This window comes from Polistes fuscatus, unplaced genomic scaffold (assembly GCF_010416935.1).
Source record: "Polistes fuscatus isolate 324 unplaced genomic scaffold, CU_Pfus_HIC Scaffold19, whole genome shotgun sequence".
Taxonomy (NCBI): Eukaryota; Metazoa; Arthropoda; class Insecta; order Hymenoptera; family Vespidae; genus Polistes; species Polistes fuscatus.
Window position 1 is genome coordinate 396,363 of NW_025113095.1, and position 72,089 is coordinate 468,451.

Below are 72,089 nucleotides of genomic sequence, written 5' to 3' on the forward strand. Positions count from 1 at the left end.
AATTCATTGATTATTCTAGCGTGTCGTTTTCCTTGCCTAAATTATTTTAGTTTCCATCTCTTAAATGGATGCAGTGCTTATTTATTAAAGTTGAGGTAGCACATTGCTACAGAACCAAAGACCCGTTTCAGGAATCTTAAAACGATGTTAATAACATGTAACATTATTGACGCGTTCACTGCCATTCTATGCAATTTATTTGATTCGATTGTGTTTCTATTTTACTTTTTTCATTTTTAATTGTATTTATTTTGTGTGCTTGTTTTACTCGCTCTCTCTCTTTCTCTTTCTTGCTCTCTCTTTTGCTCTCTATCTTTTTATTTATTTTATTACATTATATTTGAATAGATGAAAAGGAAAGGGGTACAAGTAATTTTTTTCTTTTATAATAAACTGGACATTGTTTAGTTTGTAATTCTGCACTTATCTCAAATTAAAAACAAATGTTACACTTGTATTCCTTTCCTTTTCAAGCCACTCATTTTAATGATTTTTAGTAAAAATATTCGAATTTGACTGTATTTTTTACACACTTATGCAAAAGTGCATGTAACATTGATAATTAATAAGTAATTGTAAGAGCAAGTATGGCAGTTAGCGATGTTACAAAACCGAATTTAGCTGATTTGCGTGCGAGTCAGCTCTCCTCTCTTACATTTTCTTTTTTATTTATTTTAACATATCTTTTGTATTCCTAAAGAATCAACAGTGCCGCTGTAATTCACAAGAATAATAATAATAATAAGAAGAAGAAGAAGAAGAATAAAAAAAGGAAAGGAAATGAGAACAAAAATTAGAGCACACATTGAAATTATTTTTTGTTGATTCATAAATTTGTAATAATAATAAAAATATGAAAAGAGAGAGATAATGTTTAGGAACACGTTTAGAGTATGATTACTACACTATTTACATACATACATGCATACCATAAATACACAAATACATGAATATGTATTTATTTACCGATATAAAAAAAAAAAAAAGAACAAAAAAGAAATAAGCATTTTGTGATCTTCGACGTGTTGAAGAAGTTTCCATTCATCGTAGCTTATATATCATTTTCCATTGAATAATTAAAGAAAAGAAAAAAAAAAACAAACAAATGGAAAATCGTAACGATCTAACATGGCATTGCCTTTTGTATTGCGAAATAAAAAAAAAAAAAAAAAAAATGTTAACTTGCAATAACGACACGAAAATGTTCTCCTCTTCTACGTTCGATTATTAACAATCGATTATTATAATTAGCAATTTAAGAATTGTTATTGAGATAAATATAACATCGTCGAGTTGATACCGTATTTTCACCGAGGTTCATACTTACACGCATACACACAAAGACATTTACACAAATTTAAACAAAAAATATAAAATAAAAAGAGAAGAAAAGAGGAACACAAAATAATAAGGAAATAAAACACCATAAATTGTCTGTAAAAGAATGGAGGAAAGAATAAATGTAAGAATCGTTTTCGATATTACTCAAACGCTATAATAATAATAATAATAATAATAATAGTAATAATGATAATGATAATATAATAATAATATAATAATAATAATAATTCTATGTATAACGAGTCTCTCTAAGGAAGAAATATTTATTAAAAAGTTCGAATATGTAAAACTTCTTTCTTTCTTTTTTTTCTTTTTCTTTTTCTTTTTTCTTTTTTTTTTTTTTTAATATTTCATCTTTGTTTATTATAGTTTTATTTATTATTTTTTTATTATTTTTCTTAGAAACCAAATTTTTCTACTCAAAAAACTCGAATGCATTTTATGACTTCGACTGGTTAAACTGCCATTATCAAATTATTTTTCTTATGGTTTTTGTTGTCGATGAGAATAAACACACATGACCGATAGATAAATAATAAATAAATCGATTGACATATAAAAGAACGTTCTTTTTCTACGTACATATATACGTATAAATAAATATATGTATATATGTATTTAGGTATGTATGCATATATGTATGTATCTATGTACGTCGAATATAGAAAAATTAGGCCAAGTTTTACGGAAATCTAACAACTCTCAAATGATCAAATTTCAAATAAATTTAATCTGAATATTTTCTCATTAATTAATCAATTAACTAATCAATTAATTTATGGTATTTCATAATATTTTATTTCTCGTTCTTGTGTTTTTTTTTTGTTGGTCGAGTTTATTAAATTGTTTCATGTGGAAAGCATAATAAATATTATTTCAATATACAAATAACAAAATTATAGGATTCGTACGGTTTTTAACTAAAAAAAAAAACATCCGATTATTAATTAATTTATTATTTATAATTTCGATGGTTGTTAGGTGGTTCTGCACAACTTGACCTAATTGTTCGAATCTCATTTTCTGCACGCAATGAATGCCGTGATGTGACAATATAGTAATCGCTGTGATCAGACTACGACGATGATCTTAATCCGAATGAACGTGTCTAAACGATGCTTTTATTTTTCGTCGTTCGACGAAAAAACAAGCAATAGAGTTTCACCAAAAAATTTAACCAGGAAAAAGAAATAAGAAATAATAATAATAATAATAATAATAATACCTAAATAATAATAATAATAATAATACTAATAATAATAATCCTAAAAAAAAAAAATACAACAAAAATAGTACAAAATACTAACTTGCTACACATACATTGGTTTAATTTCTTTCATGGTGAACGAGGAATTACATTTCATGATAAAATATGATAATAATAATTAATAATAATAATAATAATAATGATAATTATAATTATAATTATAATAATAATAATGAATGCTAGTACGCGATTTCGAAAAGAAAAAAAAAAAAGAATATCGAAACATCTTAAAATTATTTATAATTGCCAAGCCTTTTCCGAGTATCTAAAATATTAGAATATAATTAGAAATTACGAGAGAAAGAAAGAGAGAAAGAGAGAGAGATAGGAAAAAACACGAAAGCTCGGTTTAAAATTGGATCGTTTAATATGAAAATTGTAAGTCGATTTTTAAAAATAAAAAAATAAAGAAAACAAGACATAATCGTCATTAATTATAAATAAAACATCATAATTATGTTTTCTCGATTTTTTTGTTGTTGTCAAAAATCGACTTGCACCACTTTCGTGATAAACGGTTCTGCTATATATATATACAAAAAAAGAAAAAACAGAACAAATGATTTAATAAATAAATAAATGTCTCTTTGTTGTATACTTCGGGTAGAGTTCCGGTGCTAAATAAATAAATGAATTATTATAGGATCGTTTACACACGTGTGTGCACACTTAAATTGTCACTTATTATAAATAAATAATACTTCAACCGATGTTTATTTATTATATAAAGAAAAAAAAGATCAAGAAATGCATTTTATTTGAACTAACGATCTCAAAATTGTATATTATAAATAATCAAATGATCTTAACGCTTGGCCTAAAATAATTAATTGATAATTATTTATTAATATTTCTCTAACGCGCGTGTGATATAATATAATAATCGGCCTCGGAATGGAATATTGATTAAACATGATTAAAAAATATGCAGTTATTAATTGTAAATGACAAATTTCTCTTTTCTACATTTGAATATTTAATTTGTATAATTAATTGTTATTTTGGTTTTTTTACAGAATATTTTTATATGTTTTTCTTTTTTTATTTTTTTATTTATTTATTTCTTTTTTCTTTTTTTTAATACGCGTGATCTCTCTCTAATAATCATAACGCACATTTGATATTAATAATTAATTAATAAGAGCACTGCACAAAAATGTGTTTTCCAATTTCTAAGAAACGCGTGTGATTGTAAATTACAATGAACCCACACGAGAGAAAGAAAATTAATAATTGGACATCGTAAAAATATAACGATAGATAATTAAAGCATATATTATTTAAAAAAATGTGGCCTATACAATTCGATGGAAAAATATAATTCGATAAAATTCCCCAATGGAATTTTCTAAATTATGAGATAATACAACAACAAATTCAAATATATGCTTTAATCTACTTTCACAATATGGCTCTCATGTATAAAGTTATAAATATAATCAATTTAGATATACTGATGTGAGTTATTAAAAAAAGAGATGTTTGATCGTTACGTAATATCGATAAACAATAAAACAATATTATCGTCAAAGTTACACGTTGTGTTGCAACGTAAAACAAAAAGAAAGAAAGAAAGAAAGAAAGAAAGAAAGAAAGAAAATAAATAAAAATAACTTAGGCTCGTTCCACCGAAGTGTACAGCTTGTTGTTCATTGCATATACAAAAAAAAAACATACCATATATATATATATACACACACACATACATATACACAAAAGCATAAACCATTAATAACCAGCAATAGTTATTATAATACAATTTGGTAAACAAATTAACAGAAATACATGATAGATATCTGATTCTTCGTTTTGCTATTGTAAAAGCTGACCTTTAGTGCCATAAACTTAAATCACAATAAAAATGATGATGATGATAATGATGATGATGATGATGAAAAGAAATGAGAAGGAAGAAGTGGTGGAAGGAGGAGGAGGTATGAGATTCATAAAAATAAAAAAGAATAAAAACCATAGAAAAGATGAAACAAAAAGAAAAGAAAAAACAAAATATGAAGAAATAAAATACGAGAAGAAGGATTTTTAAAATATTGCGATAGCACCCGAACCGATCGATCAGTCAGTGGTTAATAATATTTTCTAACGGCGATTTTTCTTTTTCTAACGAACGAAAGAAACAAACAAAAAAAATAAAAATGAATAGAAAAGATATACTATATATTTTACATATTGCATAATATAGTTATCGAGTAATGATATATTGTACGTGTAGAGATTTGTCGATAATTATATTAATTAATTATATTACAAGGAAAACGCAGAAAATAAAATTAAATAAAATTAAATTAAATGATATTATAATAATTATAATAATAATAATAATAATAATAATAATAATAATATAATGATAATGATAGTAATAATCACGAATCAGCTGACAGAGAAAAAGGAAGAAGTCGATACGTTAGTTCGACTTAAAAGATTATTAACAAAATAATACAAAAAAAAGTCTCCTTTCTGGCATAAGTCATTTATTGAGACTCGTAATGAATATTTTAAAAAAAGAAATAGAAAAAGAGAGAGAGAGGGGGAGAGAGAGAAATAAAAGGGATGATTAAAAAATAAAAATATAAGGAAAGAGTAGACGCGAAGAAAAATAATTGAATAAATAAATAAATGAAAATATATATGAAGGAATGGGCGTATGTTTGCTGGATATAATCCTCGACAAAAATTCTTATCTTAAAAAAAAGAAGAAAAAGGTTTAAAAAAAAAAACGGATTTGAACGTTTCTTCGAGAAAACAAATATAAATATTCTGTATGTAAATAATAATTTAAAAAGAAAAAAAAAAGAAAAAAAAGAAAAGAAAGAAAGAAAAAAAAGGAAGGAATAAAAAATAAAACTGAACCAAATTGATAGAAAGAAAGAAAGAAAGAAATAAAGAAAAAAAATATGATATTTATTATCTATTTCGCTAAGCGAAATGTGACGATAGGGGATTCGACAAATTCGAATAAAAAGTCGAAAAAACACAACAATAAAAAAAAAATAACAAAAAGAATTAATATTTTAAAAAGCTTACGTTTGTACGCATACACGCGTAGGTATAAATAGGTATGCGTACGTACGAATGATTATTTTTATATATTATGTGCGCCTTAATTAAAACAAAACAAAAACAAAACAAACAACCCCCTCGATCTTTCGATTTTTCATTTACGATCATTTTAACGACGAGATTCGATTATGTATTTAACCCTTTCCCCCATAATAAATTCGTTCGTCGTACGGGACCTTTTTACATGTAACGAAAGGGTTAATACATAACGATCGATATATATATATAAATACATGTACAAGTAAATGTACAAGTAAAATGTACAAGTAAATATTTGTATGTGTATGTATGTATGTGTATTCTCGTCGAAATATACTACGACGGTGTGACGTGTGAATTTTTCAACCAATTATTTCTATCGGTTATATCAAATAAAATTCATTTTCTTTTTGATGCGGTAAATAAATAAATAAATAAATAAATAAATACACTGCATCGCCCATTATTTTTTTAGTTAATTGAAAAGAAATCAAGATACGGAGAAAGAGAGATACGAGAAAGGAAAAAAAAGATGATAGATAAGGAAGATAAAATTTGTTGGTAAAAAAGAAAAAAAAAGAGAAAAAAGTAAATGGAAACTTAAACGCAAAGAAGAAAAAGAAAAATAATAATAATAATAATAATAATAATAATAATAATATATACGCCTAATATATCGTTGGTATATTTAATATAATATTAGCACGGCATTGTTGATATCTTTACATCCAATTGAATATTTAGAATAATCGCACGGCATCGCAAAAAGTACCTAGGAATATTTAATATATTCTTTATTATATGAGAGAAAGAAAGAGAGTGAGAGAGTGAGAGAGAAAGTGAGAGAGAGAGAGAGAAAGAGAAAAAAAGATAAAAATAAATGAACCCCATATAAAAAAAGGACACGTACTTACAAAAACAAAAAAGTAAACATAATACACAACAGACACATACACATAGGTATTATACATGCAGGATATACATAAAATACACATATACATGTATACACAAATACACATATGCATAATACATGCGTGCACATGCTGTCTCATTGTATTTGTATGATAGAAAGAATTAATATTGTCGTGTCAATCATACATAAAAATATAAATACATAATTCATTAAAATATCACCGGGAGGAGGGGGAGCCACCATTTTAATCATTAAACTCTATATATAAAAAAGGAAAAAAGAAAGAAAGGAAAAAAAAAGGAAAAAGAAAATAAATAAATAAAAGAAAAGAAAAAAAAAATAAATAAATAAATAAACAATGTGTTTTACAGCGTAAAATTATATACCGGGTGTCTTCTAAAAGTGCGCATATTAATAATGCGCAAATTAAATCGCCTTTCCTGCTGCTGTTGCTGCTGCTGATGCTGTTGTTGCTTCTTTTTTTTTCTTTTCTTTTTCTTTTTCTTTCCATTTCCTTCAATAAATTTTGTAATCGGATATTTAAACGCTAATTTTTCGGATATGTATTGATTAATTGTGATTAATGAACAAGATCTCGAAAAGAGAAATAATGATGGAAATTAATTAATTATGAGAGAAAAGGAAAGTGTTGTGAAATTTTAGGGAATCGTTTTTGAAAATGATTTATAACGGATTTGTATTGTATCGTAGATTGTATGATATATATAAACGAGTTGAAAACGATTTTATTATTGCGGTCAGAGAGCCCGGAATGTTATCCGATTAATGTTATAAGTCTAAAAACAAAAATTCTATTGGATATATCTGGCAAATTCTTTTCGAAAGAATAAAAAAAAAAAGATTAAATATGAAAGTGAGAAAGCGAGCGAGAGAAAGAGAGAGAGAGAGAGAGAGAAAGATAAAAAAGCTCATTTTAGTCTTGTTCAACAGACAACTGTGATCATTTTAGAAACGCCCACGTACGAAATTCAACGCCACGTACGAAATCGAACCAGCAATCAACTTTGTGATAGTCTACTGTGTACCGATCTGGTAAAATTCGTTGAAATAATCCCCCATTTCCTCTAGATAAGCTGTATAATTAATTAGAACTTGTCACGTACACGCAAAAGAAAGAATATAGAAAGATGGTAAAAAGAAAGAAAGATAGAAAGAAAGAAAGAAAGAAAGAAAAAGAGAACAAAAAACAAAATAAAAAATAAGAAACGTATTTAATACATTTAAATATGATAATGATGATGATGATGATGATGATGATGATGATGATGATGATGATGATAATATGGAAATAAATTGTGTTGTCCCCTGATTTGTATCACGTAGGCACATTTAATAATAAATCGAAATTTATCTATGTTTTTTTATATATATATTTATATATATATAATATATCGTAGGTATCCCTTTCTATTCGATCAATGTTTTTTTTAATGGCATTTTCAATGTTCACAACGTATACAAATTATTTATATACTGTGTATATAAATATAGTTTCTGTGTATAAAAATTTCGTAATATTGTATTACAAGAAAATTTTGATTGTTTTATTAACAGTGTCATTAAATGTTTGTTTTTTTTTTTATTTCATTAATTTGATTTGAAAATTGAAACTATTTAATCGTATCGTTTCTACGTATAATATATATAAATACGAATAATTTATTATAATTAAATATTTTATTTAAAGTTGCGCAAAAAGAAAAGAATAACATACGAAAGTATTTGGCGCGTAATTTTTAAATTTTTAGTTCATTGTATTACCTGCAGAGGGAAATGCAGTAGTCTCTGATAAAAAATGTATACCTGCATTTAATTTTGAAGGTTCGAAGTGAATTTGTATATTATATTAAAAAGTTTAATTATTTATGATTAATATTTAAGTTTATAACATATAAAAAAATGTCTTCGTTTACGTTTGGAACGCCTACTATAACCTCAAGTAGTTCAGGTTTTGGATTTGGTACTCAAAGGTATATAATACTTTTTCATAATCTAACTGCTTATATTGAAATTTTGGTATATTATGATAGAAATTAATAATATTATGATTTATAATTGTGCGTGTTTATAATGTTTGCTTAAATAGTACGTCTTTTACTTCAACGACACCTGCAACTGGATTAACATTTGGAACGTCAACTCCAGCTACTACCAGCAATTTAAATTTTGGTTTTGGAGCAACACCGACAACTGCTACACCTAATCAACCAACCGGCACATTTTTAGGAACTGGAACAGCCACGACAACTGCAACACCAAACTTCTTTTCAACTCCGACAACTTCTACAGCTCCTTTGTTTACAGGACGCAGTTTTGGAACGCCTGTTCAAAACAATACCTTAAAAGGACCTTTAAATACCACACCTGCTACAGGAGGTTTAATGTTTGGAACTTCTACCAGTACACGTAATATTAATATAATAACAAATTAGAATATAATAATTAAATAAAAGAGCTCTGTACTTCATCAAGGTAATTCATATATTTACAGCGTCCTTGTTTGGTTCTGTTAGTAGTGGTGGTTTAGCAGCTACTAAATCAACAACTACTACAACTACCACTACAACTATGGGTAAAGGATTAGGTGGATTAGATGTTTCCGTTAATAATAAAGGTCTTTCTCAAGGTAGCAATAGTCCAACTGCTGCGAAGGAAAATTTATTACCCAACGAACTGTGGCAAACCATAGATAAATTCAAGTAATTTCAAATGTCTCTAATCTAATCGATTATAGTAAATTTTAATTATGCAGATATTATGACCTTTAATCTTCTTTCATTTTAATCAGAGAATTTGTGAAAAAACAGAAGGTTTTATCTTCCGATATAGCGAGAGGTTCTGCAAGACCATTAAATCGTTGTGCAGAGGATACAGCATCGTTAATGGAACTTTTAACAACATTGGCAGGATCTGTTCAACGTGATCGCGCTTTTGCTGATAAGCTGAAGCAAGATACGGCAAAGGCATTACAAAATGCAGAAATAGCTCAAAGAACAAACGATACACCTTCTGGATTGCAATATGAAAATAACACACCGCTTCTATTTTTCATAGAATTAGCAGAGAATTTCGAACACGACTTAATGCTATTTAGATCTCAAATTGAAACAACAGAGAAACATATACAAACAATGATGGCACCAAAGACTTTAACTCCGCAAGGTATAATAATATTTATTAATAGTTATTAAATAACGCGTTGGCTACAATGTAAAGTAAAAATCATACTATTTCTTTATAGAATTAACTATGGCTATGAGTAAACTTCATGAGTCTTTAGTCGCGGTTGCTGGAAAATTACAAGGTGTACACTCAAAAGTACAACAACAGAAGGAACAGTATTTAAATTTTAGAAAATACGTCTTGAAAGATAACACTAACGTTTTTGATGATATTAAAACAAATGATAAATCATTAGGGAACACTATGGGAAGAATTACAAGTGGGCCAACACCTTTTGGTCCAGGTAGAATATCATTACTATATATAATAATAATAATATATATTACATTAGATATATTTGAATGATTTTGTTTAAATAGGCAACAGAAGTTTCATATCTTCAACAGCGTTGAATTCTACTCAAGCTGCCGGTTTAGATGCACGAAATTCTTTAGGTAACTAAATAAGTGACAAGTAAATTGCAATACTAATTTAATTTCACGCTAAAGACAAAGTCTCCCTAAAACAACGTGTGTTGTTCTCGTTGTTACAAATTTCCCATAAACATGTCCTACCTTCAGGTCTTGCGTGGATCTAGTGTAAGGTAGAAATCACTAACATTTAACGTCCGTATTAAGTACTGTAGAAGTAATGTATATAAAAAACATAAATCTGTTCTGTGGATTTATATATAATATACAGGATGTCTGAGGTTTTCTTCTGGCCAAAACGTTTCAGCGCATTCTATGTACGAAAATAAGAAAAAAATGTTATATTCTTTCTTATTTTTGTACATAAAATACACAGACATTATTTGGCTGGAAGAATCTCAGACACCCTGTATATTCATATAGATTATTTTCCTTTGTTTATACATTATAATATTATTTTATGATTTGATTTTAATTTTGCGTTTGCAGGGGAAATGTAGAAGCTGTATTTTAGTTATTGAGGTATTGAATTTTACTTTCTTTTCTGTGTTATGAACTTATGGGAAATATAATGGAAGCTTTCCTGTTTAATATATTGGGAGCAAACTTGTGTTCATCGTATTATAAAATAATTGGGTATATTATATATTAATATGTGGGCAAAAAAACAGAAAAATAAAAAATATTGTCTTTTGCTTGTTAAGGAATGGCTGCGTATTTTATGTATGCTTTAATTGCTCCTGCTTTATCTCTCTCTCTCATCAAAGTTATTAATAATTTGAAGCGCTGGGTAAAATTTGAATGTAAAAGAAAAACAATATTTCTACTAGTATTCATTTCGGCTAGCAGAATACTTTAACAAATGTAAGTGCAATCATGGGTAAGATGTAGTCGATGTGATTCAGGAATTGTTTAAATCTGGGAAATGAAATTTGTAGTTATGTTAGCAAATTAGCTCATTATTTCTATTATATTATCGATATATATATGTAGATATATATCTACATATATATTATTTAATCCATATTTCTATATGGATTAAAGCTGCTGATAATGTGTAACTATCGTAAATCGTGATTTTATGAATTCATGGAAAACATCAAACAGCTTCAGCTAATGTACGTACATTTAGGTTTACCATGATATTTTTAAAGAACTCATTTTGATTAGTAAATATGTTGTTGCAGTTTGGGGAAATACGACAGCAGTCCCTTCTGCTATAAGTACAACCATAGATACACCCATCAAGCCGCCAACAGCTAGCTTGAACTTCAATGCGCCAACAAATCTTACTGCACCTTTGTCAACTATCGAATCTAATGCTAATTTCCAACTACAGAAACCACCGATTGGAAATAAAAGAGGGAAACATTAATTTTTACATTTCTCTTTCTCTCTCTTTTCTTTTTATTTTTTATTTTTTTTTATTATTTTTCATTATTCGTAAAAATATTAAATATAATATTAAGTTGCGGACATCTTTTTTTTGTATTCGTTTTGTTTTTAGTTATTCGTAATATCGAGTTTCATGCATGACTACTATCGTGTCTATTTAATTTAATTAATACAAAGTGGATTAGAAAATCTAAAAAATAATATACATATTTATGAACCATCACCTTATAAACGCATTTACGTATAAAATAATTGAATTAGGTAATTTTTTTTTCTAATATACTTTTCATTATATTTACATTTAAATCTTTCTATCTATTATGTTTTTCATATATTCATATATACGAACCTGCATTGTTGTTTTTTTCAAAGAAATTATATTTTCCTAAAAATGAAAATATTATTTTAATAACTTTTTAATACTTTTAAAAATAATTTCATTATGTTTAATTATGTTTGTAGTTGATTTAGATAAATTAATATAATTTATATTCTTGGACCATGTTATCTGAACAGATAATTACATTTATTTATTATTTTTTGTTTTCTTTAATATTAAATAGTTCTATTTTATTACGTATTTTTTAATAACAAATATTGCATTTACCATTTATAGAGCACCAACTTGTAGAATTGGAATAAGTAATTTAAAAGCATCTTCAATGTACGAGCTTGCATTTTCAGCCTGAAGAAATAAAACAAAAAAATTAAATATTAGCAACGATGATATCATTGTATATGTAATTTATAAGATTTATAATATATATACATATATATTTACTTCGAAAAAAACCGTTGTTATATTAGCATTGATGCTGTCTGGATTATTAGACATTTTAATAAACTCGTTTAATACATTACAAAAGTTTGTAGCCAACGAACTAATTTCATCAGTTAAGATATGCGTTAGATCAACGAGTGCTTCAGCTTCACTCGCTGTACTACGTCTTTCTTTAATTAAAAGTAATTCAGCGGTTTTGTGAAACCTCTCCACGCTGACTGCAGTAAACTTTGCTATGGTAGAAATAGCATATTGAAAAATTTCCAGATTTGTATGAGACATAGGTGTAGCAAGATAAGAGCTAGATTTAACTTCATTCAGAACCTACAAAAAATATTCTCACTAAATAAGAAGTGGCGACGAATAGATATTGTAATAAAATTTTCTTACATTGTCGAGTTGTTCATACGTGATGGCAAGCTCTAAAGTTTGGCAAGCCTCGGCTAAACGACTTTTCAGATCTTTTTCTGTTCCTGGTGTATTTTCATCATCCTCTAAATCGCAAAGCTCTTTAACTTGTTCTAATGTTTCTTGCAGATGTACCAAATCCTCCATGTCAAGGTTAATCAGATGCGATTGTATCTTAATGTTACATTGTTTCGACAACATTTCTAATGCTTCTAGGTGAACCAGCCCTTGATAATCGTCGAACAAAGATTCGAAATGGACCTTCCTCGCTAATTGTTTCTCTTCTATAGTTTTCTCTTCGGATTCTGCTTTCTCTTTAACTTCTCTAAGTATTTGAGATAAATTAGGTTTATTTCCTTCGGTCATGAAAAATGCTTTCTTCTTTTTCAGACCAGGATCACCTTCTTGCAAAACTTCCATTGTCTTTTTACCAATAGCTTCTAAAGTATCTAAACCACCAGTCATTACTTTACTACCAGTTGATTCAACTAGTTTTGTAATGGATGATACACCGTATAGAAAACTACTGAAACCAAAAGTTCCTTGCGATAGATTGGATACGTTTTCTTTAGAGTCTTTTACTGTAAATACAAATATATATTAGACAATTATTAATTTATAGTAAAATATAATTATGATAAAAAAATAATTTATTATACCAGGAGTTACAGCTTCTTCTTCTTCTTTTTCATCTTTCTCTTTTTCTTTTTCTTTTTGAGTATCTTCTATCATATGTGATTCGGTAGTATCCGGCATGTTTATCGTCTCTTCCAAAAGAGATAATCCTTGACTAACATGATTCGTCAAAGTAGAAACTCCAACAGAAGCAGTGTTGATTAATGAACTTACACCCCAATTACCCCAATTGGACCACAAAGAATTATCAGAATCTTTATCGTTTATTGACAATTTATCTAATACAGGTTGAATTTTCTGTTCTGTTAAATCTTCCTCCAATTCAATGCTATTACCAAGTTTCTCCCATCCTTGCGGTTTAAATATCTCTTTAAATTTTTTATCCGATTTCAGTTCCTCAGGCATGTCGACTTCAGGGACATCTGTGTCTGAAAATTCACTGGAAACTATGTTCATCCCTTTAATAGGTTCTTTAGAAATGACATTTGTCGAAGGAATATTTTCTTTAACATTTTCAGTCGTTTTAGGAATAATTTCAGGTTCTTTTTCCATCTTAGTTCCTAGCTTTCGAGCACCAAGTTTTTTAGGACCATCAGTTGTTCTTCGAGGTTTAGACAACGTTTCTTCTTTCAGATTGGTCGTCGTACTCTTAGAAGTAACTTCCATAGGATTATCTTTAATCCTAGCTGAAGCTTTTAATGCACTATTTTCGACAATCATTGTTTTTATTATTGTATCAGAACTAAAAGAAGCATTATCTTCCATTTTTTCAGCAGATACTTTATTTACCTTATCGTCAGACTTTTTAGTAATTGTATCCTTTAAATTACCAATTTTATCCTCATCAGATGAAATTTCCCTTTTGTATGAACGATGTCTTGGTTTTTCGCAGACTACTATATTTCTCCTAGGTGCTCGTGGAATGCATTCGGTGTCATCGTCGGACTCAGAATCAACTACCGATTGCATAGTGTTCCATCTCATATCATCAACATTAGTCTTGGAAGTTCCGCCATGTGCTAACTCCTCATCAGCGCTCTCAAAATCGTCACTTTCTGACGTTGCCATATTAAATTATCATTAAGATTATGTTATCTAGAATTTTTTTATTGATTTATCGCACTTTCTCTTTTTTATTAGATTCGTCATTCAGTCGTGTCTTATATGTCATATACTTGTCATCATACGTCACGACGAATACACATGGTTAACATACATATACTCAAGCACTGTAATTCAAATTGTTTTTAATCGATCACGTGGATATATAAAAGTGATCGCTAATATTTATATACAGCATCGTAAAACGTTAAAATAAATGCCTTCGTGGCAGCATCTGTTTTATTAAATCTTCAAACTGCGCATGCGAGAAAACATTAATTTAAATTAGACTCCAATGAAAACTAGTCCCTTTGAATTAACCTAAATTCATTCTCAATATATTATATTCTATCATCTTACTTATTATCATTTAGTATATCAATTAAAATATTTATTTAACAAATAATATACAAATTGTAAAAACATAATTGTTTGAATTATATTCAAAATCGTATAATTAAATATTTCATTTTGTAAAGTGATGTTAAGGCTCGCTTTTAATCAGCCAATCAACGATGTCTTCTTCGCGTATTGATACCCAATTATTTTGCGTTCTCGAACTATTTTCGTACTTGGAAGAAAAAAATTTATCGCAATGAACTTTTGTTTCGTCTTTTAATTAACGTTGTTAATAACAATGGAAATAAGGTATTGCATACGTTATTAGTTTTTTTTTTTTTTTAGTAATTATCGTGGATAAAATGGTTTTATATAAAAGAATTATTCGATCGTAGGAAATATATCGTTCTGCGCATGCGCATCTGTCGTCTTTGTTTCAGCTTCGCGCTATTTCCATACATTTATAATTAAAAAAAGCTATCCGGATTTTTTTCTATATAAATAAATATAATTAATAAAATACTTTTAGGTATTTTCTATCTAAATAAATTAAATATAATTAATAAAATACTTTCAGGTATTTTCTATCTAAATAAATAAATATAATAATAATAATCTAAATATATATTGAAAATCCTTACACAACTTATTAATCAAGCAAATATATGATATTAATTAATTCCACCCGCTGAAATACACATATATCCATATCATTTCAAAATCATACTTTTATTTATCTTGAACAAATTGCCTCAGAGCAATTTGAATTTTGCGTGGTGGCATTCTTGCAAGTTCCGAGTAAACTCGTTGGTAGTTCGCAAAGGAATCGTCCTGAAGATAATAGAAGGTTTGAGAGGGAGGGGGTGTAAGAGTTATCTTCCTGGCGCGTGAATGCAAGGTGTAAACAAGAGAGAAATAGAAAGATAGAAATGAGAAAGATGGAAAGATGGAAAGATAGTGAGAGGGGGTGAGAGACAGAAACGAGACGGGCCGAATTGAATTCTTGCTCAAGTTGGAACAACCAGATTGTTGGTATCGTTGATTAATCTTGCTTCTGTCAGAACAAACAGTGTTTGTAACGTTATCTCTTCCATATGCTACTAACAGAGAACCGTTTCAAAGATTGAGGACACTTTGGATACCGACAACGACGATGGCAATTAATTTACTCCATTCTAACTGTCCCAAGAGCTTTCTGAGTTGAGTTTATACCGATATTGACACGGTCCAATGGTTTCCTTTTAAAACTCTCTCTATCTCTCTCTCTTTCTTTTGTAGATTTACATTTATATTCCATTAGCCTTTCTTATTTTTCTTATGTATTATCTTCTTATTGTTCCGTAATTAAAATAATATTAAAATTTTAGAGAGCGAATTTTTCAAATAACAAAGAATGCGTCTTTTTAAAGAGAGAGAGAGAGAGAGATGTGGTTTTAAATATATACAAACTTGAGGTTAAATATACGAATAGAAGAGAAAGAGAGAGAGAGAGAAGAGATTAATTTCACGAAACATCCAATATGTAATTTCGACTAAGAAGATATGCACTTGATAAGCCTTTGCCACTTCGTGTGACGAACTTAATGAGATTTCTCCAAAGAAACATCTTCTACGTTTATTCCTTTCACCGAAACGTATAATCATTTCTTTATTTTCTTTACTATTACTTGTACTCCGTTAACAATAACGACGTTTCCAAATGATTTCCTCCTATTCGTTATTCAACAAAAATATTCAACTTCAGATCGAACGATACAAAAAATCATTTTTCATTTACATTTGTATAGAAAAAAAATGTAAAATAAAAAAAGAAAAAATATGTTATAAACGTTCGCTTGGAAATAATTGACAAAGTTTTTATCTCGAGGATATAATTTATAATTGTATTTTTATTTTTCAAAAGTTATTATTGTTATCGTTATTGTAACGGAGATAGGAAAGAGTTGGAAAATGATATTAAATGTTTCGAAATAAAATGTCGAATCACAAATAATGTTATATTAAATAAAATTAATTTTTTGTATATACGCACACGCATATACACGTACACATTTACAAATGTGTATATACGAGATGCGGTCATGAGAATGTGAATAAGGAAGTAGAAAATAACAAGCAACTTTTTCTATCATACATACACATGTACATATAGTGCGTAAAAAAAATTACCATCGTATTAGTATTATTATCCTGAAAGTATGTCGACGTTTAACGAAACTATTTCGTACTTTCGTCAAAGGATAAAAATTTTAATATTCTTGGATAAACGAATTTTTGTCGTAATTCTTTAATCGACACTTCCGATCATCGATTTTCACGTTTTATCTCTTTTAATGGTCGTTAAATAACATAGATGCATTAATACATGTATATATACCTTTGATCGATTGAAGTAACGAAGCACGATATTTAGAGTTCGTTAAAATTTAACGATCGGAATGTGCGGAATGATAGAAAACTTTTATACCTCGTTTTTCATAACTTGTTTTTAGTTTAAATGCTTGCATTTGCTATTTTCTATACGTGCGCGCGATTATGTATGCATGTAGTATTAATTAAAAAACATTTAAATTAACACAAGCATATTATTACACATAGAATACTTAAATATAAACTTGTTTTATTATTTATCATTTGTCACATAATCAAATTGTCATTTTTATCTACGAAGTGTCGGGCTGTAGTAAATCTTTAAAATAAATGGTGTTGGGATGTTGTTTTGTGTTTAAATACGATATTTTATTCATTATTTGGGGGACCTTTAATTATAAATTCTGTGAATTCAAGCAAAAAACTTTAGAGAGATTTTTTAATTTGCATATGCTAATGAGAGAATTATAATTATAAATCCCTGTTTTAACACCTCTTTAATTGTATTTAATAATTACTAAAATTTTTAATATCAAAAATCCTCTGAGATTGGAGGAACGGTCTCCAATTAATTTAAATCAAACTAATATAATAAAATGTTGTTTTTCCTCGTGTCTAGGAAAAATCTTATGGTAACTTTCATTCTTCCTATTTGTTCAAAAAACAAATTTACAAATTTTCTAACCTATTACTGCTAGAAAAAATATTATTTTTGTAATTATATTATTAAGGGATAGCGCGAACGCAGTCCCTTACTACCAAAAATTGTACGCCCGAGATATCCACATTAGGGATATTCGCAAGGGTCAGCTCAACCGAAGTGCAATGGAAAAGCCTCACCCTGGAGGAACCGCCTTCATGATCACGGTAACCTCTGCGCCAGGTAAGTATGCTTTCCTTCGGTTCGGCACCTTATTTAACATCCTTACAATATCGTATCACAAGCGAGAAAATTCAAACACCCTATGCGAATACTAGTGACGATTTTTGGTACTAAAATCTACTAACACATACACATCCCTATAGATGTGCATACACAAACGTTAAATACAATATACGTGTAATATATGTCTCTAATGTGAATCCTTATGAAATTATTTAAATAGGTTACAATATTTAATTAAACGCTACAGAATATTAAAACAAAATTATCCTAATTATGTTTCTATTATTATACCTCACTTAATGAAATTACATTACACACGAAATACTAATGCAAACAAGGATGGGCGTGTAACGTTTGTTTCATTCTGGTTAAGTATATTAACAATAATAAATTTAAAATGACAAAAAAAAAGAAAGAAAATTGAAATAGAGGCATAGTTAATAAAGCACATTGATAGTTACGCGAATTAATTTCTTTTTGTCGAATAAATAATGTTATTCCCTCGGGTATAAGTTCAACCCTTTTTATCCAACCAACAATGGGAACACGTTCAATGTCATGGGAGTTTAAAAAAAGAAAATTCCTTTGAGATATTCTATGTGAATACGTAGACAATATATAAGCTTATAATTAGTGAAGAAAAGTATACAGGGTGTCTGAGATTTTTCCGGTCAAACAGTTTCGGTGTATTCCGAAATCTGTAGTACGAAAATAAGAAATAAATATTTTATAAATATAAATCTGTCATAGATATAAAAAAAAAAAACATATTTTATCTGTGTCATAGTTTTCTTTTAGCCCTGCAGCACAAAGAAGTTATTAAAAAGAAAGAAAGAAAGAAAGAATGAAAGAAAGAAAGAAAAAGTTACAACTTAGAATAGGACAATATTCTAAGAAGCTGGTTTGTAAGGCAGATATTGCTAAAGTTTTGCAGTACTTTATAATCACGAACGACATAATCTTACTTCCCCTTACATTTATCATTTCTCATTTCTCATTGTCCGAGTATACTTTGTTTCCTTTTGTTTTCTTTACGAAATAATTAGCAATCGTTGCCGGTATTCTACGTTCGCACTAAAGAGAAAAGATATCATTTTTTATTTCTTTTTATAAATTCTTTCACAAACTCATGTATATTATAATATATATTTTATCTGTGCCAATTTAATTACGAAAATTAGGGGGATAAATCAAATAATTAAAATAATTCATTTCATAATTTAATTAATGTTAGATAGAAAATGATTAACAATATTAACGAAATAGGAATGGAAAAGAAATTGATATGTTTACTCGTCGGAATATAAAATCCCAACTATCATAGTCATTTCAATATATTTATTTATGTTTACACCGGTGATTATTAACGATTCTTTTTTTTTTTCAAAACTTTTCATCTATGAACGTATACCTATTGCATATTCAACGTATATTTTAACACAGTCATAGAATATTAATATAATAGAAATATTATTTAAACAATAATTAACAATACCGCAATAATATATACACACACACACACACACACATATATGAGCCGTTTATTTTGAAAGTGGCCTAACTCCATATAACCTTAAATTGAGATATTTAAAGGTTTGCGTTTCAATGCAATTAAAAATATACGTAAAGAATAACAATGAGTTATGTTGCTTAAGTGTATCTAAAGGTGTTCAATTTACAGTTCCTATTAAAATAATGGCAATTATTAAGTGAATAATATGCGTTTTCTTACCAAGAATGGAGTTAGGCCACTTTCAAAATTAACAACCAGATTCGTTATAAAATTTGAAGGAACCGAAGTCCATTCAACATAATTTAAGATACTTCAAATTGCGAAAAAACAATACTTATTTATTTTACTTATCTTTGTAACACTTTAAAAACATAAATTATGCGATTCAAAATATTTTTTACAAACATAAATTACAAAACAATTTTCTACTCATTTACATTTTGTGTATGTGAAAGGGATTTAAAGAAATCATGATGTTCCGGTGGTATATATCGTAATAAGTCAATTATGTCCTTGAATTTTACGGTTGTAATTTGTCTTATATTTTTATACAGTGGTCTCAATACAATATTTTCGAACTTTTTGGTCTACCCCGACGTGGTATTAAATTCAGGACTTTCAAATTTTCGTTCTCATTCATTGATGTCTTATAGAAAATCTTATTCATTTTTGACAAAACGCATCCAACATATTTTTAACCAGTTTATTGGTTCTCCGTTAGAATTCTTGACCCTTTTAAAAATTGCGTCTTCTAATAATTTTGTTGATACAAAATCTTCTTGTCTCATTTCATGTACAATAAAGTTATTACCTTTCCGACACTTTTTGATAATATTGTAATACTCTCGGGGGACAAACAGTAAATTATTTTTTTTTAATGCCATTTCTACCACACCAAAATCTCTACTCCTAATGGAGTTAGGCAACTTTCAAAATAAACGGTTCAGTGATTCAACTAACTCTGAAAACTTATGTGTCCAGAATTGCCGTATTTACTCGGAATATAAAAAATCTTAAATGCTTTATTGATAGATAATTTGAAGCTGTACATGTTACCGTGGGTAACCGGAAAAAAATGAAAAATGGAGTTAGGCCACTTTCAAAAAAACGGCTCATATATACATTATCTAAATAAATATATAACAATATGTGAAATATTAATTATAATTAATTGTTAATTAATGAAATAACATTTTCATTTCAATAACTCTTACCTTGTTTTTGTCTTCGTCAGGAATATATATTTTTTTCTTTACCTGGTAACTCATGTTTTTTAAATACTGTGAAATGAAATGAAAAATTGTTTTACGTATACCGTTGTCCGTGTTTCGTTTAAATGCCTATGTGTTATTGATTAATTCATTTTGTATATTTTAGAGAGAAGAGAGGTACATAAAACTACTATAAAATATAATTTATTATATTATTAAATATAATAATTGTTATTATTATTATTATTATTATTATTATTATTATAAATGTTATTATTATAATATTAAATATAATTATTAACATTTTTTCTAACGAATATATAACAGTTTTTCTAATGAATATTATTTATACATTTGTTGGATTGAAAAAGATTCTTTAAAGGTTGTTCATTGAATTTGATAAAACACAATAATTATTTAACGTTATGTTATTATTTACCATTTCAGCTAACAGTTAATTAAATTCATTTCATTAACATAGTTTACCTTTGTAATAAATTTAACATTTATCTCGGTACAGTCGAATATTTATTAATAAAATCTTTCATTATATTGAAAATGTATAATTTTAGCCTCTCAATTGGAATATTAATTTGGTTTGCTCTTTATATTATTATTATTATTATTATTAATAATTTATTAATATCGATAAACGTAGATTTAAAATTTGTACGTGCATACTTTTCCACGTTTTAATATAATTTAATTTTTACTTTCTTTTTATATGATTTTTTTTTCCTGTATACGCTTAAGTTAATATTTTTTTTCCAAATATTTGACGATGAGAATTTACAGATGGCCGTGTAAAATTGTATCGAGAAAAAAAATTGTGCCGATTGAATAACAAATAATGAATTTATAATTAAATTTTGATTTACATCTTGCGCGTTGATAATATTATATAAAAAAAAAAAAAAAAAATAAAAGCATGAATTTAACATTTTTTTTGTTGTCCTGCCGAATAATTTTCCAAATCTCGTATAACTTCGTATTTACGTGTTTATCCCGAAAAAATTATTCGAAATATGTTAATCGTTATTTTATTTTTCAAAATAGATTAGAAATAAATCAAATTGTGTTTAATCAAAAGTCAGTTAATGATTATTCAAATAAATAGGATTGGATTTTATCGGGGATGATATTCACGAGCACAACTTATACACACAGGATATTTTCGATAAAATTCAATCCTCAATACCCGGTTTTGACAACTTTGGAATAGGTACCCATCTGCGAATTTCAAATATTAATCCGTGCTTTTATTTTCCGGTTTTTGTATCTTTATTCATCATCGTATAGCAATTGCAAGGGAGAAACTCGTTTTCTCTGGTTGAATATTTACCGAATATTTATATATATATATATATATGTAAATCCGTTTAGTGTGTATGTATCATCGATATTTAGTTGTTTGATTTATCGATAAATAATACGTACTTGTATTCTAATGAAATTTTAATTATAATCACGTTATTTATTGCGATCTAATGTTTACTAACCATCATTTGATACGATTAATTTAGTATTAATTCGATCATTTTTGATATCATTAAAATATTATTCATTCTATATCATTCTATACAAGATTTTTCAGATTGTTCGATTAATAAAAGTAAATATCTCATTTTTTATTTAATTACATTCGTCATTTACAATGATCGATATTTCTCGATATTAATTTAATAATAATTTAACGAAAGACAATCTTATATTTCTATAATATAAAAATGATTTAACATCTAAAAGAAATAATGTTCATATTAAAAATTAAATATAAAAAAAATATGACATTTACTTTCTCAGACGATACTTACAAAATCATATTTCTTTTATTCATATTTTTTATTATCATATTTATTTTATTATATTATTTATTAATATAATATTTATTTTATTATTATTATTCTTATATTATATTATTTCTATTATTTCGCAAAAATCTCGTAGATTTATTTCAAAATATTGACACCCCCTTCTACATACATATAATTAAATAAATTAATAATTACACTGTACTTTTTTTTATATAAATTAAATAAATCAAATAAATCATTTTCCATCATATATAACAACCAAAATATGAATAATAAAATTATAAATAATTAAATGATCAAGAAAAAATTAAATAAAAAAAAATATGACATTTACTTTTCTCAGACGATACTTGCAAAAATAAATCATATTTCTTATATTATTTCGCAAAAATCTCGTAGATTTATTTCAAAATGTTGACATTCCCTCCTACATACATATAATTAAATAAATTAATAATTACACTGTACACTTTTTTATATAAATCAAAAAAAATCAAATAAATCATTTTCCATCATATATAACAACCAAAATATAAATAATAAAATTAATCGTAAAATACGTGAGATATACACATACATATACATACATATATATAAATTTAGCAGACGAAAAAAAAAAGGTTAGTTCGTCGTATAAAAGATATCGATGCTTTTTCAATAATTTAACGAAAGACAATCTTATATTCCATAATATAAAATGATTTAACATCTAAAAGAAAAATGTTCATATTATAAAAATTAAATGATCAAGAAAAAATTAAATATAAAAAAAAATATGACATTTACTTTTCTCAGACGATACTTACAAAATCATATTTCTTTTATTCATATTTTTATTATCATATTTTTTATTATATTATTTATTAATATAATTTATTTTATTATTATTATTATATTATTATTTCTATTATTTTCTATTATTTATTCTCTTAATTTCCCCATAATATACATATAATATAATAAATTAATAATTACACTGTACTTTTTTTTTTATATAAATCAAATAAATCATTTTCCATCATATATAACAACCAAAATTAAATAATAAAATTAATCGTAAAATACGATATACATATATATATATATATATAATTTAGCAGACGAAAAAAAAAAGGTTAGTTCGTCGTATAAAAGATAATCACTAAGGATTTAGGATGAGAAGGGACCATATAGGGGGTGGTTTTAAATGAGGAATGAAGGAGGTTTAAACGTTAAGTGGTCGTACGTTGATAATTCAGGCATGCGCTCGTAAGGTGGCGGCTGGTTTAACCTGCTGGAGGGTTTTGCAAGAGGGCTTCGTAGGAACAAGACGAACAACTATCAAGGACGAACACGGATACCCTATGTATGCATAGTATAGTACAGTATAGTACAGTATACTATATATAGTATAGTATAGTATAGTATAGTATTATATAAAAGAAAGAAAGAAAGAAAGAAAGAAAGAAAGAAAGGGAAAGAAAGGGTGAGAGAGATAGTGAATGAGAGTGAGTGAAAAAGATTGGTCTGTGTGTGTGTGTGTTTGTGCGCGCGCGCGCACCAGACGGGACGTGTTAAAAGGGGGAGAGTTGTGTGTGCAATCCGCGATACGATGCTGTGTGGTGGTACACCCTCGTTCTCGTTGAAATCGCCTCAGTTCATTCGCGACTCTCTTGACACGAGGTTGAAACGGGAAACACCGGTTGTTGTTATAGATACATACATACATACATACATATATATAGTATATAGTACATAAATAATCGAGATAATACACTTCGCGATTAATTCGAAGTTATTTAAGTGAAAGTGAAAGAGAGATAATAGACCCCCTTACTTTTCGTTTTCTAATTTTTTCATTTGTCACTTTTTCATATTTAGTTTGATCATGTAAATTTAAATTGAACGTATTTTTAAAATATAACAAATGATCGGTAGATCAAATTAAAAACGTTACGAACGATCATGTCGATTGAATATTTTTCATTTCCGGGATTGTCGTCGTTTTTTAATCGTTTTCTTCGTTTTCATTATTTTATTCAACGATGAACGATTTTTTGTATAGCAATTCAATTATAATAAGAACGATAGATGAAATATATTAGACGTTCCTTTTTTTGTTTTCTTCTTCTTCTTCTTCTTTTATTTTTATTCTTTGTTATATTATTAAATATTATTTTGATTATTCGAGGGATGATTATAATACCATGATAATGACGATGATGACAACGACGAGAAAAATGATAATAAAGAAGATGGGTGTTTTCGATGATATTAAATCAATTTCAATTGAATATTTTTATCATCATCCTCGGCTTGATTTTGTACATCGACACAGCACAAGCCGGAAGTTGCAGTGCCGCTAAGCTTTGTTGTCAAGGAAGGGATTCCGGTTGTGTCATACAAAAGGAATCACCAAATGCCATAATCGAAAGCCCAAGAGACAAACCGTGTTACTGCGATCACGCGTGTCTCAAACTTGCCGATTGTTGCGACGATTTTAAAGAAACTTGCGGCGGTGAGTTGATCAAATAATCATTTTTTTTCTTTTTGTTTTAATCTCTTTGTAAAATCTGTCAAATATTGAGGTTTTCTTCTTTTTTTTTTTTAATATTTTATAATTATTATTTACATTTCGAGATGGGTAAAGGAATATTATTGGACGAGGAAAGGGTTTGTAATTACGATTCATCTTTCAAAGTTAAAAACTTTCCTATTTCGACGAGTTTCTTATTACATTTTAATTTTTTTTTCTTTTTTTTTACAGTGTGCAGGATTATAACCGATGCGAATTAAATCCCAAAATTGACATATTTCGTAATATTTGTTTTCTTCTCTTTTTCGTGGACCATCAAAGTCGCTTTTGCAATGTTCGATAATAATTTAACAAAATTATTATACGCGAGTTTATTTTACAGTGCATTTTTTTCTTCTTTTCTTTTTTTTTACAGTATGCAGGATTATAACCGATGCGAATTAAATTCCAAAAATTGACATATTTCGTAATATTTGTTTTCTTCTCTTTTTCGTGGACCATCAAAGTCGCTTTTACAATGTTCGATAATAATTTAGCAAAATTATTATACGCGAGTTTATTTTACAGTGCATTTTTTTCTTCTTTTCTTTTTTTTTACAGTATGCAGGATTATAACCGATGCGAATTAAATCCCAAAAATTGACATATTTCGTAATATTTGTTTTCTTCTCTTTTTCGTTGACCATCAAAGTCGCTTTTACAATGTTCGATAATAATTTTACAAAATTATTATACGCGAGTTTATTTTACAGTGCATTTTTTTCTTTTTTTTTTTTTTCTTTTTTTTCTTTTCTAATTTCAAAGTTACATAATTGCGAAGTAATTTAAAGGTAATTAGTTACCTTTAAGCAAAGTTCACTTTGAACAAGGAGTCGAGTTGCGGAACAGTTTTCGAATCTTAGTTCTATGAAAGAGAAAAGTTCATCATTTCTTTTTTTGTTTCTTTTTTCTTTTTTTTTTCTGATATCAATAGACTTATCATACATATAACGTAATATAATTTTTATTCATTTATATTTGATGTTGATAGCGTAAATTTGCTTCGTGGGATACGATCTTCGAGTTGAAAAAAAAAAAAAAAAAAAAAGAGAAAAAAAAAATTAAAATAAAATAAAATAAAATAAAATAAAATAAAATAAAATAAAACAAAATAAAATGAAATAAAATGAAATAAAGAAAATACATGTCAGGCAAACGGATAGGTGTAGTACGACGACTCGAGTACAAAATTGACGTGACGAACGCGATAAATTCAATGTGTGACGTTTTCAACACGTACGACAAGTTTCCCCCCCCCCACCATTCGTAATCTCGTTTAACGGGTTTTACACGCTTTTCACTGGCGTATACGTAATAACATATTTATATACATACACGTTAGAAAGAAACATAATATACAAATGTAATACATACGTTTTCGTTTATTGGATTTATTCTCTTTTTTTTTTTTTTTTTTAATCAAATTTAAACAAATTTCTTTTCTTTTCTTTTCTACTGGAAGGGAAACATGTTTTCTCGGACGACTGTAACGAATAAATTTATGAAACGATATGGAAAAAATAAAAAGAGTGAGAATGAGATTATGGAACGTTCTAATGTTAATTGTCGTGTATATGTGTGTGTGTGTGTGTGTGTGTGTATATGTTGCGTATGATGAGATACATCGATCAATAATTATTACGAGATGCTTTTGTTTATTGAAAGACGAGTGGGGATGTTAAATACCTTGATAATGTTCGATATATACCTTAAATAATTATTATAATTTATAATTTTATTTAATTAATAAATAATTATTAATTTTATAATTTTATTTAATTAATAAATAATTATTATATTTTATAATTTTATTTAATTAATAAATAATTATTATAATTTATAATTTGATTTAATTAATAAATAAATATTATATTTTATTATAATTATATTAATAAAGTATATGTTAGATGCACTGTTCTCTTCAAAATTTCACGTTAAGACTAGAACGTTGAGTTATCTATGAAAATATTTTCATTAAATGTTTTTTATGTGATTTTTCGAAATAACAGACGCATGTGTATAACCGGGAATAATATATCTAATAAAAAAAAAGTATTTTGAAGATTGTAACACGTTTTGATTTTAACATTTTGTTCATTTTTATGTAATTATTTGTGGGGATGTTAAATACCTTGATAATGTTCGATATATACCTTAAATAATTATTATAATTTATATAATTTGATTTAATTAATAAATAAATATTATATTTTCTAATTTTATTTAATAATAAATAATTATAATTATATATAATTTTATTTAATAATAAATAATTATTATAATTTATATTTAATTTGATTTAATTATAAATAAATATTATACTTTATTATAATTATATTAATAAAGTATATTATGTTAGATGCACTGTTCTCTTAAAAATTTCACGTTAAGATTAGAACGGTGTGTATTTATGAAAAATTTTCATTAAATGTTTTTTATGTAATTTTCGAAATAACAGACGCATGTGTACAACCGGGAATATATCTCTAATAAAAAAAGTATTTGGAAGATTGTAACACGTTTTGATTTTAACATTTTGTTCATTTTATATAATATTTGAACGTTCCTAATTATCGGTGATAACTTGGATGGTAAAATTGTTCTGTAACATAAGTAGAGTGCATTAGTGCATTAAAATAATTGTTAATTAATCGATGCAAGTGTCTATTGTTATCGAAAAGCTCGGAGTATATGTTCCGTGTACCGTCCTCCTCGAAATTCACCTTCAAACTGGCACGTTGTATTCTATCAAAGTTATTTATTAAAAGTTGTTTATATGACTTTCTCCGAAAAAAAAAAAAAGAAATTCTATTTATTACGAATATTAATTTATTTTATTGATATACGCAACTTTTTCGTAAGTCATATAAACATATTTAATAAAAAAAAATATTATTATATTAATATTTAATACATATTATATTAAATTTTATATTTAATAAAAAAAATATTTAATAAATATTTAATAAAAAATATTTAATAAATATTTAATAAAAAATATTTAATAAAAAATATTTAATAAATATTTAATAAAAAATATTGAATAAAAAATATTTAATAAATATTTAATAAAAAAAACTTTGATAGAAGACAATTTGCTAATGAAACGAAGGATTTCGAAAAGAACGGTTGCCGAATTAATGTTTTTTGATTATTATATACATTTTCTTCGATTAATTAACAATCATTTAAAGTATGTTGAACATTACAATGTACTCTACTAATAATTAGGATTGTTTAAACTAAAATACATTTGTTTTAACTTTCCTGAACAGGGAGATATTTGACAATGATTTTTTATTTTTACTGCGATGTGCCAAAAAGAAAAAAAAAAAAAGGAAAAAATACACGAGGGATCGAAACGTTAAGAAGATTTTAAACGACGTTTGAAATATTTTTTGCTAGAAATTTTAAATAGAGGTTTAAGGGTTTTAAAGGTTTAAAAGAAAATTAGGTCTCGCTTGAAAGGGAACTAAAGAATATATTTATGCATTCAACAAAATTCCTTTAAGCAAGAGAGAAACCTTCGATAAATTATATTTTTTTTAAAGATAATAAAATATATATTTAATTTATTTTTAACATTAATTATATTTTTATTATTAATATATTTTAACATTATACATTAAAATGTATATTTAAGAAATATTGAAAATAATTATAAAGATCATTTTCATAATCATCGATATGTATATTTAAGACAAACGATAGGATTCAAAGAAATAGGCTAATAATAAAATATTAAATGTTCAATTATTATCGAAAGATTAAACAAATGATTGGATCGCGTAAAAAGTTATATTAAAAAAAAAAAATAAGTATAATTAATGTTGAATTCAAACAACCCTTTCGAACGAAACCCTAAAGAAATCTCTGTGCGAAAAAGTACATTATTTTTTTTTTTAAATTTAATATTTCCATGTTATTAGAAATACGAGAGTATTGTACAGATGTAACTCTCTCTCTCTCTCTCTTATTCGTGAAGTAAGTTAGATGTATGAGAAATCGATATTTCAAATTAATAGGATTTATACCGCTCGACCTAATTTCTTTCTTTCTTTCTTTTTTTTTTCGTTTTTTTTCTTTTCTTTTCTAAAAAGAGGGAAAGGCAGGCAGATAGACAGAAATAGAAAAAAAGAAAAAAAGAAAAAGAGTGGGAGGAAGAGAGAGAGAGAGAGATAGAAATTGTATCGTTTAATTAAAATCGTGAAATCGCGTTAAAGCAACGAACTGATGAGAATAGTAGACTAGAAAATAGAACACAAGTGATAAGATAATTCAGTTAAAATGGTTGTGTTTCTATAATCCGTCGATTATAAAATTCGTATTAGAATTGATTTCAATATCTCGTTGAATATTATTTATTTTACGATAAACAATTATTATTATTATTATTATTATTATTATTATTAGTATATTATATTAATTATTATATTATATTATTATATTATTATTATTATATATATTATTATATTATTATTATATTATTATTATTAATGATATTATTAATTAGTATTATTATATTATATTATAATATTATTATTATATTATTATTATAATTATTATTATATTATTATATAATATTATAATATTATTATATTATATTATTATTATTAATATTATATTATATATTAAATAATAATTTATAAAATAAATAAAAAAAAATAATAAATAATATAATAATAAAATACATATATAAATAATATTATTATTATTTTATTATGTTACATTATTAATCGTTCACGATTAAAATAATTCGTTTCTTTTAAGTTCGTGATTTATTATGTTACATTATTAATCGTTCACGATTAAAATAATTCGTTTTTTTAAGTTCGTGACTACTAGCTAGCTGCTCAAGTGAATTCGATAATGTTAGAGAAAGAGAGAAAGAGAAAATGAATAAGTACGGAAAAGGAGTCATAGTGATTTGCTAAAGGAACGAAGAGGTGCAAAGCTTTCTGCCGGAAGACGATTATCTTGCTTCCGGGGACCGGAAGTTAGAGTCTTCTGTCATCTCCAAGACATAAGAAGCTACGTAACCATCACGTTTCTCCTATTATTTGTTCTTACTTTCTACTAAATCGAGTATTAAATACAAACAATTTTTTATCTTCTTTATATTTGAAAGTTTATTGATTTTTCTCATTTATTTTCTATTTTACCTTTTTACTCTTTTACTTTTTTATATTTTATCTCGTTGTACTGTCTCTCTTCATTTCTCTCGCGAAAATAATTACGTTTTTTTTCGTATTGTTAGAATTCGTTAGGTACGATGAAATTTATTGATTGTTCTTTTTTTATGCGTGTGTGTGTGTTGCTTTTTTCTTTCTTTTATTTTTACTTTTATAATAATTTAGAAGATACGCGTTTCGATCGTGAGTTAGTTCAATAAGTGATAGTAAATACTTTTTCTTTTTTTTTTTTTTTTCGTATTGTCATTACTATTCGAAATCAAACGGATTTTATTAGTCATTTATTTTCAACTCGCCTCGACAAACAAATATAGAAAAAAATATTTACGTTCAGTTTGACAACACGCGTAAACGTGAAAAAAGAAAAAAAAGGGAAAAAGTATAAAACCAACAAGCACGCGAAACTTCACGTTTGGATATACGAATCGATTTTTTTATTGTTGTTGTCGTCGTTGTTGTTCGGTTAAACGTTTTTTTTTTTTTTTTTAAATTACCTTCATATTTCGTACGTATCGAATAATAGAGTTTGTTCGGATTCCACTAGGTAAAACATTTTGTCCCTTTGTTGGCATTGAAGTTCTCCAAAGCCAAATGGATGAAATTATTTAGCTCTCTCGACGTACTATAGCGAATCGATCGATCACCGCACCCCTGTTTAAAGATCGAGGCTAATGTAAAGGGAATAGGTTATCGAAGGAAAGCTTTCAAACAACAATCTTTTCTATTAATGTATTATTACACATATACATGACTATTAATTAATAAATTACGTCAAATATCGTCACCTATCATTAAATTTTGAGCCGTTCAGTGCACACATCGATTAACTCAACTTTTGAAACATTTTATATTTGTGTCAAAACACTTGGTATAGTCAGAACTTTTTATATTTATAATAAATTTATAATATAATAATATTTTATAATAAATTTATAATAATTTAAATTAAATTTATAATATAATAATATTTTCTAATAAATTTATAATAATTAAATAAAATTTATAATATAATAATATTTTATAATAAATTTATAATAATTTAAATTAAATTTATAATAAATTTATATAATAAATTAAATAATAAAGATTAATACCATTGAACGGCCAAATTTTTGTGGGCCATTGAAAAATAAATAATTTATTTCAACATTACTGACGATTATTTTTTGGCTTTTATTTCTTATTAATTTATACACCGTTAAATGAAAGTTATATCTGTATTTATGCATTCTACATTAAATTACGTCAAATATCGTCACCTATCATTAAATGAGCCGTTCAGTGCACACATCGATTAACTCAACTTTTTGAAAAATTTTAAATTTATCTGTCAAAACACTTGGTATAGTCAGAACTTTTTATATTTATAATAATTTAAATTAAATTTATAATAAATTCATATAATAAATGAAATAATAAAGATTAATACCATTGAACGGCCAAATTTTTGTGGGCCATTGAAAAATAAATCATTTATTTCAACATTACTGACGATTATTTTTTGGCTATTATTTCTTATTAATTTTATACACCGTTAAATGAAAGTTATATCTGTATTTATGCATTCTACATTAAATTACGTCAAATATCGTCACCTATCATTAAATGAGCCGTTCAGTGCACACATCGATTAACTCAACTTTTTGAAAAATCTTAAATTTATCTGTCAAAACACTTGGTATAGTCAGAACTTTTTATATTTATAATAAATTTATAATATAATAATATTTTCTAATAAATTTATAATAATTTAAATTAAATTTATAATAAATTTATATAATAAATTAAATAATAAAGATTAATACCATTAAACGGCCAAATTTTTGTTGGCCATTGAAAAGTAAATAATTTATTTCAATATTACTGACGATTATTTTTTGGCTATTATTTCTTATTAATTTTATACACCCTTAAATGAAAGTTATATCTGTATTTATGCATTCTACATTAAATTACGTCAAATATCGTCACCTATCATTAAATGAGCTGTTCAGTGCATACATCGATTAACTCAACTTTTTGAAAAATCTTTAATTTATCTGTCAAAACACTTGGTATAGTCAGAACTTTTGATATTTATAATAAATTTATAATAATTTAAATTAAATTTATAATAAATTTATATAATAAATGAAATAATAAAGATTAATATCATTAAACGGCCACATTTTTGTGGGCCATTGAAAAATAAATAATTTATTTCAACATTACTGACGATTATTTTTTGGCTATTATTTCTTATTAATTTTATACACCGTTAAATGAAAGTTATATCTGTATTTATGCATTCTACATTAAATTACGTCAAATATCGTCACATATCATTAAATGAGCCGTTCAGTGCACACATCGATTAACTCAACTTTTTGAAAAATCTTTAATTTATCTGTCAAAGCACTTGGTATAGTCAGAACTTTTTATATTTATAATAAATTTATAATATAATAATATTTTATAATAAATTATAATAATTTAAATTAAATTTATAATATAATATTTTTTAATAAATTTATAATAATTTAAATTAAATTTATAATAAATTTATATAATAAATGAAATAATAAAGATTAATATCATTAAACGGCCAAATTTTTGTGGGCCATTAAAAAATAAATAATTTATTTCAACATTACTGACGATTATTTTTGGCTATTATTTCTTATTAATTTTATACACCGTTAAATGAAAGTTATATCTGTATTTATGCATTCTACATATATATATATATATATATATGTGAATCTATATTATAACAGAAATTTTAAAAAAACAATGTACATTGTTTTATGGAGTTAATCGATGTGTGCACTGAACGGCTCATTAATATCCTGTTAATTATTTTGTATTCGTTATAATATGATAATTTATATGTACCATGCATTGTTTCAAATTTCATAACAAAACAATTTAATATACTGACGATCTTTATCCCATATAAAACATCAATTAATTCCATGGTTATTTGTTTTTCGCATATCTTTTCTTTTTTTTTTACTCCTCATTGACGTTTGATTTTTCGTTGTTAATCGTTTAATATAATATATTCGATTGAAACGTAATTAATTTTCTCTTGAAAATATTCGTAGTCTTTTTTTTTTCTTTCTTTTTTATTTTTTCATCGAATAAATGCATCGTAGATGCAGGTTTATATTTTTTTTCCCTTTCTTTCTTTTCTTTTTCTTTCTTTCTTTTTTATTTCTATTATTACCTGCGATAACAATTGCAATTATACGCGTTTAAACGTTATCATCTCAAATGAATATACAAATTAACGATTTTTATTTTGCAAAAAAGAGAAAAAAAAAGTAAAAACATTTATACACCGATATACTTGTCGTTCACTAACACATTTAACTAACACTAACACATTAACACCGATATACATGTATTCACTAACACATACATGCTTGCAATTATATAAAAATTCGTATCTTTATAATTAACAATACGTAATTGTTCATTCTCCCGAATACTTTTTCGTACATTTCCATTCGATTTTATCAAAAAATAACAAAATAAAACGTATATATATATATACCGGACGTATGAACATTTTATCGAATAGAAAATAAAAAGAATGAGAAAAGAAAGAGGAGTAGGAGGAGGATGGGGGGGAGTAAAAAATTAAAAAGAAGAAGAAAGGATTATAAATACCAACCGAAGCCTATTTTTCCGTAGTCGTTTCGAATTCAATAGAGCTAATAGAAAAACGTATATAGGAGTACATACATACATGCATATGTATAGTTATACACACGTATAGGTGGAGTTAGGCGGATCGATTCATTCATGACGAATTCTTCGTTTCCCTCCCTGCCCTCTCCCCCACCCCCTCCACCACCCTCCCTCATCGTGAATAGAACCATCGAATTCGTGTTGAAAATAATAATCTGATTTCAAAGATTTATTCTTAATCAAATTGTTATCGAAACGAAACGAAACGAAACGAAACGAAACGAAACAACGGTTATAAAAATATAAAAGGAATGAAGTGAAAAATAAAAGAATATAATCTAATATTTGCGTTTAAAGAAATAATAAAAAAAAATATATATATATATATAAAAATTTATATTATATAAAAAATATTATATTATTATATATTTTTTATTTAACAAAAATATTATATTATTATATATATATATTTTTATTATTTAACAAAAAAATTAATATACATATTTTTATTTAACAAAAATATTATATTAATATATAATTATTATTAATAATTATATATAATTTATTTATTATTTATTATATATATATATTATTATATATTTATTATATATTATTATATTTATATTATATATAATTATTATTAATAATTAATATTAATATATAATTTATTTATTATATATATATATTATAAAAGATCTTCGTAAATATTTGTCAGATTCTTTTAATAATGACTTTTTTCTGTTAGTTTCCTTTCAAAGAACCCCTCTCACATAATTATTTTCTACACGTGTATAACTAACATAAATAAAAAATATTTAATTTGTATAATTTTGTTGTTATTTACAGTGGTAGATTGTATAGTAAGCGAATGGAGCGAGTGGTCAGCGTGCAATACGGGATGTGGCAGTGGAACACAAAAACGTACTCGCAGTATACGAATCTCGGAGAAAAATGGTGGAAAGCATTGTCCTAGACTGGATCAAATCAGGAGCTGTCGAAGCTTTCAATCTTGTCACTCTGGAATTCTTCGTCCTTTGCTTCACGACAGGAGTGAGTGATCACGGGAGTTTAGTTGAACGCCGTGAAAATAAAAAAGAAAAGACAAAAAGAAAAGACAAAGAGAAAAGAAACTTAAAACAAAAAAAAATTACTTCAGTTTTTCGTCTTTTTTTTTATTCTCGTTTCATTCTAATTGATACAGGTAATCCTCTTACAAACACGGTTTCCTATAACACGAATAAACAAATTCTAACGAGAACCCTTTGCAAAACATTGTATTTTCTAACAACACCACTGGATAATTTAATTTTTGATTAACATGTTTACAAAACTAATCATAAATTATTTCAAAATAATCAAATCTGGGTTTAATGTAACACGGTTACACACGACACGGCAGTTCCTAAGAATATCTAAACAAACCTATTAAACAAACCTATGTGTGAACCTATTCGTGTGTATAGGGGAGGGTTACCTGTACTTCATTCGAATTATTGTCATTTTTTTTTCCCTATTTTCTATAGTTTCATTTTTTCTCTCTCTCTCTCTCTCTCTTCGTTTGAATTATAAGCACCTTTTCTTCTACGTTAACAATTTTTCTTCGTTATCTTTATTTATTTTCTCTAATTCGATATTATGTTGAATTCGTGTATATAAAATATATTATAAAAAATGTTCGATGATTTCTAATTGATCTTTCATAGGTGTGACGTTACTTTCCTTTCTACCTGCTGGATACAACGATACCGAAATTGGCATTGAAAATGAAATACCCAAAATGAGGTAAGAAACGTAACGCACATAACAAGTGGGTTAAAAACGAACGAACAAAATGACGACATCGATACACATAAAAATTAAATTACTTGAAAATAATTAATAAACTATGGGGGTTTTTTTTTTTTTTCTTTTTTTCCACGCAACACCGCACACTTTTATAGGAATACTATCTATCGTGTTTTATGGGAAGATTATTTGTAATTCAATTCGACGGTTTTACGATGAACTCACGTTACTCGTAAATTTTTTTTAATAAAATCTCTCTCTCTCTCTCTCTCTCTCTCAATCGAAATCGTTACCAATAATATTTTCGTTAGACTCTAAAATATATACGTTTTTATGCAAAACGTCAAACGAAATCGTAGAAAACTTTGTTTTCAGTTACGCGTCGTGCAATATTTCACGTACGTTTACGTAAATCTCATTCGATGGGGAGGAGGATACGGGTTTTTCTATTTTGGTTTGTTCCTGTTTTTTTTCGTTTTTTTTTCCTTTCCGTTTCACATGTTTAATTTTATACGACATCATTTTGAGGATTTCTTGTTGTCTTTTTTTTTCCCAGGGATTTTGATATTTTACAACGGTCGTTACTAACAGCTCGACATGGGTGTGGGTGGCGAGGGTGGGGGGGGAGGGAAGGTTTCGGAGGTGAAAAAAAAAACAAAATAAAAACGAAATTCTATGCTGACAACACGCTGAAAATTGTCGCACGCAAGGTGTATATATATTTTTGAACATTTTCGAGCTACCTCAATTGTGTAACAAATGTGTAAACTTGATATATATATATACACATACATATATAAATATATATATGTATATATATATTGAAATTTACAAGTCCATCCATCGATCGAACGTTTATGTATCTATCTATCTATTTATCTATCTATCTATCTATCTAGTTACCCATCTATGCATCCATGTATCCATGTATGCATGTATGCATGTATGCATGTATGCATGTATTACAAGTTACCGCTTCCAGAAAATTTTCCATGAAAAATCCCGCAGATAGATTCGTGGTACGAACAAAACGACGTTTATCTTTTTATTGATAGATTATAAATCTCATAGATATTTCGTTATTTTCAAATCATAAAATTTCAAACGTTTTTTTTCATACAACACTATTACAATTTCAATTGTTCTCTCCCCCTTCTTTTTTTTTCTCCTATTCTTTTATTTCATTATTATTTATTTTCCTTTTCTTATTTATTTATTATTTATTTCCTATTCTTTTATTTAAAAAAAAAAAAGATCACGAACAACAGTCCACCGTATTTATTTTTTATTATTCATTATTTTTTATTATTCATTATTATCATATTTTTTATTCTTATTATTCCATCATACCGATATCATATCGTGTTATATTTCTTTTTTCTTTTTTTTATTTATATATGTGTTTTTCTTTTTAATCTGGTCACAATTTATTTAAACATCGCGATTAAAATATTATCTCCTTTTTGTTTGTTTTTTTTTTTCATTCGTTCGTTTAATTTTTTCCAATCGTCATATTGTAAATCACCCTTCTCGCTTTTTTTATTAATTTTCTTTTCCCCTTTTAAAAAACTATATTTTCTTCTCTCCGAACGTTTTTGATAAAACAATTTAATAAACAATATCACCATTGGTATAATAAACGAATACGTGGGTGGTGGTGATGGAGTAGGATATGAATGGTAGTCGTGTCTCGAGTGGCAATTTAATTTTCAAGTGGTAACAAATATACGTGAATAACGATGAATTAACATGGAAATCATTATTTTTCGAGTGTACGTCGTAGTTGTTACTGGGGGGAAAAGTATCGAATACAAAAATAAACCAAAAAAAAAAAAAAAAAAAATATAAAAATTCGTTCTTCGTATAGAAAATAAGGGAAAACCGCAGTGGAAATGAGAGAGAGAGAGAGAGAGAGAAAATAATAAAAAATATTGCAAAAGAGAATGAGAAAAATGTTTATACAAGAACGACATTGATATACACACACGTACGCACATATACATACACGAAGTATATAAATTCGTTGTTGATCGAGTCGTATACACGTCATCGGAATACTTTTTCAAAATCGTGTGATTGGCGTCTATCGAGATAAATTCACCTTTTAAAAGAGTTAAAAAGATCTTTCATTGACATATGTGGGTCACACACACACATATACATACGTACGTTCGCACGTACGAACACGTATTCATGCTTAACACAAAGTGATTCTTTATAGCAGGTAGTAGTACTCCTGCACGTTTTTCTTCCCTTTTTATATTATACTTTCTTTTATCATTATTATTATTATTATTATCATTATTATTTCTTTTCCTAGAAAATTCAGACTAGCGAACGTTTTCCTATTTCATTCTCTTATATTATTCGTTTCCTGTATATTACATTTTAATATTTAATACGAGATATATATATGTGTAGGTGTTTATATATGTAAAAAAAAAAGAAAAAATTTAAAAGGAAGAAAAAACGAGACGAGACTCACTCGAACGGTTTTTCGTTTTATCCTATTTTTAATCCTTTTGCCTGTTCTCTTTCTTTTGATCATTGTTTAAATTTGAACGGACCGTTTTTACATACGGATTTCTTTTTTTTTTTTTGTTTCGAAACGGTTTCTCTCGGTATGTTATTCTTTCTCTTTTTTTTGGTTAAACATTTTATTTTTCACGAGAGTATAAATTTTTAACTGGCTTGATATATAAAAGTTTGACAAGATGACACAGATAGATCTCGCATGAAAAGAAGAAAAAAAAAGAATAAAAGAAATCAAATTGTATGCGCTCCGTTTTCTTCTCGATGTCAAACAATTTAATATTTTTATTTTAATATTGAATCGTATTATTGCATAATACATATACGGATATTTTAAAAAATTACAAATACAACGTCGGGAAGTTTAAACAAAAAAAGAAAAAAGAAAATATAATAAAAATACGATCGAATGACGTTAGTTGTAATCGAATATTTCGTACCTTTCAGCCATAGGTGTGTTGCATTCACTATCGTGCGTGCTTCCAAAGCTTGCAAACGGATATCTTCTTCCTTGGCCGAAGGTAAGGATAAATTTCATAGAGAAGGTTATACTATATATGCAATATTGTAAATAGAAATATAAAACAGTAAAAACAAATCAAATCGTATTACCAGTGTAACATAATATATTACGTATAATATAATATTATCGAATATGCGTAATCAAAAATATTTTATATTATATATTTATTTATATTATTTTATAAATTAATATTAAATTTTATAATTAATATTAAAAATATTTTATATTATATTATATTTATATTATATTTATTTATATAATATAAATAATATTATTTTCCATATATATTATTATTATTATTATATATATATATTTATTTTTCAACGTGTGAAAATGCATAATCGAATAAATAATGGAATGTAACGTTGATTGAAAAATCCCCCAAAATTTATTAATATTTAATTATTTATTTGATTTTTTATTAATATTTTTTGTTCGATTTTTATATTAATATTTTGTTTAAATGAATAATCAAACGGAGATGCACGAGAGAGAATATTTTTATTAATTCAAATATATAATCATATCTCTCGTAAAATTCGTGACATCGATATTTTATTATTAACATATTAATCACGAATTCGTCAATATATACCGACAGAACAATTTTTTTCAAATACTATTCTCGAAAAAATAAAAACCTTCTTCTATTTTTTTTTTTTTTTTAGAAAATACAAATATTTTTTTTCTCTCTCTCTCTCTCTCTCTTCGTATGACACCAGTCGGCAAATAACAAAAGTAAAAGAGAAAAACCGAAAAAATCAAAATAATAAAAAATGTGTTCGATTTCGCACTGAAAAAAATAATCTCAAAAGATTTTCTTTTTCAAATACAAACACAAAGTTTCTTTGTTTAATTTTTTTTTCCTCTCTCTCTCTCTTTCTCTTTCTGTAAAAATACACAATAAAATACACTACCCTAGTGTGTCGAGTGTATTAAAGAAAAGGATATTATTTTGTTGTTGTTGTTGTTTTGTTTTTTTGTAATTTTGTTTAAATACGATTTTTAACGTAACTCGTTATCCTTATCGAAAGTAATCGTCGGTTTCGGACAAAGTTATCCCCCCTCCCCTGCCCCCACTACCATTTTTTTCGAATATTGCGAATACGCGGTGAAACGAAGATAACAAATATTTTGTTTTCTCCTTTTGTTTTTATCTTTATTTTTAAAACCATAACGGTGTAACAGTAGTCAACGGATTAGCCACGTTGGATTAGAGCAAACGATAAAAAGTCGCACGACCTTTTAGGTTGCTATTGGATAGGTTTGAGATAGGTATTAATAAAGAAATGACTCGAACTCATAAAAAAAAAGAAAAAAAAAAAGGAAGAGTATTAGTATAAGAACAAACAATTGCAATTAATCATTCTAAACAACAAAAAAAAACCATCAATTTTCCATAAAACTTAGTTATCCCGATAAACAATGAAATAACATCTAATCGTATTAAATAATTCTCAATTAATATTCTCCAAAATGATAATAAAAAATTGCAATTGGATAGGTTTGAGATAGGTATTAATAAAGAAATGACTCGAACTCATATAAAAAGAAAAAAAAAGGGAGAGTATTAGTATAAGAAAAAACAATTGCAATTAATCATTCTAAACAACAAAAAAGAACCATCAATTTTCCATAAAACTTAGTTATCCCGATAAACAATGAAATAACATCTAATCGTATTAAATAATTCTCAATTAATATTCTCCAAAATGATAATAAAAAATTGCAATTGGATAGGTTTGAGATAGGTATTAATAAAGAAATGACTTGAACTCATAAAAAAAAAAAAAAGGGAGAGTATTAGTATAAAAAAAAAAACAATTGCAATTAATCATTCTAAACAACAAAAAAGAACCATCAATTTTCCATAAAACTCGGTTATCCCGATAAACAATGAAATAACATCTAATCGTATTAAATAATTCTCAATTAATATTCTCCAAAATGATAAAAAAAATTGCAATTGAATAGGTTTGAGATAGGTATTAATAAAGAAATGACTCGAATTCATAAAAAAAGAAAAAATAAGGGATAGTATTAGTATAAAAAAAAAACAATTGCAATTAATCATTCTAAACAACAAAAAAGAACCATCAATTTTCCATAAAACTTAGTTATCCCGATAAACAATGAAATAACATCTAATCGTATTAAATAATTCTCAATTAATATTCTCCAAAATGATAATAAAAAATTGCAATTGGATAGGTTTGAGATAGGTATTAATAAAGAAATGACTCGAACTCATATAAAAAGAAAAAAAAAAGGGAGAGTATTAGTAAAAAAAAACAATTGCAATTAATCATTCTAAACAACAAATAAAGAATCATCAATTTTCCATAAAACCTTATTATCCCGATAAACAATGAAATAACATCTAATCGTATTAAATAATTCTCAATTAATATTCTCCAAATGATAATACAAAATTGCAATTGGATAGGTTTGAGATAGGTATTAATAAAGAAATAACTTGAACTCATATAAAAGAAAAAAAAAGGGAGAGTATTAGTATAAGAAAAAACAATTGCAATTAATCATTCTAAACAACAAAAAAGAACCATCAATTTTCCATAACTTAGTTATCCCGATAACAATGAAATAACATCTAATCGTATTAAATAATTCTCAATTAATATTCTCCAAAATGATAATAAAAAATTGCAATTGGATAGGTTTGAGATAGGTATTAATAAAGAAATGACTCGAACTCATATAAAAGAAAAAAAAGGAAGAGTATTTACGTTAGTATAAAAAAAAATAATTGCAATTAATCATTCTAAACAACAACAACAACAACAACAAAAAAGAACCATCAATTTTCCATAAAACTTAGTTATCCCGATTAACAATGAAATAACATCTAATCGTATTAAATAATAATACGATCAATTATAAACAATCTTTAATTTATAAATAATTATTTTTTAGATTAACATCTAATCGTATTGAGAATATAAATTCTCAATTATATTCTCCAAAATGATAATAAAAAATTGCAATGAAGAATAATATCATTCATTTGTGAATATATATTTGATATTTTTCAGGTACTAGAATATGCGTGGAACGTGGACAGGAAGATGACGAGGAAGATAAAAAAAGAAAAATATACAAGAAAATGATGGAATTAATATTAGTATAATAATAATAGAATTACTAGTGGTAGTAGTATCGGTAATAGTATTAGTAGCAGCAGCATTAGTAGTAGCAGCAGTAGTAGTAGTAGTAGTAGTAGTAGTATTATTATTAAAGAAGGTAGGAGAGGAAAGTTGTTCGTGGGTATTGGCAGATGGAAACTATCGACGTCCTATGAGGCCGGAAGTGCTGTTAGAATTGCTATGAATTCGAGCTGCCATGGGAAATGGATAGGCGATTCAAGGCTTCTCATCGATTGCAATGATCCAACTTGTGGAGATAATAATACTAATACTACTACACGTTTACGCGTCGATAAACGTTTACGAAGAAGCTTGCACCAATCCAAGGATAATAATATCCTCAAGGATAATAAAAACGACGACGATGAAGAGATTATAACGATCGCGATTACGATGACGATGATAATTATTTTCGAAGGACCAAAGAAGCTGTTAGGGAAAGGTGCAGAAGAAGGAGGAGGGGTAGACGACGAAAGAGAAGCAGAAGAAGAAGACACGATCTTTTTAATGTCAAATCCTAATTCTAACACCATTATATTACGTTTATTATTATTATTATTGTTATTAATGTACGAACCTGTGAACAAAAAAAAAAAAAAGAAAACACTTAACACGCACACACACACTTACACGCAAATAGAGGAATCCATCGTGTATCTTGGCGCCATTTATCTTATTTTTTCTTGTGTGTATTTCCTTAATTTAATCCTCTGTAATAAGGTTCCTATTTAAAACAAAAAAAAAAAAAAAGAAAAAAAAAAAGAAAAAATAAGGAAAACAAAACATTTTAATTATCGATACTATATAAAAATATGTAAATTAAAATACAATTATATATATATAAAAAAAGAAAAAAAAACCAATCTCAAATAATAAAAATTTAAATGTATCAATACGAAGTTACATGTTGTTATAGAGGGATATTAATAAGACAGGAATAGGATAATAAATATCGTTGCATGATGTGAATTATTATTATTATTATTATTATTATTATTATTATTATTATTGTTAGGATATAACTATTATTAGAAACGATTTAGACGATTAGTTGTAACAGGACACAAGTGATTGATCAGAAATTTGATTAGGAGAAAGGAAATCAGAGATAGGAGTTCTCGCAAATTCCAAAGGGTTGGAGCCAAGTTTCTGGGAATATTCGTCGATACATGCCAAGTTATGTTATCGACAGTGGGAGAGAGAGAGAATGAGAGTGAAAGGAGAGAGAGAGAGAGAGAAAGAGTTAGATACATAGATAGATAGATGGATAGATAGATAGATAGATAGAAAGCTCGACGACGAGATGAGCAAAATGTAAAAGCACACCCCGTTAATAAAGGGCACTAGCATTACCAGTAAGCACACCATTTCAAAGATTATTTCCACGACTGAAACGTTTTTCAAACTTTGCTTTCAATGTGTGTATATATATATTTCAATACACAGAGGGTGTCCGAATTTATTATTATTTTCTTTCCGATTAAATTCTATCAATTTTATATATACGAATCGTTTTTTATTTTCAAAGTGACGTAAGTTCATTTTCTCTTTTTTCGAGAATAAATTAAAGGTTAATATATCTGTCGTCTGTTAATTTCATTTACCCATTTGACCAATTTTAAATTCTACGAAATATGAAAATTAAGAAATTAAACACTGACTAGTTGTACGTACGAAATTTACGTTAAATTAAGCATGAATTACGTGATATCTCATTTTTTTTTTTGTCAAAAATGGACTTACACTACTTTCAAAATAAACGGTCCATATAAATATACATTTATTTTTTATCTAATATGTAAAGTAAAATAGTAGTGAATTTTTGTGAAAAAATACAATATTACCTTTCGCGTATTTCATTAGATTTTTTCTTCACGTTCGTTGGAAACGAACTTTCCCAATAGACGTTGCTAGAATATATTTGTCATTTCTTTTTTGTTTATATATATACATATATATTTTTTTATCTCTCCGTATGGTACTGGTCGCAAGCGTACCGATAAAAAAAAAAAAAGAAAAAAAAAAATGGAAAAGAAAACGAAACGATAAAAAATGTGTTCGATTTCACGCTGACAAAAATAACCGAAAGATTTTCTTTTTCGAATATAATACAAACGCCGTTCCTATTTCTCTCCTCCTCCCTCCTCCTCCTGGTCCCCCTTTCCTGTTTTTTATTTTTTTCTCTGCAAAAATAAAACAATGGCATATCTAGTGTTCGAATGTATGTTCGTTTTCTTGTCGTCGTCGTCGTCGAATGTGAACGCGTGTAGAATATATATATATATATATGTGTGTATTTTTATTTTGTTCTTTCTGTTGGTTCCGGTTTTGTAATCTCGACTAAATCGGTATTCGACAACGACGATTTAAAACGTACCTCGTCATCCTTATCGAAAGAATCGTCGGCCTCAAAGAGAGGTGGTGTACCCCTCTTCGTTTTCCGGATATTGCGGTGTACCTAGTCAAACGAAGATATAACCACAATTTTCCCTTTTTTATATTGTATATCTATACGTGTATGTATATATATATATATATTTTTTTTTTTTGCAAACTAAATCCAATGATAATCTTTCTTATTGTCGACGATATGAAGTGACAAATAATTAAAGAAAAGAAAGAAAATGTGTAAAAACAACGTACGGATTTATCGTTCGACATTTAATCTTGTTTATACTTTATTATTAATTTAATATTTAAATTAATATTAAAATAATTGTATTCTTCATAATTACTTACATAGTTATCTCTTTCATTTTTTTTATTTTTGAATTTATTTCTTCATTCACGTCGACGCTTCACTTTGCTTATGCACAATTTTTTCTCTATTATATTTTATTTTTATTCTATATATTTTTTTTTTTTAATATTAATGTTATTAATTTGAAATGAAGGTATAATCAATCACAGTTGCATTCGTGAAAATATATTATATGGAATTTAATTGAATTAACTTCGTCTCGCAAGATATTTTATATAACGAAAGATTTATTTAATATTGGGATTTTTTTCCTTTTTATTCAAAGATCTAATCACTGATCTAAACATTCGATAAGAAAAATATTGAAAACTAAGGTGAATTCATGAAATATTTGACCAATGTTAAAAGTATACCAATGCACGATCTTAATTCGATATCAAAAACGAGAGATCTTGTTAATTTGTCACTTTTATCTTTATTTTTTAAAGGATTAAACGTTGTTGGATCAGAAAAGTTTCTGATGACAGAAATAAATGGATGTACATTTTTTAATGATCAAATCTATCCGAGACAATTAAAAACGTACAAAATGTGAAATGATTTGATCGTACGATCGAAGAAAATGAATTATTTTACTTTGTAATAAATTGCAGCAATTTTATCGTGAACAACAACTGGCAGATACGAATAAAGCATCGAACTTTCTTCTAATGCAACATCTAAGAAGTTTATTTCATTGATGGGGAATCCATTATAAATTCATCTTTATCAACGAGACGTTTTATTTTGCAAAACAGGGTTGCTATACCGTATTGACAGAAAAATTTCAGACACCCTATATATAATACACGTGTATTCTTCATAATTACTTACATAGTTATCTTTCATTTTTTTTATTTTTGAATTTATTTCTTCTTTCACGTCGACACTTCACTTTGCTTATGCAAAATTTTTTTCTCTATTATATTTTATTTTTATTCTATATTTTTTTTTTTAATATTAATACGTTATTAATTTGAAATGAAGGTATAATCAATCACAGTTGCATTCGTGAAAATATATTATATGGAATTTAATTGAATTAACTTCGTCTCGCAAGATATTTTATATAACGAAAGATTTATTTAATATTGGGATTTTTTTCCTTTTTATTCAAAGATCTAATCACTGATCTAAAAATTCGATAAGAAAAATATTGAAAACTAAGGTGAATTCATGAAATATTTGACCAATGTTAAAAGTATACCAATGCACGATCTTAATTCGATATCAAAAACGAGAGATCTTGTTAATTTGTCATTTTTATCTTTCTTTTTTAAAGGATTAAACGTTGTTGGATCAGAAAAGTTTCTGATGACAGAAATATAAATGGATGTACATTTTTTAATGATCAAATCTATCCGAGACAATTAAAAACGTACAAAATGTGAAATGATTTGATCGTACGATCGAAGAAAATGAATTATTTTACTTTGTAATAACTTGCAGCAATTTTATCGTAAACAACAACTGGCAGATACGAATAAAGCATCGAACTTTCTTCTAATGCAGCATCTAAGAAGTTTATTTCATTGATGGGGAATCCATTATAAATTCATCTTTATCAACGAGACGTTTTATTTTGCAAAACAGGGTTGCTATACCGTATTGACAGAAAAATTTCAGACACCATATATATAATACACGTGTATTACTTAATAATTACTTACATAGTTATCTTATATTTTTTTTTATTTTTGAATTTATTTCTTCATTCACGTCGACACTTCACTTTGCTTATGCAAAATTTTTTTCTCTATTATATTTTATTTTTATTCTATATATTTATTTTTTTTTTAGCCCTGAACGTTTCATCATCCCAATACGCGTCTACAAAACCCTTGCGATAGAAATGTATACTGAAAGCAAAAGATCATTGAATGGAAGAGGTTCTTCGTGATTGAATTGCTTCTCTCTCTCCCTCTCTCTCTCTCTCTCTTTTTTCTTTTTTTACTTTTTTATCGATTTGTAAATACATCGAGTATCATCAATCTCGAAGCTTAGAGAGATAGATACAACGAATGGTTCTATGGCATGATCAAATAGTCGGCTTCTTTTTATGATACTAATAAAAATGTTAGTTAATTTTCGAAAAGATTGATCAGAAAATTCAATTTCTTAATGTATCGGTATATAATAGAAATTATAATTAGAATATCAATTATATAGCAACGTTATTATATTTTAACAAAATTTTATTATTTTACGATTGGATCGTATTAATTATTAATTCATAATTCTCTATGGGGAAAGAAAAAAAAATATTCTATAATAATTATTTACTTAAATATACAATATCACACAAAAGGGATTTTATAATATTATAAAGATATAAAAACTATTAAAAATTTCTATATATTTATTAGGCGAATCCAATTAAAAAAAAAAAAAAAAAAAAAAAAAAAGAAAAAAGAAACAAGGATAATATTTTAAAAGAAAACAGGAAAAGATAGAAAAAAACAGGATGAGATTTTGTGGGGAAGAGGAGGAGGGGGGGTAAGGAGGAATTTAAATCTATTATTTTTCTACTTATTTTAGAACGGATTTTGCGGTTAGTTTGTATGTTATTGTTATTTCTTGTTCACCACTATATCCTGAACAAGTAGGATATATAAGCAAGTAACCGTGTTCAATCTCTTCAAAACATGTTGGGAAAGCCAACGCGTTAAATTTCAATCGTCGTTGAGTACAATTTCTAATTAATTCGACAAAAATTTCATTTGAATTTCTTTCCGAATTAATTAAACACTTGCGTCAAAATGGCGAGCGGCGATAAAACTGGGATACTTTATCTTTTCGATCGTCCTGCCGAACCCGTTTACGTACCTAAAGGAGAGAAACGTGTGGCTTTTGACATACCAGCTGATTATTTGGTACGTATAAATTTAATTACTTTATATTAAATGCGAATATTCTTATCATCCGATATAAAATAGGATGTGACAACAATTAAACCGTATTTATATAAATTAAATTTTTTCATTAAGCTAAATTTACATTATTGTTTTTATTTATTATATATATATATTATTTATTATATATTATATATTATATATATATTATATTATTATTATTATTTATTCTTGACTCCGTCCCTTTCGGGTTTGGAGGGTTATATATTATATTTTATATATTATATATTGTTATTATTTATATATATATATATATATAAATTATATTTTCTCTGTTTGGAATTATATTCTTTAATTTTTATTTTTTTTTTTAACACTATCGTTTAAGAATAATTTGCTACGAAGAAGAATTTTCATTTTATGCGATTTTTTTTTTTTTTTTTTTTTTTATAAAGCCTAACAAATAAATTAATCTCGTTATAAAATACGGTAATCTATCGTAAAATGCAATAATTATTTATAATTGTTTATTTCCAATCGTTATTTATGTTTTTTTACACGTGACATTTTTTTTTTTAGCCTGATCAATATCGTCCAGCTGCCGTTGACATATTTAATAGATTCGGTTCGACAACCGATTCTAAAATACCCGTGAAACAGATTAGTTTACCTGATCTAACTATTCCCATGCAACTTGACCGTAGGGCACCTTTCTCATTATTCATACCTGCTCATCGTAAAGTAGCTGCACGTCTAATTGACATATTCATGGGTTTGTAATTTCATTCCTCTATTATGATCATTTTTTGTCTATACAATAAAATCGATTAACATTTATTGAGAAATAATTTTATGGAATTTAGGTATGAGAACCTACGAAGATTTCTTATCGGTATCGGTTTATTGTCGTGATCGAATGAATCCGAATATGTTTATTTATGCACTGTCAGTTGCAATATTGCATCGTCCGGATACTAAAAATTTACCGATTCCTCCATTGCACGAAGTTTTTCCTGATAAGTATATCGATGGTGGTATTTTTTCACGTGCCAGAGAAGTAGCCAACGTTTCATCCGCTGATCAGAGGGTGAGGATTTTAAATTTAACACAAATTCTCTGATTATCATTTTTGTTAATATTACATTTTTTATTAATCACCTACATAAAAACTAACACTCACGTATCCATAAATAAATAGAAACGTTGATACATAAAAAGTTTGTATATTCCAATAATAAAACGTCAAGAATTAAAAATATAAGAATTATTAAAATTAGTATTGTAAATAAAAAAATAGTATAATAAGTAGTAAATAGTAAAATTAGTATGTAAATAAAAAATAGTATATGTAAATAAAAATTGATATATACACGTATCTACACCCACCCATGCATAAATAATAACATTGATATACAAAAAAGAACAAAATTACATATTCCGATTAAAGAATAGAAATTTGAAAATAAAAAGAGAATTTGTGAAAAATTCATAGTTTTCGAAATAAATCAAATGTGAAAGGCATATCGCACGTATTATATTAACACATACGCGAATTTACTTACATAAACACTCACCAGTGTATCGATAGATAGGAACGTGGTATAACATGTAAAAAGATTTAACGGTTGTTATAACGTTTCATTTAGATTCCCATTGAAATCCCAAGGGATTTCACCGCTTCCGATCTTGACGAGGAGCACAGAGTTGCTTACTGGAGAGAAGATATCGGGGTCAATCTTCATCACTGGCATTGGCATCTGGTTTATCCGTTCGAGGGCGACATGAAAATCGTTAACAAGGATCGACGTGGGGAGCTCTTCTACTACATGCATCAGCAGATCCAAGCCAGGTGCACCAGTAGCCGCTAGACATAAGCCGGATAGATCGACATACCATAGTCTCTAGCTTCTACACATTCATAGCTAATTAACTTTTCATCTCTTACACCGTAGGAAGCCCTTTGATCGTTAACTCTGACCAATTGTTCGGTTTATTGAACACATATTCGTCGGATACCACGCTCCACAGTCTAATCTTAGAAGAAATTTTTATTGATTCAATGATTTTTATCCCCTTTTATTTATTTTTTATTTTTTTTATTTGTTATATTAAAAGAGAAAAAAAAAAAAGAAAGAAATATCGTCCCGTTCATAGAGTAGGAACACCGAGTGCGGTGTGTTGGTGGAAAGTGTCTTGGATGACACTTTTTTCTTATTTTCATTGGGCGCATTCTTTCAGATATAATTGCGAACGTTTGTGCAATCGATTGGGACGCGTAACGAGATTGATTAACTGGCGAGAACCGATTCCCGAAGGATACTTCCCAAAGTTGGATTCATTGACTGCGAATCGTAACTGGCCGTCTCGACCAAGCGGTGCCATTCTTCGCGATATCAACAGGCAGGCCGATCAATTGGATTTTGATATTCAAGATTTGGAAAGATGGCGGGATCGCATTTACGAAGCTATTCATACGAGAATGATAACCACTATCAATGGGGAAAGAGTACCGCTTACGGAAAAAGAAGGCATCGACGTACTTGGAAATATCATGGAATCTAGCATTCTATCACCCAATGTGAATCTTTATGGCGATCTTCATAATCTCGGTCACGTATTGATTTCTTTCGTTCACGATCCTGACAATCGTTATTTGGTAAGGACTGTTTGATGAATTAGATTATTAATTGACGAGAGTGATCAATTTCAATATTGGTTTGATATCGTTTCAGGAATCTTTTAGCACCATGGGTGAACCTGCCACAGCTATGAGGGACCCAGTGTTTTATAGATTCCATGCATTCTGCGATGACATATTCCAAGAACATAAAAATACTTTACCCGAGTACACCGTACAACAAGTAAATTTATATTTTTTATGTCATTTATTGTATCGTTAATTGGAGAAATTAATTTTAATTCGAAGAAAGATATGTCATAGTATTTCTCTTTTTAATTGGAATATCTTGAAAGTCTCGCTTTAAAATCTCGTCTAATATTAAAATTCGAACGTTTGTTAATTAACAAGTTCGTAATATTTATTTTCTTTTTCTATCGTTGATTAATGAAAATTTAAAGTATGCATTTATAAATATTAAGAATTATTTATAATCTCTAGTTTACTTATTTATTGGAAATTTAAATTATATCCTTTTATTATTTGTATAAATATTTTTCAATCGGACGCAAAAATCAATTTATCTAATTTATAATATTAACACGATATCATTTAATCGAAAGGAATTTATATTGGAAGTTGATTTTTGCGTTGCTTCGATCGATTATCACATTTTTATTTTGTTCGTTTGTTCGTTCTCGTAGCTCGATTTTCCCGGAGTAGAGATAAACGATATTCGAGTGACTACTGCGAATCAACCCCCAAATAATTTAGCCACCTTCTGGAACAAGAGCGACATCGATTTATCTCGTGGTCTCGATTTCACTCCACGTGGACCAGTCCTCGTCAGATTCACTCATCTCAATCATTCTGATTTCACTTATACGATCGTAGCAAATAATCGTAATAATTCACCTAAAAGAGGTACCGTACGCATATTCATGGCACCTAAAGAAGACGAACGTGGATTACCATTTACATTCAGACAACAGAAGAATCTCATGATTGAAATGGATAAATTCACCGTTTTGTGTAAGTCAAATTACTCTTACGATAAGTAACTAATATTTTAAAAATTAATTATTCAAAATATTGTATTAACGTAATTAATTATTCCTTGAATCATTATTAAATATTTGTATATTTATATAAAATTATGAAAAAAATATTTATTGAAAATAATAATAGTTTGATTGTTACTTTGGTCATTTATGATCGATACTTTTATATTGTTCCATATATTATTTTAAAAACTGTGACATATCGTCAAATTAACGCGACAGTAAACGGATTAATAAGATATTATAATTTTTCTTCATTTTTCATTATTTTAATTTATGTTTTTAGTACGTCCTGGACAGAATACATTTCAACGTAGTTCAACCGAATCCACCCTAACTATTCCCTTCGAAAGAACCTTCCGAAACGTTGATGAGAATAGACCAATCGGTGGCGATAGTCTGGAACAGTTCAACTTCTGCGGTTGTGGCTGGCCCCAACATTTGCTTCTACCAAAAGGAAACAAAGAAGGATTCCGGATGGATCTTTTTATCATGATTTCCGATTACACTGGTGATGCGGTAAGTTTTATATTTTATTTCTTTCATTAGATAAATACATACTTCCAAATTATTTTCAATATTACACCTAATACTGTTTTTACGCGATAGATACGTTCCCGAAAAATACTTGTTAACAAAATTATTTGTTTAATTCAGACGCAGTGTCTGGTAAAGAAATATTTTCTTCTTAGAATTTGCGTTGAATGAACCATCCTTGTAAAAACAGAATTAGGCATATTATAATTAAAAAAATCAATTAAAAAAAAAATGAATATTCCCATCGTATCAAATTGTTTCGATAAGTTCATTCGACTTTTTGTTCAACCAAATAAATGGCACAAAATCGTATCGACTTATCGAACAAAACCTAATGAATAAAATGTAATATTATTTGTGAAAGATCCTATATTATCGTGCATTGTTATTTAATGATAACAGGCAGTCAGATGAACGTGGCATCATTATCATTGAATTAATAATTGAATTACATAGATGCCCTTTGGCATGGATCACAATAGAGCCAGCCACTTACTATTACTACCTTTACGTTGATCCTTTTGATTGACTGAGTAGAACAAAATCCCTTTGTACAATTGAGTTCATCAGACGTGCATATTTAATCATCTATGAAATGGCCTCTTCTCTTTCTCACCCCATCCCCATTTTTCTTCTCTTTTTCCCCATTATTTCATTCATTCATATTGAATTACATTTAAAGCATTGAATATTTATAACTTTCTCACCAATGTAGAAATTTTTCAACGATCCTATCCGCTTTTTTTTGTCTATTTCTTTTTTAAACCGATCTGTTTAATTCAATATAAAAAGTTAAGTATCGAGTAACGTAAGTATAATAGTATTACTATTCTACAAATGGTTAGAAATCAATCGAAAATTCGATCAGCGTGAATAATCGCTCGAATCTCTTAGTCATTGTGTTTGCTTGTGTATAGCAATATGTTTATATATATGTGTATATGTGTACAGATCTTTATACTATAGTTACTCCATGCCGCCAGGGGTATTCGATAACCGATATTCAGGAACGTTGCGTTGTCCGATTCCGGGCACGAAGGGAATATGTAGTTATCGAAACGTTGGAATAGTCACGCAAGTTACCCTGTTTAAACTGGTATTCAACCTGATATACACTAAAGGCCAAAAGTTTCTAATCACTGTTTACAACATTTGCAGAATGTTTGTTAAGAAAAATGAATATTTTGGCAATAATCGAATAGTAATGATACACCAATTTTATTATCAATCCCATTTGTGTGTTGTAATTTTGAATTATTAGAGAATTGATAAATTTAAATAATCTAAATTTGATTATTCGTTTGATAAGTTCGTGCGTTGTTAAATTAATATTTCCAAAAATAAATTTTACAAAAGTAATTCATTATGTAGTTTCATAGTAAAGTTGTCATCCTAATTGTATTTCATATCAATATGGAACGATTGATATAAATTCTTGTTGATATAAATCAAAGATTGCTTAGATCAAATTTCTATTTCTCACTTAATCTAGTTTTGAATGTTTTCGACAAATAATAAGAACCGATAAAAGGAAAATGAACGATATTTGACGAATACAAGAGGTATATTTATTCGTAAATAAAATTTTACGAGTATATGATATATGATATATGAGTCAAATTTTTATGGAAAATGTGCAATCAATTCCAAGCTTTTGACCGATAGTGTATGTGTAACTTTGATTGATCTGCTTTCCTACGCATATACCTATATATTGATTTGTAGTAGTTTGTTTGAAGACATTTGATTGGATCGTTTTGATTAGATTTACTTTTTGTTCAATTGAAACTTTCCTTCTTGCAAAATTTATCGAATTTGTCGAAAGATTTTAGAATACAATTGATTAGAAAAGAAATTTTTCTTTTATATAATATATACATATAAACGAACATCAATAAAACATCATTAAAAATTTGATTATTATATATATATAAGTATAAAACTAAAATATTATTTTTTAAAAGCACATATGTTAGTTTTCAGTTAGGTAAATATTAATTTCCCTCATTCTATTCAATCCCTCATTCAAACAACGTTTATAAATCACGAAAAAATAATGAACAAAATAATCCGTAAATCTAGTGTTAATTGAAAATTGTCATATTTCATGGTTGTCACCCATATTTAATAGGTGGAACAGGAAGAATCAACGGGTTGCAAGGATGCCACGAGTTTCTGCGGATTGAGGGACCGCAAATATCCGGACGCACGTTCCATGGGTTATCCCTTCGATCGCAAACCACGTGCTGGGGTTGATAATTTGGCACAATTCCTCACCGGCAATATGGCGGTCACTACGGTAACCATCAGATTTACCGATGCTGTCGTACCACGGAACAGATCTGGAAGCTTCAGTAACACCTTGACCTTTGCTTAAACAATTCGACTTCTTTCTCCCTTGACATTTATTTTTTTTTTTCTCGTAATATTTAATCGTTTATTATCGTTAATGGCTTTGGACGGGAATACTCGTAATTTTGGGATGTGATCAAAAATTAGCCTAAAGGAAGAATCGAAATATTGTTTTTTTATTGTTTGTTTGTTTCTTTATTCGATATCGGATGGAAACAAAAATATCGAAAAAAAAAAAATGTTGAAGAAAGATAGTTTTTATTATCTTACTTGACGGTTAATCCCTTTTTAACCCCGATACCTCCTACATATGGGTTGTTGCTAACGAAAGAAATATTTTTACACGAAGATAGGTTGAACCATTTTTTTTTTTTTTTTTTCTAAATAAAAGTGATGTTTGACGAAAATTAAACGATATTTTTCTATGTAAGGGGTTTCAAAATTTTTCAACTCGCCAACGTATTCGATCTAAAAATCTTTGATCGATAGAAGAATAGAGGATATATTTCTATTATATCTAGGATTTATTTTCTAAGGAAAGAGAACGGAACATTTGAAAAGGTTCTCGATTGGCAAGATAAAAAAAAGAAAAAAAAGGAAAGAAAAAAAAAAAATACACAGAAATCGAAATCGCACGGAAAATCGAAACGTTATCCATTTTTCCTTTCTCTCTATTTCTCTCTCTCTCTCTCTCTCTTTATTACACTATTTTTCTTTCTTTCTCGTTCTCGATTCTTCCTAGTCGGTTATCATCCTTTTATTCCATGTTTATTCGTGGTAACGATATCCCCGTTCTTGTTTCTCTCATCCCTCTAACATTTTATTGTATTGGGAAACTTAGATTGTAAGAAGCAAATGAAAAAAAGAAAAAAAATAATTAAAAATAAAAACTAATAATAATAATAATAATTATAAAAAAGTAAAAAAAAAAAAAGAAAGAAAGAAGAAACAATAATAAAAGAAGAAAAAGAATACGTAATATGAAATAAAGTATAAAAAGAATTATGCAAATTGCTCTCGACGTATCTTTTTTTGTTTTACCTTCCACCTAAATCACCCTTCCTCCCCACCCCCCTACCCCCACCGTGTACTCGTCGTGCACACACTTAAATCACTCGTTCGTACGTTACTTTTATTTTCCTATAAATTTGTGTTTCTTTTGTATTATTATTATCTTTTCTTAATCCATGTTTCTACGTTTAATTTGAAAGATTCGAGGATACCCATCATAAATCCTTCCAACGTTTTCCTCGTTTGAAATATTTTGTCTCCCGTATACATATAAAAGATAAAGAAAAAAAAAAAGAAAAAAGAAAAACAACATTAAACTATGATTTAACTATATACGTGATATAATCCTAAACGCGCGTATCCTGACGTTATAATATCCTGGGAAACGTTATATCCTTTCTCGACGTTTTCTTTCCCTTTTCGAATGCATTTTATTCCCCAAGCAAGTGTTTTGTTTCTATACGAGGAAAGTCCTGCGGGCTGGCAGACCGAATACGGATTTACACGTCCGAAGAAAAAAAAAAAAAAAAAAAGTAAAATATATATCTATGCATGTGTGTATATATATATATATATATTTACTACACAACCATTACTATTACTTACTACTACTACTACTATTACTATTACTACTATTAGTATTACTCTGTTACGACGTACAGTTACGACGATGATGGATATACGCGTTGTGTTACACCAACCCAACTTGAATTTTCCTCCTGGAATAATCCTTTAGTTTTTTTCCTTTTAATTTTTTATCTTTTTTTAATTCTTATACACACAAATCCTCCACCTATCTCTACGACGTATACTCTTACGCAAACACTCACCTACACCTATTCACCTTTTCCAAACATTCACCCACTTACCTCCCCCTCTTTTTTTTAATTCTATTTATACCCTTCCATTCCGCACCACTATCTTCTTTTCACTCTTTCCAACGTGTACACGTTGTATGTATAATTTTGTCTTTTCTTTCATTCTTTTTCTCAGTTTACGAAAATATTATTGCTCTCAAGAGAGAGAGAGAGAAAGAGAAATCGTTGGGTAGAAGGTAAATAGAAATGGTACAACGTTTTGTTCACGTATTCCTATTATATAGCATTCGGTTGAACCAATAAGTAACGTCTGAATTTTGTAATATTACAAATATTTTCACCCTTTTTATTTTATATTCGAATGTAGATAACGAAAAAAATGTTTAAAGAATATATATTTCTATGTTGAAAATATATTCAACGATAATCCGTGATTTATTATTTATACGCGTTGAAATATTATCTACAGCAATATTTATCATTTAATATTTACTTTCATTAAGATATAATATGTAAAATAACGAACATTTGTTTTCATTATATATATATATAAAAATAGTATTATATATTATACATATATAGCGTTATAAATTTTCCACAATTTCGACGTTATTTATTGCTCAATTTATTCGTATCCTTTTAAACATTTGATTAACCTTGATTGATTAACCTGCATTTAAAAATTTAGATTATAATATATAATAGTATATATATATATTATAATAAAATTTAGATTATAATATATAATAATATAATATATTATAAAATAGTATTATATATTATACATATATAGCGTTATTTATATAAATATAAATTTTCCACAATTTCGACGTTATTTATTGCTCAATTTATTCGTATCCTTTTAAACATTTGATTAACCTTGATTGATTAACCTGCATTTTAAAATTTAGATTATAATCGTTTAATTAGAAAATTGATCGTGAAAAAAAAAAATAATCGAATTAAATATTATCCGAATAGGATCATAATTTGGTATAACAAAGTACTGGTAATTTAAATTTAAAAATGAAAGTGACTGGATTTTTTTAATCATTCGAAGTATTATAAGAATTAAAAGTAAAAAAGTACAGAAGACTCTTGGTTATGTCATTCGGATTTTAACAAAAGTTCTCTTTTTACCTTTTTCTCTTTCTCTCTCTCTCTCTCTTTGTCAACGATTATTCAAAGACGACGTTTACATTCTCGTCTCGTTTCAATTCATTATGTTTATTCGAGTCACTTGTTCCACGTAAATGAAATCTCACCTAAAAATGATAACTGCATTATTTAATGCGTTTAATTTCCTTGCTTAAGGTACTGAATATTTCATTGTTAACGGAAAAGATGAATGAACTATAACGGAGACAAAGTAAAGTGCAGAGTGAGAGAGAGAGAGAGATAGGATTGATAATGAGGTCCTTCACTAATTAGAACCAATTATAAATGATTATGCATTTGCATTAAGTATACAAATACATATATACATTATATTCATATAATACATGCAAACTATTCCCATTTATCTCATATCAGTATATACTTGAAATACACAACCACAGGAGTATTCGCAACCTTATTGTCAATCGTAAACAATAAATATTTGTTTACAAATATTTTTACACGTAAAAACATATTTTAGAATTATTCACTTATTATCTTTAAATTGATATAATTACCAGAAGTATGTTGCAAATTGTTCAAAATATCATTATTTTTAATATATGTACTTAATCGTTGATTTTCCCACTAATAAAATGTATTATTCTCAAGTTTATCAACAATTTCATACTTTATTCCTACGATTAATACCATTTGTTTTCAATGCGGTGACATTTTATGACGATTGTAAATTCATTAATAGGGTTTCAGTGCTAAACACAAACTGACTTCTATAAATACAAAATGTTCGATTTATTTACAAATTATCGAGATTGAAATTTGTCTATCACGCACGAATCAATATTATCTCATTTTTCATTTAGATTAATATTAATATCGATAACATATAAAATATGTTAATATAATAGAAAATTCGTATAATGAAATAACATAATACTAAAGAATTCGGATAACAGGAGTTCGTATAATCAAGGTTTTACTGTTATTTGTTTTGTTTATACATTATACATTTACACATACACGATTCTAGTTTATTTTATCTTAATTTGAATTCTCGTCAGAAGTTATGATGTTACGTGTATGTTTTCTTCGGTTGCTCGAGAATATAAACATAAACGCGTATCGGTCTTGATAAATAATACTATTTAGTATATATATATATCCTCGAATAAAATAGAAAAAGTTCTTCGTTTTTAAAATAAGTAACAAACATATTTCTATTCTCATTTCGTATATTCGATATTTAATTGTTTCAAATTTAACGAGCAACCCTTTTATAAAACATATTCGTTTAGCTACACACACACACACAGTTATATAAATATATAATAATAATAATAATAATTATGCATGTTACGTTGAAAAAAAAAAAAAACAAAGATTATTCGTACGTGAAATTTTTAAATACACATACACACACACGCATATATATCTTTTGTTAAATATGTGTAAATAAAATAGACCTACTTTTATTAAATTTTTTAAATTAGAAAATACACACACACACACACAGATATTTTTAAAACGTATATAAATAAATTGACCTATTTCTTTGTATTATTTCAATAAAAATAATATGTTTTATATTATACACTATTACTTTTATATGTTTCTTGATAAAAAGATTCGAAATAATAATAAATAAGATAAAAGACTTTTTTCTGTATCAGTAAAATCACAGACGTAAATTGACGTTCAATCATTTAAACGTGTCAACGTCTTAACGATAAGGTGTGCAATAAGAAGGTCTTACGGTATCATGAAGAAGTTTTCAAGTAAGAAGTCGAAGTTCGCGGTGAAAGAATTTCTATCTTTTAAAAGAGAAGCGAGGAAGGAAACCTTTTTCAATATAGCTCGTTGGTAACGTAGGCTCGATAACCCGAGGACAAAAGAATCGAATTACTTAGGTCAACGACTTTCTAAAGTCTGTAAAGCGGAAAAAGGGTCTTCAAATTAAATAGCAAGAATTTAATATGGCTGCTTCGTTCGTACAAGGTTGATGCCGTGATGCTGGAGACGGAGAGAGGGTTGGGGGTGGGTGAAAAGTCCGCAAAGAATCATAGAAAGATAAAAACAAAAATGATAAAGAGTGAGAAAAGAATATTCGAGTTAGCTAACTTCGATATTTTCTCTAACGTTATTTTTAGCGCTTGTTAAAACGTGTTATAAATTTTCACTCGTATAAACGTTTGACATTCATTCAGATTTCGAAGAAATTTTTAATTCCTATCATCCCCGTTTTCTCCATCTCGAGAAATTTTGCAGCTCATTTAAAAGGTAATTCGTTTCAATGTCTAGTGCTAGTATATCTCTTAAGATCTTAGATGAAAAGAGAGAGAAAGAGAGAGAAAGAGAGAAAGAGTGAGTGACATATAGAAAGACAGGGAGAGAAGGGGAGAGGGGGGGTTTGAAAAGAATATGTAAGTAGCTAGAATATTTTGTCAGGACTAAATTGAAATTAATTACGAATTTGAACAAATTTATACCCCTTTATCCCCATTCTCTCTCTCTCTCTCTCTATCTTTCATTCTTTCATTTTCTAGTAATTTGCCAGTTCATTTAAAAATTAATTTATTTCATTGTCCCTTAATTGTACATCTCTTTAAGACATTTTATACGAATAATTTGAAACGATATCAAAAGACGAGTAATTATAAAATTAACGAAGATTTCACATTTACGATTTCTTTTACAAGTCCCGTAGAAAATATTTTATTTGAAAGATTTTTTTTTAATCTAAAATACCGATGACAATTTTGCAATGAACGAACGAAGAACGAACGAACGAACGAACGGACAAGGTAGACGCAAAATGAAGGACAATTTAATCGTAATCGTTAAAATCTCCCTGCCTACCTATCCTCTAACATCGGATCGATACCAGTAGAAAACGAGAAATAAAAGGAATGGAAGAAAAGAGGAAGAGAAAGACAAGGAGACAAATTTCCTGGCACGAGCTAGCAAAAGACAAAAAGAAAATAAAGACAAAGGTAGAGGTAGAGAAAGAATAGGAGAGGGTGAGGGAGAAAGAAAGTGCATAAACGTAGCAACGTAAAAGAAAATAACGAAGTTGTCGTAAAAGCTTCCACAACTTACGCGAGCTTACGTGCAAGGGTTTGACTTGATTTAAAAATCGACGAAAAAAAAAAAAAAAAAAATAAATAAAATTCAAAAGAATTAAATATAAAGTAAGGGAAAGAGAGAAGGGGGTTAGAGGGAGGGGGGGGGAGGGGGAGGGGAAAAAATGGAGGCACAGTATTGAATAAAAGGGGGCGTCATAATTAATAGTCTCGTGACACGTATGCACGACGATAAATCCCTGAGTTATATTGAGCGTCTCGTGGTGAGAAACTATGCAAATAACTTGCTGAGTTTAACTTTATAAGTTTAATGATTAACGTGCCCATGAGAGAGAAAGAGAGAAAGAGAGGGGTCAGAAGGAATAGAAGGGAATTTAAAGAGGTTGGTTAAAGTGAGAGTGATCGAACGAAAAGAAAAGTTTCACCCCGTCAAATTATTGGCCTCTGGTAATAAATAATTTTCAATCGTGTTTAATAATTTCTATAGTATGATATTTAATGGATTTTGAATTTGAGTATCTTCAGCGTAATTAATTGTGGGAATTATTGTCTCGTTTTTTTTTTGTTTTTTATCGAAAAAAAATATCTATAAACTTGGTAACGAAAAACAAGGTGTAAATTTTATTTATTTATTTTCTTAAATGAATAACATAAAACTGAAATATTTTTATTTTGTTGCATTGGACGTATTGCGGAATATTTTATTCATCAAAATTACTTTCTAATATTTTATATCTAAAAAAAAAAGAAAAAAAAACATAGAACAATCATACGAATATATTTGTTGATAATGAAAATTGCAAAATTATTTATTAATCCAGAAAACAATTATCGATTACATTTTTTCATAAGACTTTTTTTTGGAAACGAGAAAGTAGATGAATAAGTACGCGCGATAAGGGAAGAAAAAAAAAAAAGGGTTGACGACAGTATGCTAATTTTAATAGGGGATAATATGCCGAGTAGTCACGAGATAAGAGCATCATCATCTTCCTACTTTCCCTTTCCCTTTCCCTTTCCCTTCACCTATCCCACATAGATCCACATTCATTTTAGAGAAAACGTTCTTGCTAGAAGGTTCGATTCGCCCTCGTACGTTCAACTTCCTGTCCAATTACGTTAATTAACGTAATTGCAAAAGGGTGGAAAAGGGAATTTAAAGCGCAAAGGTGCTCGAACGAAACGAAACGCTTCGCGAGACGAGTACGATGACGTTTAAATAACGACGACGATGACGTATATATATATATTTACTATATACTACATATATATACGTATGTATATATGTATATATGTGTAGGTGTAGAGACGAGGACGAATGGGGACGATAATTAATCTTTCACAGTCCATAAAAGAGGTATAAACTTTGCTACCACGAGTTACGAGGACCATATGTGTGTATTGTATTACTAGCAAAAAGACTGAAAACCCAATGAAAGTGAGTGAGATGGAGAGAATGAGAAGAGCGGAGAGAGAGAGAGAGAGAGAGACTAGCAAAAAGACTGAAAACCCAATGAAAGTGAGTGAGATAGGAGAGAATGAGAAAGGAGAGAGAGAGAGAGCGAGAGACAGAGAGAGAGAGAGAGAGAAGGAAAGAAATTTACATGTTTAACTTCGGCCTTTTTATTCGTTCTACTTTTCTAATCACAATTTTTATTCCTTAATTTCTTTTCCTTCCCCTCCCTTCGCGTTTTATTTTCAATTTCACGACGTTTGTGAAGATTTTAATCTACTCAATCCTACGAGCTTCATAAACTTTCAAAGTTGGGTATGAATGCATCGATATTTTAATCAAATACACCCTTCTATGATTTACGTGGAAAATCAGTTTCCGGAATATTGTTCATCGATATCATATATGTAGGCACATTAATTTATTCGGTTAGATGTTGAATGGAATTTTAATTAAAATTTGGATTTTTTTACCATCATTAATGATTTTATTTTCCATATTTGCAATTGTAATATTGTAGGATTCGTGAAAAAATTGGGCCGTTGGACAGACTGGACCGGGACTCGAACCCGGATCTTCCGCTTTCCGGGCGATACGACTGCTCTTTAACCAATTGAGCTATCCAGGGCCCACCGTCCAATCTCCTCACGAACGCCTACTTAAGTGTTTGGCTTGGAGGTGCTCGCATCCTACATATATATATCTATATATCATGAAAGATCGAAATTGGAGAATGTCAAGATTCACACATGACCACCTGGTATCTGTTCGAAATATATTATATATATTATAATTATTATAAAATTTAATATAATTAATATATTAATTTATAATTAAATAATTAATTATAATTAATATAATTAATTTATATAATTAATATATAAAAATAAACCTAATAAATATTCTATCCTTCACCGAACACACATTTGATATGCGTTGACATTTCATCATGCGAATCTTGACACTCTTCAATTTCGGTCTTTCAAGTTAACACATATAAAGAGACAGATGATACGAGTATTGGTGAGAATAAGTGTGAATAAGTGCGAGAAAGGTATGAAGGATTTCGAGTTAGAATTAGAAGTTACTATATGTCAAAAAGGGAAAAAGCTTTCTACTATTGAAAGTAAATTGGATATTCGAACGGATCATTCAAGAGATCATTCGTAGAAGATCATATCTCTAAACGTCAAAGCACTTTTCTACGGAATTCACGTGACTATAGCATTCGAGTGGACGTGCTTATTGCTCGTCGTTCGATGTATGTTGCACTAACAGACTTTTTTTCTTTTCAGTCTTTTTCTACAATTTATTTTTTTTCTTCTTCTTCTTTTTCTTCTTCTTCCTCTTCTTCTTCTCGGTAAACTCTTCAACTCTTCTCCTGGGACGAGGAAGGAATCGAAAGTAAGGAAAGACTTTGTACTTACGTTAGAAAAGATTCTCTTGGGAATTTCAAAAAAAAGAAAAAAAAAACAAAAGAAAGATAGAAAAGAGAGAGAGAAAGAGAGAGAAAAAGGAAATTGGTGAGGATTTGTCTATCAGCATTTTGTTAGTTTTTATTCTTCACTTTACACGGATTACTTTTTCAATGGGACAAATTTGTAGATTCATTTTAAATTGAAAATAATTTCGATTTTAATTTTATCTTTATTATTATTATTATTATTATTTATATATTTTTATATTACTATATATTGGTTAACATTAGAGAAAATTTGACACGAATGATAGAAGTTCGATCGTATTCAATTTTTTTTTTCGCATGAAACACTCTGACGATCCTCAACCTAACCCCCAACCCCCAACCCCCACCCCACCCGTCGTGTCGTCGTCCTGGTGCTGCGTCGAAGATAAATCAAGTTTGTCCGGAGGTACCCGCGGTTCGGGACAAAGTTATTATAGTTTCGATTCGATTACATCGTCGAGGTACCGACGTTACAAGGAGTAGGGGTACAGGGGGAAAGAGAGAAAACGAGAATCTTCTTTCCACTCTTTTACTATTTATTCATTTTTTGTTTTATTTTTTCCCGCGGTTCGGGACAAAGTTATTATAGTTTCGATTCGATTACATCGTCGAGGTACCGACGTTTACAAGGAGTAGGGGTACAGGGGGAAAGAGAGAAAACGAGAATCTTCTTTCCACTTCTTTTACTATTTATGCAGTTTTTTGTTTTATTTTTTCTTTTTTTTGGGTTCTTTCTCCTCTTTCCCCTACCCCACTTTTTCCTATCAGGTTTGCGCCACCTTTTTCTTTAGCACCTTATCGTGTTCGTTGAAAAAAAGTTAGCGGAGCTGGTACCATGCCTACCCCCACACTGCTTTCACTAGATCCAAAAACTTCCTTTTAGAAGACGTTTTTTTTTCTCTTGTCGAATTTATCGACAGTTGGAAGTTCCTTCTTCCCTTTTTCTTTTTTTTCTTTTTTACCTCTTTCTATCGATATATTTAAGATAATGTTTTCCACTTGCAATTAGATAAGAAGAAGAAGTTGTGGCCGATTAAAAATAATATATGTAAGTTCTTGCAATTATTCATTACAACAAATTGGAATATTGATGGTATCCGATTAGGTATATGATAGAATAGGGATCATAGTGATCAATTATATCTAGGCTCTTCATTCTAATCAACTTCAATTTGAAGTTCATTACATTTTTATATAAATAAGAAGGAACTGGTATCCACCCCCTTACACTTACATATATTATATTACGTTTTGAATCACACGAATAATATAAAATACAAATGAATTTTTTACTATTCGAATTGATATTGTTTTAATAGAATAGTCAAGTAAATCATTCTAATCCACTCCAATTTGTTGTAGATCGTTTCTCTTCCCGTTTTCCGTAAACGAGTCACCAAAGACGAGTTTTCGCAAGGATAATGGAAAAACTTTGGGTCCTCGTTGCATCGTCGTATACGATGCACATAGTCCTAGATATTATACAAGGTTGCTATTATTTTCAAACACGAGCTCAACGTGATAACGCTGTAAACGTTGCCGAGAACAATGTCTGTGTTCCAGGTTGGCATTGATGTAGGAACTCTCGCGACGACGACCGGTGCATTCCATTTTCTAACGCTTGAGAAACGAAGACAATCGTGTACGTCAGCCGATATTTTATAGCAGTTGTCTCTTTACGAGAGATACCCTTCTTTCCTACCATCCTTATATCCAACTCCTTATCCTTTATCCCCCATTTCCTAACCTTTTACATATATACTCGACAAAATTATTTTATGTTTATTTTTTGAACAAATAAATTTTTCTACAGATAAACCATTTTTTCTATAGATATTATTATGTCATATACATAGATTATGATACATTATATATATAGATTAAATAATTTTAATAATATTATTAATATCTAATTAATATTTCTAACCCCCCCCTCCACCTAATGATGAGATTATTATTAATTGCTGCATATTTTTAATTAAATTTGTTGTTGTCTCGTTAGGTGTTGTGTGTGTGTGTGTGGTATGTGTGCAAATAATTTAGAACAAATTATTTATTTCGTTTATTTCGAAAGAGAATATATTTTCATTAGGATCGTTTAAAATCTAATTAACATTTCATTCGTTACATTTCTTTTTATGAATAGATGAGAAGTAAATTAACACGTATAAACTTTGTAATATAACGATGAGAAGTAATATTAAAAGCTTCAAATTTATAATAAAATTTGTACGTCTCCTCGTTATAAAACTTTGTTTTAAAAAAGAAAAAAAAAAAAGAAAAAAGGAAAATTATTTATTTAATTTTATGCCAAAAATCTCATAATTTAATTAACGTTAATTAAAATGTAATCAACATCGTATTCTATGCGTGATAAATAAATAATTAATTTTTCTATAGATTCGAAATAAAATTAACACATCTATCATTTATAATATATGGGAATTAGTAATTAGTAATTGAAAATAGAAATCGTTTTCGTTATAACAAATACAGAAAAATAATTGTTCTTCTTTGTACTAAAAGTAAAATATCATTTGAAGTTATCGGTGTTTGAAAAAAAAAAAAAAGAAAAAAGAAAAAAAAAAGAATAAAACTTTCACAAAGTGTTGTTACTCAGAGAAACACGATGAAAAGTTGATAAAATTAAAACGACCGGAAGAGTTCAGTAGCGCACACATACACACCACACACACACACACATTGTTCGTGTATTCGAGAGACCGAATTTACTCTCGGACGAGTTTTTTTTATTTAAAAAGGCGACAACGAAACTAGAGAGAAAAGAAGAGAAGTGGAAAGGAAAAAAAAAAGAGATAGCGAACACCATATCGCACAGTTAGTTTTCAACGTTTTTTTCACTTCGGAAACTCGTCGGTCGAGGCCTCGTTTTTTTTATTATTATCGTCATATTATTATTATTATTATTATTATTATTATTTTTTTTTTTTTTTTTTTATTTCTTTTTACAACCTAAATTCTAGCGGAAAATCATTCACGTTGTATCTTTTATCTTTTACCTATGCCTTTGTTTCCTCCCAGAAAAGAAAAGTTTCTTAAGAAAGGATTCTTAATGTTTCAAAAATTTTTTTTAATTTATTATCACGTGAAATATTAGCAAAGAACATTGAGGCAAATAGTTGGGAAAAAAAAAAAAAGAGAATATTTATTTTAAACTACCGTTAAATCAATCATTAAAGTATAACAAATAAAAGTGAATGATGCGTATCGAAAATAATTAACGTTAGTTAAACTGTACGAGAGAATTTTCTTGAATTTATTTTTTAATTTATGTTACGCGACGTTTCGTTGTTATTAAAAAAAATGAATTGGTTTGAGTTAACGAAGAAATTTATTTGGTCCCATCGACGACGAACACGTAGAATCAATCGTTGAAATAATTTAAATAAAAAAAAAAAACAGAATATTTATACGATACATAAAAGAAACATTATATTTCCGTTAGATAAAATTCGGATGAGATTGTTTAGTAGGACATTAATAACACGTCTAGTCATCCCTCGGTATAGAAAATTTTCTTTCAAGCTCGATGCAAAATTCTATTCAAGTTTTATGTACGTTGTATCAATACATAAAAGCTTTATATACCTGTACACAATGTACAATGTATATTAATTTATTATTTCGTCAAATTTTATCAGTGAAAAATAAGTTTTTCTCGAGATACATAGCATGAATTTTATTATATTTTTGTACGAAATTGTAACGATCAAATTAATCTTTTAAATAATAATAAAAAAAAGAAAAAAAAGGAAAAGAACAAACAAAATTAAAGATGCATAAAAGAAATACATGCTTTACATTAACTCAAGATAAGATTATTTAATAGAACGTTAATATCATATACCGAGTTAATAGAAAATTTTCTATAAACTCGATCTAAAGTTGTTGTATGTACTTTAAATACATTGTACAATATATACAATTTTATGTATAACAGATATATGCATCGAATATAAGTATGTTCGTCGTGTTACAATTTTCCCTCTATTAGAAAACGATGTCACGCACATCATCCTTTTTCATTGTCACCACGTTGGCCTACTTTTTTCCAGATCAAAGAAATAAATTAGAATGACGTAAATGTTAATTAAATAAAATTGTTAAATAAATATTTACCAAGATCAAAAATAAACTATATGCATAAATAATGTATATATAAAATTATATTATATATATATATATATATAAGTTTTTTATATAAATATATTAATATATTATATATTAATAATAAATATATATTAATATATATATTATTATATATATTCTATTTTTTATATAAATTTTATTATAAATTTTATTATATTTTTTATATAAATATATTAATATATTAATATATTAATATTCATATAACCATTTAATTATACATATATTACTTTATAATAAATGTTAATGTTAAGGATGACGAATCGAGGATGAAGAAAAAAATAAAATTTGGTGCTTTTTTATATATCTTTGCTTTTTTTTTCTTTAGGATTAAGTGAATGGTATCAGGTTTGATAATGTTAATGATACTTCGAAAAGTGTATCTTTCAAGGTTCAAGGATTACACTCCTTAAGAGAGAGAGAAAAAAAAAAAGAAAGAAAAAAGAGATAGAAGAATTTGATGGTAGGGAAATAGAAGGTTCGATTTCAATGAAACCAAAGAAAGCATAGTAGTAGTTTCATCCGATGAAAGGAATTTCCTTTTTCCTTTTCAACTATCTTTTTCGGTCAAATTCTTCTATTTATTTTATTTATTTTTTACTTTAGGAAAAAAGAAAGAAAAATAAATTTATATTTATTTGTATACCTAATACAAAAGAAAATAATTTATTTGCATTACACGTTTATACTTTCGATCGATTGAGGTGTAATGAACGTTTGTAATTCGGGGATGGGATGTGGGGATAAAGCCCGAATAAAAATAAAACAAACAAAATTATTCGAATAACTGCGATTGGAATATTTTATTTATTTTGTACTTTTTTTTTTATTTGGAAAGAACGAATAAAAAAGATAATTCGTATATAGGTGATCGGAAGAAATAATTGATTTGCTCGGCACGTTCCGCGTGTTCGATCGATTAGTATAATCATTGTTATAATTACAAATGCTAACATTCGCGTGAGCAACGTGTTTAATATATTTAGCAATCTAATCATGCGTAATGTATTATAATACTACTTTGTTACGATTAAACGTGAATTTTATTCTAAACGAAATTTCAAATATGCGAAATATATTACAAATTAATACTATTTTTTTGTTAATATATTTTTATAATTTTATGACTAACAAAAAATTTATTTTCTTTTGTTTTTATAATAAAAAAAATTATTCTCACTAATGTTCGAATTTTGTATTTGAAATTTATTTCTTTTCTTTCTTTGGAATAAATGTAATCGATTTAATTCTTCACGAATTCGTGTAACTTCGCAACTCACATGTATAAATTATTATAAATTATAAATTAATATTATTTTTTTAATCTAATCTTTTTCTCTTCAATATATTGCACATATAATATTTCACAATCTTTATTCTGTAGACCAATAAAAAATTATCGATTGTATCTTGAAATATGATAGAAAATTGAATATCTTTGAAAATAATTAATTCATTATTAAATATTTATTAAAAAATAAACACTTCTAGATAAGATATTATATACATTTTTTTTATAATCACAAAGAAAAATATCGTTTCATAGAAGGTTAAGAAAAGAATCACATTTAAGCATAATAAGTATCTTCACATCTTGAAATCGTTTCTTTACATAGAGATAGCTTCCTTGATAAATGTAATATTATATGGAATACGTGACAGGGAAAAATATAAAGAAGAAAAGGAAGCAGTTACCTGACGTTATCAAATTTCTAAGATATTTTTCTACCCTCTTAGATACCTCAAAAATGATACACTTGTACTTGTTCCAATAATAACAAGTAGTAGTAGTAGTAGTAATAATAATAGTAATAATAATAATAATAGTAATAGTAATAGTAATAGTAATAGTAATAGTAATAGAATTATGGTCAGTCGGTGAAAATTTTTTGTCGTGCTTCCCTACAGTCACGATTTCGTTGCGCCCGAATCGTAAGCGAATTCGAGAATACACGCACGTAATTTAAAATATTAATTTAAATGTAATATTTATTTTGTTAAAAACAATATGCAAAATCTTTGGTATATTTTTACAAATATTTAGAGCAATATTTGTTATAGAATTTTAAATAACAATGTATATGTCATATTTAATTTTCATGTGTGCCTTCAGAAATGCCTTGTTATACATATATAATTTACAAAGTAGCCATTATATTAGGAGCTCAAGTGGAAGAAAATCAAAACGAGCAGATGATCACCTGTAACAAAAAGAAAAATATATTAATCATACAATCAAGTGATGCAATAGCCTGACATATAAATCGTCCAATTCACAGATGCACTTTTCAATTGAATTCTTTATTTATTTTTATCAAATTTTTATTTACCGTTGCAATAAAATTACATTTAAACGCGTGATTTTACATTTACTTAAAATATATATATATATAAAAGAAAAGTACAAACATAAAGTTACTAAAAAAATAATATCTATTAATTATTATGAAATACTTTAAAACTGCAATATATAGAAAAGAAAAATTGCAAATTTAAAAATATACGATCACATTGAAAAATCTTAAAGACGAAACAAGAAAAAAAAAATTACTGTAATATTTATCGAACATTATTTACGCTTTAAAATTTAACAATACGAAAATTTTAATATTTTTGACTCTAACTAAACACATATGCATCTTTTTTGACGATGTAGACACGAATTTGGTGTCCCAAGGAGATGGAATGGTCCATCATCTCCAATTACAACTACAAATTAATGACGAGCAGAAAAGTAATGGAATAAAATATAAAATATGACTAGAGAGCTATTCTCGAAAAGTTCGAACTTGCTGTTGAACTTTTGAAAATAACTACAATAGTCTATGTAGTTGCCCTCTTCAGCCACAATTAAGTGGGGGCCTCTTCGGCATAAGCCTCTTCGGCATAAGCCTCTTCTTTCTTCATCCCTGAAAACTGCATTGGACATTTTCTACGAGCGAGAGAGATAAGATCTTTCATACTACTTTTGCAAATTAACTTGTATTATGTTACAATTCTAATTCTCAATTATTAAAAAATTAATTTACATTTTCTGTTCAATAGTAAAGCTCGTGAACTATCAATGAATTTAGACTTCATTGACATATACACGAGCACAATTAAACGAATGTCCAAGCAGACAATTATCGATGACCTAAAACACGTCGCACTTTTAATGTCAAAAAATAAAATAGAATTGAAATAAATAAAGCAATAAATGTTATGCATTTTCTTGCAATATTTTCATTCAATTTATTCTTTATACTGAATTATATCAAATATTTCAAATACTAAATCGCGATGGTGCGAAGTGTTAGTTATAATACCTAAAACTAAGTATCAAATTCATCAAAGTATTTGCGAATTTGTTCGACTCTATCTCGTTCGAGATAGAATCGAAATACAAATGAATCTTTCAAATCGTTGCAAATTCCTTTGAATCTCATGATACATAATAAAAATTACAGAAGAGTTACAAAAAATATTTACAAAGTAAGCATAATAGAATGAATAAAAAAAAAAATTATTGTAACAATTCTGTATAAACCAGGAGGCGAATTTCCACTCCGGAGTGAAAGTAAGCCTAGTGCCTTTCCTGGGTCCTACCTACTTAAAATTAAAGTTTTCACACTCGCTCAAAGAAGTATGCTACCTGCCTGCCAATTACCCGTATTTAAAAAGAGCAAATACACATACGTACCCACCCACTCACTCCACGATTCTCTCACATACCACCAGGGTGCAAAAGCCTAAACTAGAGAGCATGCCCCGGGGCACCTCCGACACCCTAGTTCAAACGCGTTTTCTAAATTTATGGGAGTACGTACCAATGCTGTAATCGACTGCCAAGGCTAATGATTATTGCAATGATGACTAAAGCAAAAATACTGGTACATACTAGTATATATCAGCATACTAATATAATACAAGTATTGTTAAATTTCCACAAACAAATGTGGGAACTCTACTATTCAAAACGATTCGAAAAAAAAAATGAGAAAAATTTAATATAAATAGAAAAATACAACCATGTGTATTTTTCATATCACACCTAACTCTAGGTGTGCCATACTAAGTATTACTTTAAGTATTAAATAATTCATTAATTAAAAACTATCACGAAACGATGTACAGTACACTACCTAATACGCACATACAGGTGTAAAGTACATCGTGCAATCACTAGCACAATGACAGCCGCCAATAGGGGGAGAAAAACTTAAAACTAAACCCATACTAACCGTTTCTCACCCATACGAGTGGCACCTGGGCACACGCATAGATGAGAACGCAGAAAGTATAGGGGGAGAAACGGGAGATTAGTACATTAGAAGCTGAAAATCCTGATCTAAAAAATATCATTAAAGACAGATAAATATATAACAAATAATACATTTTAATAAAAATTTATCTAAGCGGCTAAGGACTCTACAATTTATTTGATAAAAAATAACTTTAATATCTTTTAATATCTTTTAATATATTTCAAAACCTCGGACGACTCCTTTCATTAAGTTGGCTGTTCTAATAAAAGAACTGGGCTTTGAGCCACCACTTAACTGCTAGAATCTATCCGTCGCGAATGAGTTTGTCTTCTTGCTCATTTATTTATAATATCGAATATCGATCATCAAAATTAATCGCGATTAGATAAACTAAGTACGAAGCAATGCATGTAAGACATTTATTACATGCTTTTCTGGACGAAAACGAGTAAATTAATGCTCGGTTTCACCACTACTAACCACGAACAAAACACGTAAT

At 27.6% G+C, this 72,089-nt stretch overlaps 4 protein-coding genes, 2 long non-coding RNA genes and 1 other non-coding gene across 13 annotated transcripts; 5 read left to right on the forward strand and 2 right to left on the reverse strand.

Moving 5' to 3' along the window:
* Positions 1–8,426: 8,426 nt before the first annotated feature.
* LOC122515706 (nuclear pore complex protein Nup58) lies at positions 8,427–11,573 on the forward strand. 6 transcript variants are annotated; one of them, XM_043633122.1, is made up of 9 exons: positions 8,427–8,569; positions 8,686–9,005; positions 9,091–9,298; positions 9,388–9,761; positions 9,841–10,065; positions 10,142–10,216; positions 10,343–10,365; positions 10,682–10,714; positions 11,380–11,448. In XM_043633122.1, exons 1-7 carry the CDS (start codon positions 8,499–8,501, stop codon positions 10,357–10,359), a joined length of 1,290 nt encoding a protein of 429 aa, XP_043489057.1. In that variant the 5' UTR covers positions 8,427–8,498; the 3' UTR covers positions 10,360–10,365; positions 10,682–10,714; positions 11,380–11,448. The 6 variants fall into 6 exon arrangements, with proteins under 6 accessions (XP_043489057.1, XP_043489055.1, XP_043489059.1 ...); XM_043633120.1 differs by lacking the exon at positions 10,682–10,714 and having other exon boundaries at positions 11,380–11,466; XM_043633124.1 differs by lacking the exon at positions 10,343–10,365 and having other exon boundaries at positions 11,380–11,453.
* Positions 11,574–11,687: 114 nt separating this feature from the next.
* On the reverse strand, positions 11,688–14,783 carry LOC122515705 (protein FAM114A2). 2 transcript variants are annotated; one of them, XM_043633118.1, is made up of 7 exons: positions 14,202–14,271; positions 13,436–14,115; positions 12,759–13,357; positions 12,369–12,692; positions 12,195–12,272; positions 11,937–11,972; positions 11,688–11,777 (listed from the first exon to the last, which is right to left on the reverse strand). In XM_043633118.1, the coding sequence occupies exons 2-5, from the start codon at positions 14,076–14,078 to the stop codon at positions 12,198–12,200; spliced, it is 1,641 nt and encodes a 546-aa protein (XP_043489053.1). In that variant the 5' UTR covers positions 14,079–14,115; positions 14,202–14,271; the 3' UTR covers positions 11,688–11,777; positions 11,937–11,972; positions 12,195–12,197. The 2 variants fall into 2 exon arrangements, with proteins under 2 accessions (XP_043489053.1, XP_043489052.1); XM_043633117.1 differs by having other exon boundaries at positions 13,436–14,783.
* A 3,166-nt stretch (positions 14,784–17,949) lies between these two features.
* Positions 17,950–18,113, reverse strand: LOC122515963. The gene has a single exon (XR_006303448.1). It is a non-coding gene; the product is annotated as a U1 spliceosomal RNA (small nuclear RNA).
* A 6,159-nt stretch (positions 18,114–24,272) lies between these two features.
* On the forward strand, positions 24,273–42,057 carry LOC122515690 (somatomedin-B and thrombospondin type-1 domain-containing protein). Its single transcript, XM_043633093.1, has 5 exons — positions 24,273–25,143; positions 34,914–35,117; positions 35,771–35,849; positions 38,832–38,905; positions 41,961–42,057. The coding sequence occupies exons 1-5, from the start codon at positions 24,894–24,896 to the stop codon at positions 42,053–42,055; spliced, it is 702 nt and encodes a 233-aa protein (XP_043489028.1). The 5' UTR covers positions 24,273–24,893; the 3' UTR covers positions 42,056–42,057.
* On the forward strand, positions 29,419–30,318 carry LOC122515692. The gene is made up of 2 exons (XR_006303344.1): positions 29,419–29,490; positions 30,046–30,318. It is a non-coding gene; the product is annotated as an uncharacterized LOC122515692 (long non-coding RNA).
* LOC122515691 lies at positions 39,839–40,686 on the forward strand. Its single transcript, XR_006303343.1, has 2 exons — positions 39,839–40,171; positions 40,412–40,686. It is a non-coding gene; the product is annotated as an uncharacterized LOC122515691 (long non-coding RNA).
* Positions 42,058–47,310: 5,253 nt separating the features above from the next.
* LOC122515726 (phenoloxidase 1-like) lies at positions 47,311–54,464 on the forward strand. Its single transcript, XM_043633143.1, has 9 exons — positions 47,311–47,684; positions 48,243–48,435; positions 48,527–48,750; positions 49,310–49,512; positions 49,902–50,319; positions 50,396–50,524; positions 50,985–51,312; positions 51,628–51,860; positions 54,010–54,464. The coding sequence occupies exons 1-9, from the start codon at positions 47,571–47,573 to the stop codon at positions 54,253–54,255; spliced, it is 2,088 nt and encodes a 695-aa protein (XP_043489078.1). The 5' UTR covers positions 47,311–47,570; the 3' UTR covers positions 54,256–54,464.
* The last annotated feature ends 17,625 nt before the right edge of the window (positions 54,465–72,089 follow it).

Excerpts from the sequence above, each read along its gene's own strand:
- LOC122515706 (XM_043633119.1), top strand. The coding sequence starts at position 8,499 with ATGTCTTCGTTTACGTTTGGAACGCCTACTATAACCTCAAGTAGTTCA. Across the intron at positions 8,570-8,685 it reads TTTGGATTTGGTACTCAAAG|TACGTCTTTTACTTCAACGA; the intron begins GTATATAATACT and ends TTGCTTAAATAG. Across the intron at positions 9,006-9,090 it reads TGGAACTTCTACCAGTACAC|CGTCCTTGTTTGGTTCTGTT; the intron begins GTAATATTAATA and ends ATATATTTACAG.
- LOC122515705 (XM_043633117.1), bottom strand. The coding sequence starts at position 14,480 with ATGGCAACGTCAGAAAGTGACGATTTTGAGAGCGCTGATGAGGAGTTA. Across the intron at positions 12,693-12,758 it reads CGTATGAACAACTCGACAAT|GTTCTGAATGAAGTTAAATC; the intron begins GTAAGAAAATTT and ends TATTTTTTGTAG. Across the intron at positions 12,273-12,368 it reads TAACAACGGTTTTTTTCGAA|GCTGAAAATGCAAGCTCGTA; the intron begins GTAAATATATAT and ends TTATTTCTTCAG.
- LOC122515690 (XM_043633093.1), top strand. The coding sequence starts at position 24,894 with ATGATATTAAATCAATTTCAATTGAATATTTTTATCATCATCCTCGGC. Across the intron at positions 35,118-35,770 it reads TCCTTTGCTTCACGACAGGA|GTGTGACGTTACTTTCCTTT; the intron begins GTGAGTGATCAC and ends GATCTTTCATAG. Across the intron at positions 35,850-38,831 it reads AATGAAATACCCAAAATGAG|CCATAGGTGTGTTGCATTCA; the intron begins GTAAGAAACGTA and ends CGTACCTTTCAG.
- LOC122515726 (XM_043633143.1), top strand. The coding sequence starts at position 47,571 with ATGGCGAGCGGCGATAAAACTGGGATACTTTATCTTTTCGATCGTCCT. Across the intron at positions 47,685-48,242 it reads ACATACCAGCTGATTATTTG|CCTGATCAATATCGTCCAGC; the intron begins GTACGTATAAAT and ends TTTTTTTTTTAG. Across the intron at positions 50,525-50,984 it reads CCGAGTACACCGTACAACAA|CTCGATTTTCCCGGAGTAGA; the intron begins GTAAATTTATAT and ends TCGTTCTCGTAG.